The following is a 62597-nucleotide window of genomic DNA, read 5'->3' on the forward strand; positions in this document are numbered from 1 at the left end:
GGGATCAAAAAGTTTGATCAGATGTATAAGATAAAATGTTACGTTTCATGGTTGGTTTTTTTGTGGTATATTCACATTGCATTGAAATCTGTGCTCAAATTCCATTCAATACCCAATACTTGGACTGTTCCATCAAGGTTCATAAAACTACTTTGGCACTAGCTTATATTTTGTTGTCTTCTATTGACTTCATAAACTCAACGCAGAACTAGGTAGCAAAAGGTATTTGACCGCAATTGCATGTGATGTTAAGTGAGATGCAGTATAAGATGATAGATTCTTCTTCTTCTGCGACCTGTTCGCATTATAAAAGAGTTTATCGAAACGCTTAGTGCAAGCTGGTGGAATGTCGACAATGTAGGAATGATACGTTAACCAGCGTCTGATGATGGAAGGGGGCTGTTGGAATTAGGTCGAGTAATTCCTTCGCACATTCTCTGAAGTGTAACCTGGTGGATGGTCACATCAGATGTATTATTATCTGCTCTGTAAGTTCTCATTAAATTATAGCATTATAGCTTCAATTGACCAGTCCACTCCTGATAAAAGGTCGTTGATATAAAAATATTGTTTTATTATTTTATAGAAATCGGTACTCCGGTAATCCGAATCATTTTTTTTCACATAAATCTGAAGACCATCTTCATAATGTCATCTATGAAACAAACACGTTTCATCTCATTATAATATTTCTCGGGTTTTCTTGCAGCTGGGAACCTACAAGCAGTTCGTTATTCAGTGAAATATAAATCGAACCTTAACACAAAGCATCAAATATTATAATCGTGCGCGAGTTGTCTCCGTATTATTCCAGACGACCGCATGATGAGGTAAGTATACTGTCAGTCTTGTTTCTTTTTCTTTTTCAGGTAGGTATCTTTTTTAATAAAAAAAATCTGTGTGTTCGTTAATCTTTTTTAGGTCTAGTGATTTCTGTAACTTCCTTTCTAATTGAACGGACCTGAGTGGTTATGTTTCTGGGTTTTTAAAAGGGAAAGGAGGCAAACGAGCAGACGAATCACCTGATGGTAAGTGTTTACCCGCCGCCCATAGACACCCGCTCCTCGGTGAGTTACAGGTGCGTTGATTGTCTTTAAAGTATTAGAGTCTGCTCTTAAAGGTTTTAGGTCGTATTGGTCCGCAAATACTGCAAACGGCAGTTCATTCCTCGGTTTGGTGTCTGCAAATGGTGATTGTGGATTTTCTGTTTTAAATGGTAACTTTACAAAAATCTATCTACCGCTTCCGTAAAAAAAAATGTCCTGAAGCAGTGGTTGGGTTAATACTGGGGAGTGTAAAACTATAAAAGTGCTTTATAAAAGCCTACTTGCAAAAATAAATGAGTTTTATGCCCGTTTTCACCATTAATCCCAAATTTTTAAGTGACCCCTATAAAAACAAAATTCCTGTTATGTATCACCATAGAAGTCACTTACAAATTAGGGATTGATGGTGAAAACGGGCATTAGTCCTTTTGATAGCTCGTCTCTCCCTAAAAATGCAATTTTCGAAAATTATAATATAGTTATGCAAAAATATTGTAACTTTTTGATTTTGAATAAAGCTATAATTTTAAATACAACCATAAGTTATGTAATTTTTCACAAGGTAAAAGTACGTTATTCTTTTTACGAATTTATTTCGATACGAATAGTTCGAGGAAAAACTACGTAAACTACACTTACACGTTGAATGCACGACTAAATCTGAACGCCAATAAGTAGTTATCTGCAATAATACCAAACAGCATGTATTCCTTTACATGTCAACAATGCAATATTCATTATTACAACAACAAGGTGTTAAATATGTTTCGCGGAATAAGTACGCAACGCTCTTTTTTAAGTTTTTCTCAAAACCTATTAAGTGTATTTTAAATATAAATACATAGGCCCCTCACAGACATTTTTAGCTATCTTTTGATGTATAACACATATTTTTAATAATGGTAATAAATTTTTAGGACAGTTTTTTTACGCTCCTGAAAAGTTGGCATTTTTCACTTGCGTACTTATTCCAGGAAGGGTGCGATATGTGAAAACGTCATTTTTAAAGTTAGCTATAGATGACCCACGCTGAACTGTCCCACCAAACTCAATGACAGGGGGGCGCTACCATCGTTCATCTATATGGTTTCCAACATGGCAAAAATCGGAACCAGCGATCCGGTATTGACGGTGGCGCCCCACTGTCAATGTCATCGATAGGACAGTTTTTGGCGGTTGCCATGGAGATTGCCAAAAATTCCCAAGAAATTCAATTTTTGGCCAAACGCTCCCACAGAAATAAACCATAGATAAATCTATAACCAAAGAGAAGATAATCGATTAAGCTTGCGCGGCTATGGGCTATTTATTTTTAAATTAATTGCCAACTTACATCTATATCCACGTTAATTATAAGAATCTAAATTCATGATTCTTGCTTGTGCAATGTGCATCAATCGTGGTTTGGTGTACGGCTACACTGTAAACTATCCATTTCCGTTTTTGCTCTCGCTCTCATCAAATGGTGATTCTTTGCGATAGAACAAGACGACATGACAGGCAATGGATAGTTATAGGTGTACCAGAATCTCATGGCAAATAGGGAAAATAAACTTTGTTGAGAGCAATACTGAGGAAATTGGAATAAACGATCTTGATACTGTTAATTTTTTTAATTTTATGACTAATATTAATGAACATGAAGAAAGTACGAATATACATTTTAGGTAGGTATGTGTATGAAGAACATTGTTGTTATAGTGTACCAGAATCTCATGGCAAACAAAAATATTGGAAAAGCGTGTTTTTCATATGGCCATTGTCTATGGCTTTACTGTCACCTGTCAAAGTAAATCAAGAGATCTGTCAGCCGCTGCAGAAATTTTGTAATCTCTTCATGCCTATTTGTTATTTTTGTTAAAAAGTCGAAAAAGCTCAAGCAAATCATATTGTTTTCAATGTGTATTGTAAAATAGGGCATAATTCATACTCAATCTTTGATTTTAAAGCGCGTCGTTGAGTTGACAGTAAGTTGGAGTGAAATGTTTTGATACATTTAGTTTATTACCTAACTGCGTCAGAAGGAGGGTGGGTTATGTTTATTTTTAAATTATTCTTACCTAATAGCTGCTTTATCGGGGTTTTCAGGTGTTTTATTTTCATACATTGGTGCAGAGGAATAGTGAAAAAGTTATGACCATGTAAAGAAAATTGAAAAAGATTGAAGAGAAGAAATGCTGAAAGAGCGATTTATATTATACAGGGTGGAATTACATCCTGTATTTTTATTACATCGATCGTTAAGGTTAAGTATAAGGATGAAATCTCTCTAACAAACTTGATAAATCAAATGAAATGAAAACCATGAAATCTTAAATTATTTTGATAATGTTACAGAAAATTGTATGGTATAGTAGTGAATTATCGAAAAAAAATCGAAAATCTTTGAATGCAGTTCTCTTTTTTTTTCAAAAATTAAGGAATGTTTTCTTTCAGTAAAATTTTCTATCTAAAGTATTAAGAGTACTTTCCCTTCAGGTGGCATTTTCCACCCTGTATAATAAACCTCTTTAACTTGATCATCTATTGAAGAACAAGAAATGCAAGTGGAGTTCTTAGAATCGTTTTCTAGTTCTGAATGAAGTGATAAGTTATAAGTATACAGATAAGATATAAAATGTATAGGTAGCCATTCGTACTTCATGTTCATTAATATTAAAGTCATAAATAAAAAAATAAAAAGTATCAAGATCGTTTAATCCAATTTCCCCAGTATTGCACTCAACAAAGTTTATTTTCCCCATTTGCCATGAGATTCTGGTACACCTATATACATCGGGTTTTTAACATAGGAAAATCTCTTGAAAAATAAATAAATCGTATATTACTTTAAATAACTAATTTTATTATGCATCATACTTTTAACTTATCACTTCATTCAGAACTAGAAAACGATTCTAAGAACTCCACTTGCATTTCTTTTCTTCAATAGATGATCAAGATAAAGAGGTATTGTAAATAAATTGCTCTTCCAGCATTTCAATGGAGAAGTTTCCTGATGTTAAAAACACTATATTTCTCTGAATGGGATTAAAATATATACCAAAACTAAAAAGACGGTGAAGTTTTTTTTAAATCGATCAAGAAATGTCTGGGAAATTAATTATTTAAATTACCTACATATTTTCGCGTGTATCTAAAACATAGGCGGTGCCGATCTTTTTGTATATGGCCAGGTTTGCGATAATTTAAAAAAAAGGATACAAAATTATACTAAAAAAGAATCTTGAGTGACCTTAGCTGAAAAATAAAAACTGCTAGATTTAAAAAAAATGGATCTGTCAACAGCACTGGATCAGGGGTGATTTACTGTTTGTACTCCGAATGACTGTCGTGAATACACCGATCAAAATGGCATGAATAATTATTCGCAACTTTAGGGCCCTGTAACTTATTTATTTGTAGAGATATTTTCATGATTCTTTTACAATTATTATTAGTTTTACTTATATTTATTTCAAGTATATTTAAAAGAAAAAAATTTGAAACTTCTCCATTATTCAATCTTGCTTGATGAAATCTTTTTCAATTTTCTTTACATGGTCATAACATTTTGACCATTCCTCTGCACCAATTTGTGAGATATACCTGAAAACCCCGATAAAGCAGCTATTAAGAAAGAATAATATAAAAAAACATAACTCTCCTTCTGACGCAGTTGGGTAATAAACTAAATGTATCAAAAAATTTCAGTCCAACTTACTGTCAACTCGACGACGCGCTTTAGAATCAAAGATTGACTTTGAATTATGCCTTATTTTACAATTCACATTGAAAACAATATGACTTACTTGAGATTTTTCGACTTTTTCACAAAAATAACAAATAGTCAAGAAGAGATTACAAAATTTTTGCAGCGGCTGACAGATTTGATAATTTTCTTTGACAGGTGACAATTAAACCATAGACAATGAGGATCAGTACTGTTGTAGAAAATTCAATAAAACTTCTATCTACGTTAATCTTTAAGTCATAAGAAAGATATATCTTTTTGAATTATCCAAATCGGACCATTACTTACGAAGATATTAAGTAATAAACATAGGCCGTTTTTGCCGCTAAAAGTCAACGTACGCAGGGCCGCGTGACGTCACTATATCCGAATCGAGCGCAGCCGGCGTGCTATTGGGATGGAAAATATTTTTTTCCAGCTAAACTATCAGTTTTAGAAAAAAACTTTTAATAACATTTATTCATCAAAATAAAGTAACCTATCGACCAGTAATTTTTAAAAATAAAAATTGTGAAAAATAAGTATCGCTATGTCCAAAAAAACACATTTTCATAGGATTCGATGCAATGCGGAGACGCGGTTTCGGTTGGGGCGAGTGTAACTTAATGATTGTTTGTATTGAACATAATAATACATAATATGATGCTAATACCCAGTTTCTGGCCTGGGGGGGGGATAAGTCATACCCAGCTTATAGCCTGGGGGGAGGGGCAAGCCTTACCCAGCTTCTGGCCTTGGTGTGAGGGGGGGGGGAGAGGCAAGTCATACCCAGTTTCTGGCCGGGGGGGGGGGGGGGTAAGTCATACCCAGCTTCTGGCCGAGGGGGAGTCATACCTAGCTTATGCTTATGGGCTGGGGGGAGGGGCTAGCCTTACCCAGCTTCTGGCCTGGGGGGAGGGGGGGGGTCAAGTCATACCCAGTTTCTGGCCTGGGGGGGGGTATGTAATGCCCAGCTTCTGGCCGAGGGGGAGTCATATCTAGCTTATGTTTATGGCCTGGAGGGAGGGGGAGGGGTCAAGTCATACCCAGTTTCGGGCCTGGGGGGGGGGGGGTAAATCATACCCAACTTCTGGCCGAGGGGGAAGTCATGCCCAGCTTATGACCTGGGGAGAGGAGGGGGGCGGGGGAGTCATACCCAGCTTCTAGGCTAAGATTAAATAGTTTTCCAGGAGGGAGCAGCTGTCCTTTCCTGCAGCAGCTGGCCCGCCCATGGGAACGGCGAATACATAGGTAGGTACGTAGGTTTAACTCAGAAAAACTAAATAACAGGTAGGTATTGCGTGTTCATCGAAATGATCTTCATAGCAATGCCTTGTAGCCTAGGCAGAGTGTATCTTATGAACACTTTATTTGAATAAATCACCACCAAATATACCACCGCGGAGACCCCAATCGCGTCTCTGCGTTCCATTGAATCGTATGAGCGTATGGATTTTTTGCGTTATTTTTCACAATTTCTATTTTTAAAAATTACCTATCGATAGCTTACTTTATTCTGATGAATAAATGTCATTACAAGTTTTTCTCTAAAACTGATAGTTTGGCTAGAAAAAAATATTTTCTATCCACGCAGTACGCCGGCAGAGTTCGGATCGGATATAGTGACGTCATCGTCCCCGCGCCGGGCGGTCTGTGAACTTTTTTAGTAATTTGGCTATAACTTCGTCAATTTTTGTCGTAGAACAAAAATTTTTGGACTGTGTATTAAGGATTTCTTAGCCCTATAAATCTGCATTCACAGCTAAAAATCGAAATGATCCTCATTGCCATATGAAAAACACACTTTTCCAATATTTTTGTTTGCCATGAGATTCTGGTAGACCTATAACACTAACACTGTTGCCGATGGTACAATGGTTCGGAAACGGTCCAACGGCCAAGAGGTCCCGGGTTCGATTTTCGGCCGGGCAGAAATTGAAATGATGAATTTTAATTTTTGTGATGGGTCTGGGTGTTACGTGGTGTTACTATGTATCTATAATAAATCAAAAGTACTTATTTTATGTATGTTTATAACCATTGTCTAGTACCTAGACAATACCAAGTTTTGCACAAATTACCAAGCTTTGCTTGGTTTGGGACTAGAAGCACAGTGTAAAATGTCCACGGCTATTATTTATTTATTTACAGTGGGCCACAGTTCCATTTTTTCTCTCGCTCTCATCAAATGGCGATTCTTTGAGATAGAACGAAATGGGTAGCTGGATTAATGTTCCTCGAAAGCCTACTCAGCCTTATTTTTATCACACTGGAATGAAGCGTCCATGAGCAGATCCCCTACCTAAGTGCTAAGCGTTAATATGACTGTATTATATGAGACTGAAAGTCGACGAGTCTGCCTGCATCATCACGTAAACCTACTCGTCTCTAAATTCTGCCATTTCATTTTAAAATCGCTTCACGGAGCAAAGTAATTCCATTAAAAAAAAACAAAGAACTTGTTAAAGCGGGCTGGTGTGGTAGGCTTTAGCAGGAGATCAAGAGTAGGACCTTTCAAAATTAAGTAAGTACTGACGGCTTGCAAATGCCTGGGATTGCTGCGTATCGCTGCCCCATACCAGTCTTCTCGTAAAAAGTTTTTGAAGCTTAATAAAATGAATTGTATTGATAAATTTTAAACATTTATTTTTTAGTTATCAACTATCCTTTGTACAACTCTTCTCATTCCAACAGGGCTGTCCAGTGGGACCTGTAATTAAATTAATTATTTACGAATGTGAGTCATAAATCACAAAAATATGGAATTAAAAAAAATGATTTCTTTATAATTGTGTCGGAAACATAGTTCTATTAATTCGAGTTTTTTAAGGTAACTAGGTAAGTAGGTATCTACCTATACATAACTTAACGACATTCTTAAATGTTGCAAAATTACTAATTTGACTCTACGAACCGAAAATATTGCGTTAGCGTTAAATATTGCTGGCGGTAGGTACTTAGTTGCCATAATTAAGATATCATAAAGAAAGAAACATACTGATACTCCTGCTGCATTCATCCAATATAATTTTAGTTTATCGGTCTCTCTGAAGTAGCCCTCAATCAATCCATTGACGATGAGAGTCTGCCGAGAACTAATCAGGAATTCGCCTTGCCCCGACCACTCGAGATTGTCTACCCATTCCAGTTGTCCTAAAAATGAAATGAAAATGTTGATAATACGATAAATAAATAATAAATAAATAAATATTCTTGGATATTTTACACTGCGTCGCTATAGTCCCAAACTAAGCAAAGCTTGTACTATGTGTACTAGACAACGGATATAAACAAAACATACTTGAATACTTTTTTTTTTGTAAATACATACACATTAACATAGAAAACACCCAGACCCGTCACAGAAACTAAAATTCATCATTTCAATTTCTGCCCGGCCGGGAATCGAACCCGGGACCTCTCGGCATAGTAGTCCGTTCTGAACTAAGATCATAGCTATGATCTGAGGTTCTGAGCCCCGATTACGGTAACTATTAACGTTTCCAATCCAGACACGCTTCTCGATTCTGCAATACGATTGGTCAAAACAGCTGACGTACGCTGTTGAACGACCAATCGTATCGCAGAATCGAGAAGCGTGTCTGGATTGGAAACGTTAAAAGTTACCGTAATCGGGACTCAGAACTACTACACCAAACGGCCGACATAACTTAATAAGCTTTGACTTTTGCTGTGATTTTTTAAGCTAGCTGAGGTTAAATAAAATGCTCATAAAATGGCAATTTATTTTTTTGCAAGCTTTTAAAAGTGCTTTTATTTTTACTGTAAAGTTTTAACATGGGTAATAGTAGTTTTTGCGCGAAGAAGTAACAAACATGAACCTGTTAATTTTTACAAATACAAACTTTAGAGTTTAAATGATGTTATTCGTAATTTTATCGCTGCCTGGCACTTTAGATGTCTAACAGGTAGTTAATAGGTACTTAAGTACAGAATTGATTTTTATTTTAACTTAGTCGTATACCAGTACCTACCTGGTGTATTAGATACTGCATCCAAATTTCCATTGTAAATTGTAACAGTCAGGTTCGTGTTTTCAAGAATCTCTTCGACTGAAAAATAGAGGATAATTATTATAATGACGAATTATTGCGATACTTGTACCTACTTAACTCAGCAAAATATCCCCAAACCACTCACCCATATTTTTAGCAGGTCTCATGAATACATCTTTAAAAGCTTGAATGACCTCTTCTCGACGGCTGTCGAAATCTGGTTCTGATATTCCTAACGCGGGGGCAACCCTTTCTGTCATGAAGGTGTTGAAGTCTACATTGAAACCAGTGACATCCCGTAGGTACTTCTTCTGGCCAAATATGTCTAAAAAAGTGTAAAAAAATATATTCAATTGATGAAGGTAGGTACCCTTCGTGTGTAGGCCAACATCACAACAGCAACACAAAGCAATCTCATGCCTGTTGCATATTAGCTTAGGCTATTATGTCACTGTGAGTAGGTATAAAAATGTGCCGACATCACCAATCTTCATAATGTTAAACAAACGGAAAAATATTTACCTTTTGTAGTGGAGTCGTAAGTTACTTTCTCAACTATGTGACCTAAATTGACAGCTACAGCTCCAGCCTCTTCATTAACAAATTCACCTAAGGATAAGAATTTCTCGTACGCCTCAGCCAGTTGTCCTTCGCTAACAAGATAGGTGGTTTCGTTCGAAAAAATTTCTATAGCAGCACGACCGTTGCCGTCAATGTAGCCAAGCTCCTCTAAGTAGAAGCCCAGTTTGGTCAGAGCTACCGCTGGTGATATGATACCGTTGCCAATGACGATGCCTTTCAAGTTGGCTGTTGAGTTCTCCGCCTGTTGAATAATAAGAGGTTTATAGAATTAGGCATCGTAATAAACAGTAAATAATAATTCGCGACTGTGCGACGGGCAGCAGCAGTGAGTGTGCTAGCGCGACAGCAATATAATTACGCGCGAGTGATAAGGATGGGTAGCTTGGGGTCATTGGACAAAATTCTACATGCTCGACGACCAGACTATACCCACTTTATCCAGACTAAGAACAAGAGACATTGCGAGTTGTGCTCCATAGCCTTGTCCGACTATGTAGAGAGGAGTATCAACAAATTCTTCATGACGGGCATAAAATGACTCCAAAGCTTGCAGTAAGTGTTCAGCTGAAAAGAAACAAGTTAGCATCTTTATTAACTGGATTATACTTAGTTAGGTGTCTACAATAGATACCTTAGTCTGATTTTTTCTTAGTTATAAAAGAATTTGTAACACAGAGTAAGGTAAATCTATTTTAACAGGGAATAATCAGGAAATAGGAAAATACACTTATAATTCGCAACATTTTGTTCCGTTTTCCCGTAACGTGATACTCTATTAAATATTACAAAATAAACGTAAATGATCTTACTATTGGTATCAAGATTTCCAGGTATCTCAACATCGCTGGCAATAGTACTAAAGCCGGTCCCTAGCGGTGCATCTACGAAGAGGAGGTTGTAGTCATCAACCTGTAAAATTTTGCATTTTATATTAGGGTAAAGGAATTACCTATCAGCACTAATAATAACAGATTTTCCCAATTGTTGTATCGCAATAAAAATTTATGAGGGGCTAGCATCAAATACCTATACTGAACATGAAAAAATATTGCATTACAATATGGCTAATTACCCAAGATTGGCATAAAAATTACTACTAATAATGGACAGCACATCAGACGAGCCATTTTTGTCGCAAATTCACACTCAGTGGCGTAACTATACCCTCCGAGGCCCGTGGCAAATTTATTGAGGCGATTGGTATGAACTGGTGTACCTAGACTATCAACTATCATCTTCGAAATCGGTAAATTAAATGTAATTTTTCTGAGCTCGGCCTCTTGGCCGCGGGATCCCCTCGGATCGGGGGCCCGATGCAATAATATTTAGCTTGATGTGCCGTCTGCACTTTTTAAGTACGATACGTACTTACCCAAGAGTCGTTTCTTTTTTCCAAATTGAAGTCGAACGGGCCAAACATGCCGAAGTTGGCCAGCAGGCTGGGAGGGTCTCCTGTGACGCCGTCCAGCCACAGGATCAGCGGCCGGGAGCTGGCCTCGCTGGCCAGCGACGGGAAGAACCACCAGAACATTTTACCGACGTCTGGGATCTCGGCGAATTCTGCCGTGTTGGCTGAAACAAAAATACACCTTTAAGGTAAAAGTCAATGGCAATGCCTCGTGAATACCTACCTATCTTGAAAAAAGACGTACAGAATAAGTAAACCTACTTAATTAGTTACTTGTAGAAGCGAAAAAAAGATCACAGGCTGATGTTATTTTTTAAAACATGCCTTGAAATATTTGCACCGTCATCAAACTATAAACAGAGTTATAAACAGCTTTGAACAAAGCGCTGTGAACTTTTTGAACTGCAAACATAGGTAGTGTTATTTTTACCTTCTTCGAGTATCAAATTCACAAGAGGTAAAACTAATTCGTCAAATAAGTTACATACGTATGCCTTCAAGCCATGTATTGTCTATTTCTCCGTTTCCATCGTTTTCATCTTCTCCGTTTCCATTATTGTCATCTTCATCTTCTCCGTTTCCATTGTTTCCACCGTCACTATCGACTATTCTTTGTACAATTCTTCTCATTCCAACAGGGCTGTCAAGTGGGACCTGTAATTAAATTTATTTGTTATTTATGAATGTGATCGTCTTAAATCACAAAAATAATATGGAATTTGAAATAAAAAATGATTTCTTTATATTGTGTCGGAAACAGTTATTATTAAGAGTTTTTATTAGGTAGCTAGGTAAGTATCTACGTTAGATAACATAACTTATATGAAAAGTTGCAAAATTACTAATTTGACAGTATGAACCGAACCAGCGTTAAATATTGCTGGCGGTCGGTAGGTAGCTACTTAGTTGCCATAATTAAGATATCATAAAGAAAGAAACATACTGATACTCCTGCTGCATTCATCCAATAGAATTTTAGTTTATCGGTCTCTCTGAAGTAGCCCTCAATCAATCCATTGACGATGAGAGTCTGCCGAGAACTAATCAGGAATTCACCTTGCCCCGACCACTCGAGATTGTCTACCCATTCCAGTTGTCCTAAAAATGAAATGAAATTGTTGTTAATACGATAAGCTTTGAATTTTGCTGTGATTTTTTAAGCTAGCTGAGGTTAAATAAAATGCTCATAAAACTAATTTATTTTTTGCAAGCTTTTAACAGCGCTTTTATTTTTACTGTAAAGCTTTAACATGGGTGACAGTAGTTTTTGCGTGAAGAAGTAACAAACATGAATCTGTTAATTCTTACAAACACAATCTTTAGAGTTTAAATGTTGCTATTTGTAATTTTATCGCTGCCTGGCACTTTAGATGTCTAACAGTTAGTTAATAGGTACATAAGTACAGACTTGATTTTTATTGTAACCTACTCGTATACCAGTACCTACCTGGTGTATTAGATACTGCATCCAAATTTCCATTGTAAATTGTAACAGTCAGGTTCGTGTTTTCAAGAATCTCTTCGACTGAAAAATAGAGAATAAATTACTATGACGAATTATTGCGATAAATGTACTTAACTCAGCAAAATATCCCCAAAATGCCCACATACCCATATTCTTAGCAGGTCTCATGAATACATCTTTAAAAGCTTGAATGACCTCTTCTCGACGGCTGTCGAAATCTGGTTCTGATATTCCTAACGCGGGGGCAACCCTTTCTGTCATGAAGGTGTTGAAGTCTACATTGAAACCAGTGACATCCCGTAGGTACTTTTTCTGGCCAAATATGTCTAAAAAAGTGTTAATAAATTATATTCAATTGATGAAGGTAGGTATAGGTACCTCGACATCGCCAACGCCTTCAATAGTCTGCCCTTTGACACGATAGTGTCGGCGCTTCATTATCACGGAGTGCCGGCCTATCTCATCAGGATAGTGGCGGACTACCTGCGGGACCGACAGGTCAGTCTTGTTGGCGCGTTGCGTTGCCCCCCCATAGGACCGCCACCAGGTGCCCACCTCAATATAGAGGGTGTCCGTGTGCGGATAGGGGGCCAGATGAAGTATCTGGGCCTAGTGTTGGACGGGCGGTGGAACTTCCACGCCCATTTCGAGGGCCTGGCCTCCAAACTTACAGGGGCGGCAGCTGCATTGGGCAGACTGCTGCCTAACACGCGGGGCCCCAGCGTGAGCTGTCGCAAACTCTACGCTGGGGTTATAAAGAGCATGGCCCTATACGGGGCTTCCATATGGGTGGGTTCTCTCGACATAGAGAACCGTGCCGCTCTGCGGCGCCCGCAGCGCACCATCGCTTTGCGGGCGATAAGAGGGTACCGCACCGTATCACACGGTGCGGCGTGCGTTTTGGCCGGGCTCCCCCCATGGGAACTCGAAGCAGAGGTCCTCGACGTGGTCTACCAATTCAGAACGTCGAGTCGCGAGGCAGGGGAGCGCCCGGCATACGAGGAGGTGGAGCGCGTCCGCGAGCTTGCCCGAGAGGAGCTTCTGCGGCGCTGGGAGCGGGAGTTGGTAGACTGCCGCTATGGCGTGAGAACCATAGAGGCGATCCGCCCGGTCCTGGACCAGTGGGTGCATCGGAGGCACGGCTTCCTCACCTATCGTCTGGTGCAGGTGCTAACTGGACACGGGTGCTTCGGTTGGTACCTGCATCTGATCGGTAGAGAGCCGAGCCCTGAATGTCACGAGTGCGGCGCTGCGGAAGATACGGCTCAGCACACCCTTGAGGTGTGCCCAGCATGGGTCCAGCAGCGCCGGGCTCTGACTGCGGTGACTGGTCCGGACCTCGCGCTCCCCGGCGTCGTGGTTGCGATGCTCCTGGGCGAGAGCGCGTGGGACGCCATGGTCTCCTTCTGCGAAGAGGTGATGCTGCAGAAGGAGACCGCGGAACGGGCTAGGGAAGTAGATCCCGAAGCCCACGCGCTCCGGCGCAGACGGCCGGGGGGAAGAAGGAGGAGATTCGCTCGCCTTCTTCCGCCTCACTAGGTGAGACCAGTGGGTGTTAGGCCGGGGGACCCATCACCCACATTGCACGGTCCCACCCTGTCTGGGGGGGTCTGCCAGTGTACCGGCAGACCCCCTCTTTAGCGCGGGAGGCCCGGCAAAGGCTGGGCCATGCGTCGGCACGGCGTGGTCTGAATCTGTAGGACCCCACGTCGTGCCAGTAAAATGCAGAGGGTGCACCGCAGGTTTTTAGTCGGTATACTTGTCGGGTGACAGCCGCTATTGCTGCCACCCGACAAGGGAGTCCCACATAACCCGTCGCTTCCCCCGAGGCGGCGGGTATACGCAAAGTATTTTCCTGCGCAAAAAAAAAAAAAGGTACCCTTTGGGGTAGGTCAAGATCACAACAGCAATCTCATGCCTGTTGCATATTAGCTTAGGCTATTATGTCACTGTGAGTAGGTATAAAAATGTGCCGACATCACTAATATCCATAATGTTAAACAAACGGAAAAATATTTACCTTTTGTAGCGGAGTCGTAAGTTACTTTCTCAACTATGTGACCTAAATTGACAGCTACAGCTCCAGCCTCTTCATTAACAAATTCACCTAAGGATAAGAATTTCTCGTACGCCTCAGCCAGTTGTCCTTCGCTAACAAGATAGGTGGTTTCGTTCGAAAAATTTTCTATAGCAGCACGACCGTTGCCGTCAATGTAGCCAAGCTCCTCTAAGTAGAAGCCCAGTTTGGTCAGAGCTACCGCTGGTGATATGATACCGTTGCCAATGACGATGCCTTTCAAGTTGGCTGTTGAGTTCTCTGCCTGTTAAATAATAAGAGGTTTGTGGAATTGGGCATCGTAACACATTTTAAATAATAATTTATATGAAATCATTCCACCCACTTTATCCAGACCAAGAACAAGAGACATTGCTAGTTGTGCTCCATAGCCTTGTCCGACTATGTAGAGAGGAGTATCCACAAATTCTTCATGACGGGCATAAAATGACTCCAAAGCTTGCAGTAAGTGTTCAGCTGAAAAGAAAAATAAGTTAGAATCTTTATTAACTGGATTAGACTTAGGTGTCTACAATAGATACCTTAGTCTGATTTTTTCTTAGATACCTATAAAAGAATTTGTAACACAGTGTAAGGTAAATCTTTAATAATCTTAGAACTTTGTGATTTATTCCACTATAACGTAATTGAACGACTCGCGACGCAACAATTATAACAGGGAAAAATCAGGAAATAGGAAAATATTGTTCCGTTTTTCCGTAACGTGATACTCTATTAAAATTTACAAAATAAACGTAAATGATCTTACTATTGGTATCAAGATTTCCAGGTATCTCAACATCGCTGGCAATAGTACTAAAGCCGGTCCCTAGCGGTGCATCTACGAAGAGGAGGTTGTAGTCATCAACCTGTAAAATTTTGCATTTTATATTAGGGTAAAGGAATTACCTATCAGCACTAATAATAACAGATTTTCCCAATTGTTGTATCGCAATAAAAATTTATGAGGGGCTAGCATCAAATACCTATACTGAACATGAAAAAATATTGCATTACAATATGGCTAATTACCCAAGATTGGCATAAAAATTACTACTAATAATGGACAGCACATCAGACGAGCCATTTTTGCCGCAAATTCACACTCAGTGGCGTAACTATACCATCCGAGGCCCGTGGCAAATTTATTGAGGCGATTGGTATGAACTGGTGTACCTAGACTATCAACTAACTATCATCTTCGAAATCGGTAAATTAAATGTAATTTTTCTGAGCTCGGCCTCTTGGGCGCGGGACCCCCTCGGATCGGGGGCCCGATGCAATAATATTTAGCTTGATGTGCCGTCTGTACTTTTCAAGTACGATACGTACTTACCCAAGAGTCGTTTCTTTTTTCCAAATTGAAGTCGAACGGGCCAAACATGCCGAAGTTGGCCAGCAGGCTGGGAGGGTCTCCTGTGACGCCGTCCAGCCACAGGATCAGCGGCCGGGAGCTGGCCTCGCTGGCCAGCGACGGGAAGAACCACCAGAACATTTTACCGACGTCTGGGATCTCGGCGAATTCTGCCGTGTTGGCTGAAACAAAAATACACCTTTAAGGTAAAAGTCAATGGCAATGCCTCGTGAATACCTACCTATCTTGAAAAAAGACGTACAGAATAAGTAAACCTACTTAATTAGTTACTTGTAGAAGCGAAAAAAAGATCACAGGCTGATGTTATTTTTTAAAACATGCCTTGAAATATTTGCACCGTCATCAAACTATAAACAGAGTTATAAACAGCTTTGAACAAAGCGCTGTGAACTTTTTGAACTGCAAACATAGGTAGTGTTATTTTTACCTTCTTCGAGTATCAAATTCACAAGAGGTAAAACTAATTCGTCAAATAAGTTACATACGTATGCCTTCAAGCCATGTATTGTCTATTTCTCCGTTTCCATCGTTTTCATCTTCTCCGTTTCCATTATTGTCATCTTCATCTTCTCCGTTTCCATTGTTTCCACCGTCACTATCGACTATTCTTTGTACAATTCTTCTCATTCCAACAGGGCTGTCAAGTGGGACCTGTAATTAAATTTATTTGTTATTTATGAATGTGATCGTCTTAAATCACAAAAATAATATGGAATTTGAAATAAAAAATGATTTCTTTATATTGTGTCGGAAACAGTTATTATTAAGAGTTTTTATTAGGTAGCTAGGTAAGTATCTACGTAATAGATAACATAACTTATATGAAAAGTTGCAAAATTACTAATTTGACAGTACGAACCGAACCAGCGTTAAATATTGCTGGCGGTCGGTAGGTACTTAGTTGCCATAATTAAGATATCTTAAAGAAAGAAACATACTGATACTCCTGCTGCATTCATCCAATAGAATTTTAGTTTATCGGTCTCTCTGAAGTAGCCCTCAATCAATCCATTGACGATGAGAGTCTGCCGAGAACTAATCAGGAATTCGCCTTGCCCCGACCACTCGAGATTGTCTACCCATTCCAGTTGTCCTAAAAATGAAATGAAATTGTTTTTAATACGATAAGCTTTGACTTTTGCTGTGATTTTTTAAGCTAGCTGAGGTCAAATAAAATGCTCATAAAACTAATTTATTTTTTGCAAGCTTTTAAAAGCGCTTTTATTTTTACTGTAAAGCTTTAACATGGGTAACAGTAGTTTTTGCGTGAAGAAGTAACAAACATGAATCTATTAATTCTCACAAATACAAACTGTAGAGTTTAAATGATGCTATTCGTAATTTTATCGCTGCCTGGCACTTTAGATGTCTAACAGTTAGTTAATAGGTACATAAGTACAGACTTGATTTTTATTGTAACCTACTCGTATACCAGTACCTACCTGGTGTATTAGATACTGCATCCAAATTTCCATTGTAAATTGTAACAGTCAGGTTCGTGTTTTCAAGAATCTCTTCGACTGAAAAATAGAGAATAAATTACTATGACGAATTATTGCGATAAATGTACTTAACTCAGCAAAATATCCCCAAAATGCCCACATACCCATATTCTTAGCAGGTCTCATGAATACATCTTTAAAAGCTTGAATGACCTCTTCTCGACGGCTGTCGAAATTTGGTTCTGATATTCCCAAAGCGGGGGCAACTCTTTCTATCATGAAGGTGTTGAAGTCTACATTGAAACCAGTGACATCCCGTAGGTACTTTTTCTGGCCAAATATGTCTAAAAAAGTGTAAATAAATTATATTCAATTGATCAAGGTAGGTACCCTTTGGGGTAGGTCAACATCACAACAGCAATCTCATGCCTGTTGCATATTAGCTTAGGCTATTATGTCACTGTGAGTAGGTATAAAAATGTGCCGACATCACCAATCTTCATAATGTTAAACAAACGGAAAAATATTTACCTTTTGTAGTGGAGTCGTAAGTTACTTTCTCAACTATGTGACCTAAATTGACAGCTACAGCTCCAGCCTCTTCATTAACAAATTCACCTAAGGATAAGAATTTCTCGTACGCCTCAGCCAGTTGTCCTTCGCTAACAAGATACGTGGTTTCGTTCGAAAAATTTTCTATAGCAGCACGACCGTTGCCGTCAATGTAGCCAAGCTCCTCTAAGTAGAAGCCCAGTTTGGTCAGAGCTACCGCTGGTGATATGATACCGTTGCCAATGACGATGCCTTTCAAGTTTGCTGTTGAGTTCTCCGCCTGTTAAATAATTAGAGGTTTGTAGAATTGGGCATCGTAACACATTTTAAATAATAATTTATATAAAATCATTCCACCCACTTTATCCAGACCAAGAACAAGAGACATTGCGAGTTGTGCTCCATAGCCTTGTCCGACTATGTAGAGAGGAGTATCCACAAATTCTTCATGACGGGCATAAAATGACTCCAAAGCTTGCAGTAAGTGTTCAGCTGAAAAGAAAAACAAATTAGAATCTTTATTAACTGGATTAGACTTAGGTGTCTACAATAGATACCTTAGTCTGATTTTTTCTTAGATACCTATAAAAGAATATGTAACACAGTGTAAGGTAAATCTATAATAATCGTGATTGATTCCACTATAACGTAATTGAACGACGCAACAATTATAACAGGGAAAAATCAGGAAACAGGAAAATATTGTTCCGTTTTTCCGTAACGTGATACTCTATTAAATATTACAAAATAAACGTAAATGATCTTACTATTGGTATCAAGATTTCCAGGTATCTCAACATCGCTGGCAATAGTACTAAAGCCGGTCCCTAGCGGTGCATCTACGAAGAGGAGGTTGTAGTCATCAACCTGTAAAATTTTGCATTTTATATTAGGGTAAAGGAATTACCTATCACCACTAGTAATAACAGATTTTCCCAATTGTTGTATCGCAATAAAAATTTATGAGGGGCTAGCATCAAATACCTATACTGAACATGAAAAAAATATTGCATTACAATATGGCTAATTAGGGGAAAGTAGTACGAGATGATCCCCTTAAGCGGGAATCGCTGTAAAATACATATTTTTCAAGGTAAACCAAAAATAAAGACGATTACTACTAGTATATTTATCTATCCAACTTTCCTTGTACTCAAAACCAGAAATTAATTGAGGTTTCATTAAAATATTTCATTTTTTGCAAAACCTTACATAGTGATCATCTTGTACACCCCTGTGGGTAAGATGATCCCCCAGGTAGGGGTAAGATGATCCCTATGATTCTGTTCTATGATCTATTCTTTTCTGGTTATATTCCTTTCGGAGTACCTAATTATGCGAACAAATCGTTAAAAAGTTAGAAAAGAAAAACATTTACGAATTAAATAACGAAAATAACTGATTCTTTCTTAGTATCTGCTAAAAAGCGTTTAAATAATTGAAACGCTTTTTGGCTGGAGCTGTGTTGAATATATCACAAATAAATTCACCTGCTTCATCACCCTCTACCCCAGCACATGCTTTATGGCCCCATTTTACACATGCATTACATTTTATCCATCCTTCACCCCTGGTATCGCTTCAAAACTTTTCTGTTCAGTACAGCCACTCAGTATCATCTCCTTCAGACTCAGGTGAGTTATATGAAGTTCTCTTTCTTTTATTTCACTTCCCTTTACCTACTCTATTGACTTTTTTGTTTTAATTGCCAGGGACCATCTCGTACATATAGGAAGGGATCATCTTGACCCAAGTCCCACTTTTTGTTAAATATTTGCTAAAATAATCTACAAGTACGCGGCTACGTTTTTATGGCCAAAATATTAAAATTAAACATAATAGAAAGCCTAACGACAACAGTAATTACATTTAACATTGTTTGAATAAAAGTAACATAAGCTCAAAGTCATGCCTATTTTAGATCAGAAGTACACAATTTTTCTTTTTTCTCGTCAAATTCGATGTATCGCTCACGTCACCATTACGATTTGACTGAGGCGGAGATGTGTCCAGAGCTATGTTTTACCAGTGAAAGAAACTAAATAACGTTAGTGGTTTCAGCACAATCGCGAAAGATCATCTTACCCCAGGGGATCAACTCGTACTACTTTCCCCTACCCAAGATTGGCATAAAAATTACTACTAATAATGGACAGCACATCAGACGAGACATTTTTGCCGCAAATTCACACTCAGTGGCGTAACTATACCATCCGAGGCCCGTGGCAAATTTTTTGGTATCGATTGGTATGAACTGGTGTACCTAGACTATCAACTATCATCTTCGAAATCGGTAAATTAAATGTAATTTTTATGAGCTCGGCCTCTTAGGCGCGGGATCCCCTCGGATCGGGGGCCCGATGCAATAATATTTAGCTTGATGTGCCGTCTGTACTTTTCAAGTACGATATGTACTTACCCAAGAGTCGTTTCTTTTTTCCAAATTGAAGTCGAACGGGCCAAACATGCCGAAGTTGGCCAGCAGGCTGGGAGGGTCTCCTGTGACGCCGTCCAGCCACAGGATCAGCGGCCGGGAGCTGGCCTCGCTGGCCAGCGACGGGAAGAACCACCAGAACATTTTACCGATGTCTGGGATCTCGGCGAATCCTGCCGTGTTGGCTGAAACAAAAATACACCTCTAAGGTAAAAGTCAATGGCAATGCCTCGTGAATCCTATCTTGAAAAAAGACGTACAGAATAAGTAAACCTACTTAATTAGTTACTTGTAAAAGCGAAAAAAAGATCACAGGCTGATGTTATTTTATAAAACATGCCTTAAAATATTTGCACCGTCATCAAACTATAAACAGAGTTATAAACAGCTTTGAACAAAGCGCTGTGAACTTCTTGAACTGCAAACATAGGTAGTGTTATTTTTACCTTCTTCGAGTATCAAATTCACAAGAGGTAAAACTAATTGTTGAGTTACATCCACGTAGGCATTAGAGGACTGGCGTATGACTGGTTTGCCAGTTACCTATGTAATCGAAGACAGTGCATTCGTGTCGGTTCAGTGGTTAGCGATCAGACCCAAGTTGAATACGGCGTACCTCAAGGCAGCATACTTGGCCCTACACTATTCATTTTGCATATGCGTGACATCCCCACACTACATCTCGAAGGAGCGGAAACGCTACTCTACGCTGACGACACGGTGTTGCTTTTTCAAGGAATTTCCTGGAAAACCACATATGAAAATGCTGAACGTGGCTTAGCAGCTGTCACGAACTGGCTTAAAAATAATTTGCTAACACTTAACGCCAAGAAAACGAAATACATAGCATTTCATATGACAGCTCGTACACAACCACCTTCCTCAAGCATACTCAAACTGCACATGCACACTCTAAATACTTCTGCAAGTTGCTCCTGTAGCGAAATTGAGAGGATTGGTAGTATTAAATACCTAGGAGTAACCGTTGACCAAAACCTGTCCTATAAGGAACACATTTCCCAACTTTCCAACCGTACCGGTAAAATCATACACGTTATGAAAAATTTAAGATACTCGGCCCCGAGGGAAACTCTGCTGCTAGTGTACAAAACCCTTTGCCAATCCCTGATTATGTATTGCATTCGAGTGTGGGGAGGAGCTGCTAAGTACATAATGATTGAGCTTGAAAGAGCCCAAAGGACAGTTCTTAAAGTGATGCTCAGGAAGCCTTTCAAATATAACACAAACCAGCTTTATTCGGAAGCAGGAGTCCTTAGAGTTCGTCAGCTGTTCATATTAAGGGCTGCTACTGGCATGCACACTATCACCCTCAGGTCTCCTGATTACGAAAAACTGTGTAAGCAACGTGTCTTTAAGATCCCGGTCCCAACAGTACGCACTAAATTTGCCAAACGTCACCCTACTTTTTTGCTACCATTCATATACAACAAAACTTGCCGTAAATTAAAAATTAAAACCCTTACTACTAGACATGCGAAACCAGAAATAGAATCTTGGCTTAATAGTCTTGACTATCCGGATACAGAATGCCTCCTCCCATAACAATTTTATAAGGAAACCTCTACCACGCACACTACATCATGCACACAAACACTTCACACTCACATCACACTTCACACACATCACACTTCACACACACATCACACATACATCACTCACATATTATACCTACACTCTGTTTTCTTTTATATGAGTATTTCTCAAAAAAAATGTACATTTTGAAAAAAAAAGTGTGCTTTGAAACAGTTCAAAAGTTTTATATTTATAAATCATCACACAATAAAAACACACACACAATTTTGAAGGATGAATATTAATCTTTAAGATAACGAAGAATTATAGCTATAATCCTACTTATTACCAAATATTTAGATATTTTAAAAATAGTCCTTTTTTACCTTTCATACAAAAACCTGTTTGCCACCCTAGCTTTTTCATGTGTTTTTGTTTCATAAAATGCGATACGTAACTAAATTATTGTAAATTTCTTTGTATTATCGTTCTACAGTAATCGCAGTTTCTGTATCAAATTGATTTTCTATGGGGCAATATAATAATTGGCAATTTAAAGCAAAAAAACAAAATGAGTCGCTCTCATTTACTATTTCGTTATTTACTCTTTAGTTACGATTATTTCTACTTTCCCATGGTTTCTGAACAGTTCCATATTTTTTTTACACGGACAACAATAGCTGCACTGTGAATGGCTGTTGACCTGACGTCTCCGCCATACATCTATCGCGAAAATCAGTGAAAACGTGTGTGTTTTGTGGGATTACTTTTTCGTAACAGGAAGTAAAATCAGCGATTTTATATAGAACGGTAAGTCTTCATTTAACCATTTTTTGTAATACATGTGGTACGAACATTTAGTAAGCTTTTATATTTGCTGTAACAAATTTTATCAAAAAAATACTTGTTTCTGATCTCATTTTGTCTAATATTTCGTTACGTTTTTTACGAATTTCGTTACGTTACGAAAAAGTACAACATAGTGCTGAGTGTATACTGTTATTACCTGACTAAGCATAGTAATATTCAGTACTTAATTTATTTCAAAAAATATAGAGCGTCAATAATAAAAGGATTGGATACTATCTGCTTTACAGAAGTGCCACCAGCAAAAAATAATCAAATCATTTAGATTACGTTTTTATGTGATTACTTCTTTTGTTTTTTTTAGGAATGCCGCCAAAAACCAATGCCGAAAGGCAAAAAGCTTACAGAGAACGACTCAAAATGGATAAACATGATGGAACAAAAATAATTTTATTAAAATAGTATGAATGATTACTCCCTTATTTTATTTCTAACCCCTTAATATTACCCCGTATTTGGGTGCATACTTACAAATATTTCGAATTGAATAAATGAAGAGCATTCACAATATTTCGCCAATGTATAACAAGCCTTATAGCCTTACTATTTCGTTACTACCGTTTCGTTACGTACATTTTTTTTGAGAAATACTCATATATTTTGTTTAATTTTTAAACATAGTTTCCTACAATAGTTTATTAAGATGACTATTATACTTATAGAGACTAAGTAGTAACATTAAAATATTGTAAGTAATTTCATTTACCTGATTAATAACACTCTGAAACTGTTAGTAATAGTCTGATCTGAATGTTCCCACACCACTTGTAAAGATTCTTTTGTGTAACAAGTTTTAAAGGTTACCGCGACACAAGCTTCGCTTAGTGCGGCATCCGCTAGATATAAGGACTTTATGTATTTGGTTTTACTGGCAATAAACGTTTTATTTATTATTATTATTATTACATACGTATGCCTTCCAGCCATGTATTGTCTATTTCTCCGTTTCCATTATCACTATGATCAGCCACCAGCCACCAAATCAAAACACCTATTCCAGCAGCTACTGCAGCAGCCGTTAGCACTGAAACTACAATCACCACCGTCCTCACCATATTTAACTCATAAAATTGCTACAGGTGCGTTCGCCGCTGGCCGCACTAATTTACTTCATAATCAAATATTTATTAGCGCAATCTACTGATTAAGATAAAGAAATTACTTAATAAACCGATTTCATAAAGAAGATATAAGCATGCGACACAGATACAGATAGATGGATTTAAATAATTTCTTTCTAAACAGTTGAATTAGTCTCTATCAGTATAATTTAAATTTTACGTAGGCGTAATGTTATATTAATTAGTTATTAAATATCATAAAGTACTTGCCTACTTAGATGGAACTTTTGTAACTATTGATATGATTAATGAAAACTATACTATCATCAATGAATTGATTAAACTCGTATTTAGTATGTAGTCCTTTGCACGGCATACTCGTAGTAGTGTAGTAGGTAATTGTCCATGGGTATAATGTAGGTAGCTGAATGTCAAATTAAGTGATTGCAAAAGGAACTTTGGAATTGTGACTTGTATGCTTAGGGTGGGTTGCACCATCTTACTTTAACGTCAAAAATCTGTTAAACTCCATACAAAAAGCACCGGTTATCGTCATAGTTACCGTTAAAGTTAGGTGGTGCAACTCAGCCTTAATATTTATTTTGTTTTTTGGCTTCTTCTTTTTTTATTGACACTATTTTATGTAATTTTGTTTATTTCAATTACATTTCATTTGGATCCTCATTAGGTAGGTACTTACAGAGTTTTATTAACTACTTTATTCAATAATTTTTTAAATCTTGTCAAGTATTTTTATATATAAGAGTTGTTGCTATGGGGAAAAGTGGGGAGATCTTGAACACGCAATGCAAGGTGATATCGAAGAAATGTGTCTAATCTGCCTTCAGTTACCCAAGACTGGTAGCGAAGCATTAAAGATAATAATAATCTCCATAATTTAATTGATGTACATTTTTATTTTTCACTATGATTCTAAACATTTACATTTCATTATCCAAAAGACGTCATGTCCCGTAAAAAGGCGCGACTTCCAGCTGGGTTGTCCCTGGGTACCTGAAAAGTAATTAAAATTAAAAATAAACTCTACAATATGACTATGAAATATACATCCCTGAAAGCAATAGCAACAATATTTATCCCTGAAAGATGTACTCGATGTTCATTAGTTGTGCTTGAAGCTATACAATACAATTACAATTTTATTAGGTACAGAAACACAATCCTTTACCTTCCGTACTAGTGCAAGACTGTGTTACGGCAAGGTAATGATAAAATCGTCCTAGGCATAAGGTACATTTTGAAATAAATGCGTGCGTTTGAGTTTAACGCTAAATACGCGTTAAATATTGATAACGGTAGAATTAAAAACATTCGGGTGAGGTGAACAAATTTGCACAGTATAGCTTAAAAAGGAATGCATGGATTTGTACCTATTTAATTTACATACTTAATTCAGATAAGTGCTTACACTATGTCCTGCAACATTGATCCAAAAGAACCTAAAGTTTCCGTATGATTTGTAGTAGCCCTGAAGTTTATTGTCTTCCCAGATGGGGTTGCGAGGAGCGTTTTTATATCCTTCAGCCCCGTCCCACTTGAGTCGGTCAACCCATAGAATTTGACCTGAAATGATACTACGCCGATACCAAAAGGCTTTCCCAAGCTTGGACTATCCTCAAAATTCTAATGAAACAAAGAAATGCAAAAACGAATTAGTGTGAAGGCAAGCAAATACCTGGAGTATCACAAATGAGATCTAGGTTTCCATTGTACTTCGTCACTATAATGTCAGTCTCATTCAAGAGTTTTTCAACTGAAAAATATAATTGTAAGGTTAGCCAGTTTGTCGTTGGTATTTTGTTTTAAAAGGTTACATAAAAATACTGACTTCCATCAGTGACCGGTTTCATAAAGTCTGTCCTGAGGGTGTCAAATACAGCATTTGATAAAGAACCCCAAGTGACGTGGTCGGGGATGTTCAACGCTTGCTTCACTTCGTTGTTCATTAGCTGGTAAAGGTTGACCACTTCTTGCTTGGTGTCTGCCATGTGTGAATTGTCATGGATCATCATTTCCCTAGATATCTCTGTAAGTAAACCACCAAAATTGAATTACATTATGAAATCACGATTTAGCGTCATATGCTGTAGTAGATCAACGCGGATGTTATACATATAAAAAGATCTTCGAAGGTCTAATGGTTTATCACGATCACGAATGCATTGTGGTTAGTAATGAATCAGAACAGTAGGTATTAGATTTAGTTCTTTAATTTCGGTCTGACATCCCTAGTGAAGTTAAAGTGACATTAGAAAATGATTATCTTACCATTCTTCCCGTGGAATTTATGTAAGAGTAGAGTAACGGATTAATATAACAATATGAGGCCTCCCCAACCCAACCCAACTCCAGTGTGAGGAATGGAGGTTAATCATCCATTTGCTTCTTGTAAATTGGAGATGGTTGCGTTCCTACTGGAGATTAATTAATAGCCTGATAAATATGATGATGGCCTGATGGCCGTTGGGGTAGAAAAGTTCTCGAGTGGCGACCACGCTGGAAGACGCTCTCCACTAGGTGGACCGACGATTGGTGAAGGTCGCGGGAGGTGCCTGGATGCGGGCGGCGCAGGACCGGTCGTTGTGGAAATCCTTAGGGGAGGCCTTTGTCCAGCAGTGGACGTCATTTGGCTGAAACGAGCGAATATGATGATGAACATTAAATTTTATGACTCATATTTTTACCGTAAGCACTCCTAGTGTCTGGCTGACTGGGCATCTTTGTGAGGATGTTATAAAAGTCAACATTTGTGGTGCGCCTGAAGACCGCCCCTTGTGTCGAGGCCCACTGCGCTGTCGATTGAAAGTATAGACCTTCGTTGAACAGCCGCTCTGCTACGCGAGCGTGCGCCTGGATGTAGGTAGGTATTACGATGTATGAATATATTGGATGATCATATCATCTGATGTACGGACACAGAGCGTAGCAATCTAAACACTGGGGCATCTTTTGTGGCAACTCCTATTTTGAATGCAAAATAACAGGTAAATAAATAGATATGGCATGCTCACTTTATCTATTATCGTTTATAAACCATTTTTAAAGGATTACTCATTAGATAGTAGCTTCTATCTAGGCCGCTCGATGCTCGCAAGCATTGAGGCATACATTTGTATAATTTATAGCTACCTGTATTTCTTCGTAACCCTCCTGGTCTACCAGGCCCGCAGCGAGCAGCAGAGGACCCCACGTGAGCGTGGCGTCTACCGGATGAATCCAAGCGTTGCCCATCGCTATGCCTCTAAGGTTTGATTTGATTGTGCCTGCTTCTTCTGCCTATAAAATATTAGAAAATAATTTCTTATTTTCTTTAATTTGCTACATCACAATATTATTATATTACACATCTGCAGCATAATCATGTTGTATGGTAATATTGTGACTACATTGTGACTACAATTTTAAGCGAACCTCGCGCATTCGAATTCCCATGTCGACAGCCATTTTCCCGCCATATGATTGACCGTAAATGTACAGAGGAACGCCTTCGAATTCAGTATTTTTTTCATAGAAACCTCTCATCAGATTCACGAAGTCCAACGCTGGAAAAAATACGAAATGAAATGACATTAATGACCTTTTTGAAGATACATGTTTTCCACTGGAAAAATTAGGACTGTTTAATTAAATTTACCAATTTCATCATTAGTGGTGGTCAGGTAACTGTTATTATCGACGTAGCTGAATCCAGTTCCAACAGGGTTATCAATGAACAAGACGTTGAAGTTTTTTACCTGTAAACAATTATTTTGTAATCGCATATACAGAAAAAAAAATCTCAAATGTAGAGTTCGTAAATATGCTAGAGTGCCAAAATTTTCAGGATTGATTTTGAGTGGCTGGTGTGCTTAAAATTAGTCGGCACCAAACTACTATATAATGCAAATAATTGTTTTTTTACCCAAGTATAATTTCTTTCTTGGAGTGATAAGTCGAGGGGTCCTAGAATTTCGAAGTTGCCGATGCCCGTGGAGGACCCCCCGGGCCCTCCCTGCAGCCAGACCACCAGGGGCCTGTCTGTGTAGTTCTCGACATCAGCTGTGGTGTAGAACAGCCAGTAAAACATATGCGCCCCCTCGCGCACTGTCACGTACCCAAAGTCTTGTTTGAAATCTCCAAATTGACCTGTTATAAAGTAATTGAAACATTGATAAAGATTATGAAAAAAAATATTATTATAGATTATTATTATTAAAGATATTCATGCATCTTAGAACACGATGACATTGTGATGGCATTAGTAAAGGTTAGACAACATAATTAGATGTTACCTACGAAGCCTCTAATAACAATCTCATTCTTACGACGCTTGTAGGCCTATTGTTCCATTTACCACCAATTTTAAATCCTACCTAATAGCCAAAGAACCGGTGGCAAAGGTCACTCTAGGATTTCTTAGTAAGTTCCTTTTGATAGGCGGAGTCGAGTATACTGTCGTACCCGAACAAGTAATAAGGTTTGTGGGGTATTTCCCCTTGTAAAAAATTAACACAATGGATCCCATCAACGATTCTATTCAACTCGAGTGTATTGATTAAAATATAAATCATCTTAGGTAGGTATTATAAGTAATTTCATGTGGTAAGATAATTCACAAATACCTACTGTCAAAAATGTGGCAAAGAATACAATTTTATTATTTTCTCCTTTACATTAAACATTAAACTTAGATTTAATACTGTAAAGTCTTACCTGCAGCATATTGGCTGGAAATTAAAAATACAAAAAGTAAATAAACCAACATTTTGTATGTATGTGCGTTAGTAAGGATATATTACACTGATTAATTTGAAATTAAATACCTACTTATCTCTCTGATAATGTATTAGCTTATCTGAGTTTTGTGATAATGCTTTATAATTTTTCTTTCGCCGAATATTCTCATTAGCACCCGAAATGTGTTAAGTGATGAAAATTAAGTCATTTACATGGTGGAATTTTGAGGCGAAAGCCCTCGCAAAATAGGTAAAATGAAAACCTTAATGAAAAATAGGTAGACCAATCAGTCTGATGAACTTGGGCATAGGTAAATGGGATACGGTCACATTTTAATGCAAAAGTTGGAAAGTATAAACGATGAAATTGTGTTTATCATCATTTGAAAATTCTATGTAGATAACGTTTAGCCATTTGTATTTACTCTGGTTAAGCTTTTGTCCATAGAACAGGATGGGGTCCTGTGACGCAGCGAAATACTCGTGGTAGAAGCTACAGCAGTCAAGTCAAGACAAAATTACATCTTTATTTATTTTGACGAGGATTTCTAACCTACCTTTTTTTCGGTGCAGTGGTAAAAATGCATTGAGGTGCATACCCAACAAATTGCCATTAAAAGAAAAAGAAGAAGTAAAGTAAATGATAATGATTCGCATAATAGGTACACTTCATGTGTGTAAAGACAAAATAGTCGTAAAACGATTGTTACAAACTACAAAGTATTTTGCGTTTACCATCATGGAAACATACTGAAGAATTGTTTTTTGTATTGTCTTAATGAACTGAAATAATAATAGACTATTGTTTACTTGCAAAAGAGAGTCAGTTTATCCAAAATTCATATTGCACACATAATTAAAATTAAGTAGGTACACAGTTAAAACCGGTTTCAAACTGGTCGCGTCATGTGTGGTCTCTCAACGGAATCTATGGCAGAAACTTAGATGCAACTCAAAAGTAACCAGAAGTTGCAGTTTCGTTGCAATTGCATTTCACCGTGTATTCTTGTATTTATTTCAATAAAGGAATGGGATAAGATGTTCAGATGCAACAAGTATCTTCAGATTAACATCTCTCTAATCTCTATCAAGGATTGTTCTTACCTACGAGTATTTATTACTGAGGCATGTGATATTCGCTATCTCAAGTAGGTTGTTTCGGTTTATCATCAATGTTTATCGGCACATATGTGATTTAATAGAAGATTTGCTTGAATTCTTGCTGATTGGCAAAATATTTGAATTTATTTTTTTTAGTTAGTGTAGTAACTCAACTTTAAGTCTCTAGTCCTTATAATATGTAGACGAGTGTTTGGCCTCTCCTATGAAATGTTTTGAAGTGCTGAAAAGTTAAAAGTTTTTACATCGTTCGTTTGTTCGTTTCAGCCGAAAGACGTGCACTGCTGGACAAAGGCCTCCCCCAAGGATTTCCACAAAGACCGGTCTTTACATAGTCATATTTTTTTTTATCTGAAATTACCTAAAATATCTGTTTGTTGGGTATTTTTTATTAATTACTTATATTAAATTTTTAGTTAGGTGTTTTCGCGGTTTGCGTAATTTTTTGTCTTAAGTTAAATCTATTCCGTGTACAAATGACTGAAAAACGGAAGCGATTACGTTCACTCCTTATATGAATTTGTTAAGTTTTATTTGGACGTGTATGTTAACTCCAACTCAAATAATTTCATGTGACTTACTTAAAAAACCGGCCAAGTGCGAGTCGGACTCGCGCACCGAGGGTTCCGTACAAACCTGCAAGGTTTACAAAGTTCGTTCATTACGACAATCGAGTCATAACTATGGTATTTTTATTGCAAAATGAAATTCATAACATTACAATGGGGAAAGTAACTACTTAAAAGGAGAATGCCCAAAAGTGGTATCGCTCGAAATCTAATTGTACATTGAGGGTACCACACCGTAAATTCCTTTCTTCATTTGTAATGATTTGCGAAAGTAGTAAGAAATTGTAAAACCTCCGGAATAAAATCCGATTTTAATAAAAAGTATTGTAACAATGAGCTGCAATCAGCAACACCTATCACCGAGCAACGACACTACGTAGTTCGCACGGTTGTCAATAGATGGCGCTGTTCGTAGTTAGCTCGCGGTATCATTTGATTTTTTCCTGTCCTTAAGTAGTCAGGGCTAACCACAAATCCCTTTCCCCTTGCAAAATGGTATAAATAACATTGGTATGCACGCAAGATTATTTTGTGTTTATATCTGATCCTTATCAAATAACGCTAGCTTTGGCGTAGCTAGGGTTTTTTTTTAGGCAGGGTAACTATCTACAAATATTAAACAAGTATTCTAAGGTAAAACCTGTAGCTATGCCAATGGACACCATTCATTTCACTTAAACCAAAATTACGTCAAAGTCCGGAGTTTTATAAAAAAAAAATATGCGGTATGATTATTTTTTATTTATTTATTTTTCCTATATTTGCATTATAGGTAGGTACCTACCTCAGCGTTTTGAATTTTTGCGTTGATTTAGAATTTCTCACAGTTTAGAGCAATTAGATTTAAGAAGTGTTTGATATGAATTTCAACTTTAATATCTCTACGCGTTCATGTGAAAAAGGGTAGGTAGTAAGTTTATAATTATTAAAAAAATATTTTATGTCATGTAAGCAAAAATAATATTTTAAATTTTATATAACTTCAAATTTATCATTTTCGCAATTTTTCCTTTATCTGTACTGTGACAAAGATCTATTTGTCGCTACCATTCATGGTAATATCTCGTTTTAAGGCCTTTCAGAGAAGAAGCTCGGGCGTTTCTAATGGCTTAAAATGATTCCTTTTGATAACGTTGCTTCGTGCCGAATTTCAAGATTCTGAGTTCACAGGAAGTACCTTGTAGGTTTTGATTCCCTAGCGTGTGACGGAAATTCGTCTAAGGTGTCGGTATAAACTGCTGTATCTTTTGATCGCGTTAACTTAGAAGTTTGATTTTTTTACTTCTTAAAGGGACAATAGATCTAGGTATTTAGTATAAATTTCAATTTGATACCTTTATTCGTTCGTGAGAAATAAGGTAGTAAGTTTCATTTTATTAAAATATTTTTATTATATTATATAACTAAAAAAATGTAATTTTCGCAATTTTTCCTATATTTGCATTATATGACAATGCTTTATGCCAAATTTCAAGATTCTGAGTTTACGGGAAGTATCCTGTAGGTTTTGATTCCTTTGCGAGTGTCGAAAATTTGTTGAAAATATCGACATAATCGGCTGTATCTTTTGATTGGCTTGGCTTAGAAGTTTGATATTTTCACAGCTTAAAGGGACACTAGACCTGAGTATTTCATGTGAATTTCAGCTTGATACGTTCACGCGTTCTTGAGATAAAGGGTCTTGACAGAAGGACGGACGGACAACAAAGTGATCCTATAAGGGTTCCGTTTTTTCCTTTTGAGGTACGGAACCCTAAAAACATCGAGCACATGCTTTTAAACACACATTGAAGTATCTTTGTTTGCTTATGTAAGTTGATTTATTCAAGCTAGGCGAATTTGTGACGTGCTGCGAAAAATGTAAAAGTTTAGCTGGCACGAACAGTTGTACAATATATCCCCATAGAAATCTTAAAGCTAATAAAAAGACCTTGATTTCTACCCATTTCGTTTTAGGAGACGTTTCCTTTTCTCTACTAAGAACATTTCTCGGACTTCAGTGTAACTTTCAGTTCAGTTTCAGCACTCACAAACTTTTGCAATATTATTATGGTTAAAGTTATTAAAGAAGTAAACAATGTACATACTAGTACAAATAAAAAAATTCAGTAAATTAAAATAAAATATGAGTCTAGGCTGTAAGTAATTTATCGATTGAACCCCCATGCGTGTAAACGTCTTACCGTCACATGCTCAACCAAAACATGGAGGGAGGAGTCATATCTTACTTAGGTATCTGTTCCAAGTAATTCTTAATATTTTTTTTAACACTTAAAAATATTTATATTGTCATTAAAGTTGTTTAATTATCTTATTTGTCATCTAAATAAGGTTATTTTTTACCAATGAAAAGTTTCGGAAGCAACTGCAATGGTGATAGTTTCTGCTTTCATTTGAAAATGGACAGATTTTATTTTTTTCCAATTTTTGATAATTGATAAAAAAATGTAATTTAAGGACATTAAATGTTCTTTTTTGTAATTATTTATTAATTTTTAAATAAACATATTTGTTTGTTTCTAGCAAACGGCTCCATAATCTATAATTATTTGAGTTTTCAATTCACCCGACTTGGATGACGGTGACGAACTAGATTTTTTATCGCATCACCTGATTCAGGATGATCTTGATCGTGTGTTAAAAGGGTGTTAATGTTTTTTTGGTATTATGACGTCACGATGCTGGTTTCATCTCACATGACTGTGCGTGTGCACACTGCACGCACGCGGTTTTTGAGTTCTGTGGTATCAAAACAAGCGGTTATGAGTAGCAGCGGGCAGTCCGCTCGAGTGGTCAAGACGCGTCGGTCTTGCACTCTTGTTATCGCTGGCGCCGGGTGCCACAACATCGCGGTAGCATTGTTAAGTATCGCGAAACAAAATGTTTAAATTGTCGCCGGCTTTTTTGAAACAGGTAAGGTATTCAATTGAGTTGGTTTTTGGATTTCAGTTATACAGGAATGCCATTTATAAATAGGTGTAAATAAATAAGCTCACGTGCATTTTAAATATTTAAATAAATCGCATTTGTTGTTTATAGTCATAATTTTGAATTTTACTCGTATAACTCTATATTCATTTTTTAAATACTTTTAATATCCTTTGGTAATTTAAATTGGAATCTTATTTTTTTTGTATTAAACATTTTTATTTAACTAAATTATATGATTTCCATCGTCCTAACACCGTTTGCAAGATAGGCATTAACTGTTTGTTGCCCATATTATATGCACCAACTCTGGTAGACTCTACCTTACACGAGCGATAGGTATGTGCTCAGAGTTTAAGTAGATACTTACAAAAGTGTTAGTAACATTGCTACAAATTTACAATGTTACAGCTAACTACAGTTAAACTTCCTACCACTCGTAACATTAACATTGATCTTTGTTACCCTTTCACGAAAAAATCATAAATTGATTGAAGACACTTTTTATAGTTTTAAATCATTTCAGATAACACAATAATATGGATCAATGATATCCGATATACAAATGAATTTAATTGAATTAGATTTAGGGTTTGTAAAATTCGTATGGTTGTAAGTGCATAATGCATGACCTCCAAAACAGTCGAGTGTGTAGCATTCCCAGATGAGCACCTAACCTATAGGTATTAAGGTACAAATCGGTGAGAAAGCATCATCATTATATTACCTCCAATAACAAATGCAGTATGTTTGGAAAACATAATCGATACTTCAACAATCTTCACACGCGTTATCTCTGCCATTTAAAAAACAATACTTATCGATCGAGAATATTGATCTGTCATGGTTATTTAAATGCTGGCACTTCAGTAACAATTTAGATTTAACTAGTGGCGGTTATCTCATTATGTAAAATTACTTTACCTGACTCAATATGTAACTTGTGTACTTAGATAATCTGTTAACGATACTTTAATAAATATATTTGTTACATCACTAATACATACTTTTATTTCTTGGCAAATGAAGAGTAGGAAAACTCCCCGCTCTATGAACCTCCAGATCTGCCACAGATCACGCTCTTTGGCACTCCATGAGATGATATAATAATAATATTATGTCTAGCGGTGTACTGCCAGAATAAACGCTTTTCATCTTCAGATTCTCAACCTTAATATTATATTGACAGTAATTTGAAGAATAGTAAAAGACTACTTAAATCTACATTAACAACATAATTGACAACGATTAAGACAAATAATGCAAAACACTTTCAGCTGTATGATGTTTTTGTCTTTACTGAATGGAAAAGAAAGAACGAATGTGCATGTGCCTATGCACATAATGTTCATGACTCCATTAGGCCGGCTCCACACGTTGTCCCAAATTTTTGGCTAATTGGGTGAATGACGTTGGGACCAAGCAACGTGTAGAGCCGGAATCAAAGTACCTACTTTTTGAAGTTTTTATGATCACTGTTAAACAATTTGTGATAACTATCTTACCTATTTTGTTAACTCATAAAAACTCATTTTATTTTACTAAGTAGGCTTTTCAAAAGCACTTTTACACGTCGCAGTAATAACCGTACCACTGCTTCGGGACAATAAATGTGTCTGTGGTGAGAAGAAACAGTGCAAGAAAAAAATATGATCGGCGTAGGTACACAAGACATAAAAAATTATTGTAACATACTTATGTGTATCTTTGTATATCTACATAGACCGTATCTAAAAATAGTCTAGAATAGTTACCAGCACCTATGAAAGAGCCTTATAGTCGGCACATCTGGGGCGGCTTTATTACAGCATTGTGCGCATGATATCACAAGAATCACATGCAATCGCTCTCTTCCGTCCATCACATGAACTGGGCTCACGTGGAAGGTCAGGAGACAATACACACTGTTCTATTCTTGTAGGCAGCCCTGGTGTTAGGTTTGACTATAGGATCTGCCACAGGTATTTTATAGTTAGGTACTTCAATATAGTAACGGTAGGTATTACCAACGGTACAATTTTCTTTTTACCAATCAGATTGAACTTCAGTGATTTTTTATATCGCTTCGGTATCAAGCCCATTTACCTACCCATGTTATAATCAAAATCTATAAGTAATGCATTTGTAGGTGTACTAGGTAGAGTCTAATACCACAATACATCTCTTTTCTGGTCTCCAAGGAACACATATTTTGAATCTAGATCTTTGAGTTGTGAAGTACGATGTATCGTACTATATTTTGCTAAAGGTGTTATGTCTTTACATTCAGATTTTTCAAGTAATTTAGTAGACATTTTTCTTTATTGTTCAAACAAGAAGCGATGGGCTCCTCGAGCATAAAAGTCGGCACTTTTTCTGCTACTCCGTCATTGAATAGTGATTAGTCGGTATTTATCAACGCACATGGTTGATCAATCACATGAATGGTTAGTTTCAGCGCGTGGATCAGTCAAAGACCCGAAGCAGTGGTAGGGTTAATAGTGGGACGTGTAAAAGTGCTTATGTTTTATGACCCCAGTTAGACCGTGGGTGCAAAACGAATTAACTTTTCTTACAAACAAGTTGAGGCAGACATTGTTGCGCACATAATTATTCGCACGAATTAGCGGAAAACTCGAAAATGCTTTAAATAAATACACGTGAATTACATCAATTGTCCATGTAAACGTACCGAGATTTTATCTTCGTGAGTGACTCATCATAAAGTTACTGTTTGAAGCCATCTATTCTTATTATTTACTAACTCTACATGCTTTTATTACGAATTTACGACCGCGTAGAGAGTATACCTAATACTACCTACGAATAAGTACTAGGTTTGTCTGAGAAAAACATGCTTAAGCCTTAGGGATCTAAGGAATGAGCGTAATTTTTGAAATTTATTCCATTTCACAAAACCTTACATAGATAATAATGATAATAGATATTTAGTATAGATTTTCAGGATATAAATAATGTACCTATATGACATTTATGTTACAAAATACTACACGAAAAACTGTGAAGTACGGCGATTTACTTCTACTTTCAAAATAATGGAACCTGTAGGACCTTTCTGTAAAAATATCACTACACAAATATTATCTTCCCTTGTTGCAAAGTTAGTAGGTAGGTAAGTAGATATATTTAAAAAATAAATATACTCAACATCAAATAAACCGCACCTTCCGCGACGCGAACTTTAACGATTTTCTTCTGACACAATCAAGGTGCCCCAACAATATTGGTGTTATTTGAAAGCCCAATAAATATCCTTAAAGAAAACCGGCCAAGTGCGAGTCGGACTCGCGCACCGAGGGTTCCGTACAAACCTGCAAGGTTTACAAAGTTCGTTCATTACGACAATCGAGTCATAACTATGGTATTTTTATTGCAAAATGAAATTCATAACATTACAATGGGGAAAGTAACTACTTAAAAGGAGAATGCCCAAAAGTGGTATCGCTCGAAATCTAATTGTACATTGAGGGTACCACACCGTAAATTCCTTTCTTCATTTGTAATGATTTGCGAAAGTAGTAAGAAATTGTAAAACCTCCGGAATAAAATCCGATTTTAATAAAAAGTATTGTAACAATGAGCTGCAATCAGCAACACCTATCACCGAGCAACGACACTACGTAGTTCGCACGGTTATCAATAGATGGCGCTGTTCGTAGTTAGCTCGCGGTATCATTTGATTTTTTCCTGTCCTTAAGTAGTCAGGGCTAACCACAAATTCCTTTCCCCTTGCAAAATGGTATAAATAACATTGGTATGCACGCAAGATTATTTTGTGTTTATATCTGATCCTTATCAAATAACGCTAGCTTTGGCGTAGCTAGGGTTTTTTTTTAGGCAGGGTAACTATCTACAAATATAAAACAAGTATTCTAAGGTAAAACCTGTAGCTATGCCAATGGACACCATTCATTTCACTTAAACCAAAATTACGTCAAAGTCCGGAGTTTTATAAAAAAAAATATGCGGTATGATTATTTTTTATTTATTTATTTTTCCTATATTTGCATTATAGGTAGGTACCTACCTCAGCGTTTTGAATTTTTGCGTTGATTTAGAATTTCTCACAGTTTAGAGCAATTAGATTTAAGAAGTGTTTGATATGAATTTCAACTTTAATATCTCTACGCGTTCATGTGAAAAAGGGTAGGTAGTAAGTTTATAATTATTAAAAAAATATTTTATTTCATGTAAGCAAAAATAATATTTTAAATTTTATATAACTTCAAATTTATCATTTTCGCAATTTTTCCTTTATCTGTACTATATAACGTTGCTTCGTGCCGAATTTCAAGATTCTGAGTTCACAGGAAGTAGGGTAATTGCGCCGGTTTTCCGTCCAGCTCCTGTTTTCGTCCATTTGACCGACTTGCCACAAACAAATACGGAAAATTAGAATACAAACCTAACTTTCCGTGCAAGTTTGGACTTGTTACAATCTATAATATCTAAGTAACAGTTCTGCCTGCATGAAAATGTAATTTGACAAGTAATAACTCCAAAAAAGTCTACGGAAGTTGCTGCTGCACCCACACAGGTGAATGGAAAACGTAGTCAAGTTAGAAAAAAAACGTGCCGGTAGGAAACTTTCATGGTATGTTTGATTAATGTTTTAGCTACTTTACGTAATGTTTTTGGCACGTATGTCTAATTATTAGCATAATAAACACTATTTTAAGGGATTATTAAAGTTTTTGTATAGAAATCTTAGATAATTAAGTGGACTAATACTAGAATAACAATTTTGCAAGATTTTGGTTTTCGTCCACGTGGACGGAAACCCTGACACCTAGTTAATATTTTTAATAATCATTTTACTTCAATGGACCTACAAAATACAATGTTTTTTCTTCCAATATGATCTTTATTGCTATTACATTAAACATTTTAGTTTACGTCCACTTTTTAACAGTGATAAACCCATAAAAACCGTTAAAAAGATGTGGACGAAAACAAAAAACAGCTTTAAACGTTGTTGTGTTTTCGTCCATGACGTCATGAGCAAGCACTGGGGTGGACGAAAACCAAAATTAGCTATTCCTGTAGATTAGTTTTCGTCCATTTGTCCTTCGACCTATTGAAATATTTTCCTAAATTTAGGTAAGAAACTTATTTAAATCTTTTTGATATCATTTGAAAGCTGACAAAATTACCTTTCAAATGATATACCACAATCCATGGTTACTGTATTGTAGAATTGGTTTTAAGTCAATAATTCAACTGCACCCTTTTTTCTACACAGTGGTCGAAAACTAGCGTACACTAGGACGAAAACTGATTTTTTTGGACGAAAACTAGTGAAATCGCCTCTTTTGCATTAAATATTTTTTATAAAAATACCCGTGGTATTTACTTATTGTCATATAATATTAACGTAAAGTAGACTATATAAGGACTAAAATGACATAATTATGATACATATGAGTAAGGGTATTTTAAGATATTCATTTCGCATCACAAAGTTGGCAACTCCGATAATTGGACGAAAACTAGCGCACTTACCCTACCTTGTAGGTTTTGATTCCCTAGCGTGTGACGGAAATTCGTCTAAGGTGTCGGTATAAACTGCTGTATCTTTTGATCGCGTTAACTTAGAAGTTTGATTTTTTTACTTCTTAAAGGGACAATAGATCTAGGTATTTGGTATAAATTTCAATTTGATACCTTTATTCGTTCGTGAGAAATAAGGTAGTAAGTTTCATTTTATTAAAATATTTTTATTATATTATATAACTAAAAAAATGTAATTTTCGCAATTTTTCCTATATTTGCATTATATGACAATGCTTTGTGCCAAATTTCAAGATTCTGAGTTTACGGGAAGTATCCTGTAGGTTTTGATTCCTTTGCGAGTGTCGAAAATTTGTTGAAAATATCGACATAATCGGCTGTATCTTTTGATTGGCTTGGCTTAGAAGTTTGATATTTTCACAGCTTAAAGGGACAATAGACCTGAGTATTTCATGTGAATTTCAGCTTGATACGTTCACGCGTTCTTGAGATAAAGGGTCTTGACAGAAGGACGGACGGACAACAAAGTGATCCTATAAGGGTTCCGTTTTTTCCTTTTGAGGTACGGAACCCTAAAAACACATTTAATTTATTAATAAATGATTAACATATACCATAAATGTGACTTGAAAAAATACCTCACTTTGGGCCCACCTATGGGATCAATTAGACCAATTTTTATGGTTATAAAACCAAATAATGATTTCACGTGTCCTCTTTAACAGATGGATAGCGATTAATCCCAACTTAACAGTTTTATAGCCATAAAAGTTGGCTCTAGCGTAACTACCTATTTTTTGAAGAAGTGACTCTGGATCCTTCTAAAGACACATTTTTGGGGTAAAAACCTTTCCTTTAATGAAATGAAGGTTAGAACTAGGCTTTTAAATGGTGCCAATATTGGTGGGAAATGGGGATGCATACGTTTGAAAATGCTTGTCGCGGGAGGTGCGATTTATTTGATGTCGAGTGTAGTTTTCATAAATCCTTACGAGTCAAGCCGCAGCAGAATAATTTATAGCTAAATCATGATTCTCGGCAATATGAAACAAATCTTGAAGTAAAATTAGTATTCCAGTAAATAATGATATAATAGTCTCTATTGTTAAGCTATTACAGTGACAAGTCCAGTGCTGGCCGCCCACGTGAGAATCGCACCCGTTTCTCTGATTCTTCATTTCCCGTTATTTGCTAGCACTATTTTTGTATACATCTTAATGTAATTTTTCCTTGTTACGACCACAAAATCAATTGCTTTATGAGTTACCTACCTAGGTATTCATTTATTTTGGAAGAATATGGTACATATACAAAGTGCAGAAAAAAGGTAAAACAAAATATGCAACAGGTTTTCCTCAACCACAACTAAGTAATTGCAGCTAATTTATGTCATTGTAGCCCTAAATCTTTTTAACCCTTCAAGCCGCGCGAATAGAGATACAATAGATAAAATGATCCTACTTAATATTATACTCGTAAATGCGAAAGTTTGGATGTCTAGATGGATGTATGTTTGTTACTCTTTCACGCAAAACTACTGAACGGATTTTGATGAAACTATATTTATAACCCAGAATAACATATAAGCTATAATTTATGACGATCTGTGACAAACTAAATTTCACTCGAGTGAAGCCGCGGGCAAAAGCTAGTAATCAATATTGTCACGCGGTCATATGCGACCGCTTGGGGACTGATGGGATAATTAATTTGTCGATTAACCTAAATGGTTAAATATTAACGTACCTATTGAATCTTAAAATGCATACCTAACTCTACATACTTTTAGGTGATCAATAAGGAAAGGCTAGGTGATATTCTCTTGATTGTTTAGGAAGAGAATTTGATTAATACACAACCGGCTTATCAAAAGTAATTCCATTCTTGTCGTGTTCCACTCATTAAAAAACTCATTATATTTTTTGCAAATTGGTCTGTACATTGTACAATAAGTAACGTGCAGTCTCTCGAAATGTGTGTGCAAGTTCCGCGTGAAAAAACTTAACCAATGAGTCACAGAATTAGAAAGATAAATTTAAAAATAAGACACGTTATTACCTACAATAGACTTCTCATATTATAATGTTTTTCTTTGGCAATAGCAATATGTCCAAAATTTTCTTTATAATAAGATCTGTTCAATATGTATTTAGGTAACATAGGATCTGAAGAAACTTGAAGTAAAATAAAGCGTAAACATGATAATGTGTTTTTTTAATGTCCTTCAAACTCTACATTGACATAATCAAATTAGAGTAATTAGGTACGTATCTAACATAATCATATTGCTAATTTGTATCAAGTTTCCTGTAGGTGAGCAAATTGAGGAAAAAAATGATTCTGAGCCTATTATCTGATTAATGACCAATTTTCTATTTCCTAGTCATAACGAGAACTCGACCAGATTGTGTCATTTACCTTAATTTTATTTATTTAGGACGACTAACAAGTTTATCAAACAAGTGAGGGTTGAAAGATAACATTTGTCTTGGAGCTCAGTGCCATCTTAATTGTAGTCTTCCATGTTATGTGGAAAACGTGGACTGTAACAACAATGTAAATAGAAATGATGTAAAAAGTTATATTGTAAGCAAAGTACTTTACTGCTAACAATTAGTTTGATAAACTGAAAAAAGGATCCGTTAGAGTTAAAGTAAAAAAAATCATGAATTTTACATAATCCAACCTTTAGCATTTTCTCAATCTTCAGCAAAAAGTAGGCAATGATTAGCAAGTGATGTCGTTATCAGCGCTTGCACTTGCGCCTGACTGACCTTTGGTTTTTCTGCTGCCGCTGCGTAAGAATAATTGGTATTCGTTCTTCTCTGTTCCGTTTCCCTAGTAAAAAACATGAAAGTGGATGATCTTGTGTCATTCATTGTGCGATTTATGCAGCTAAGCAACAAGTTGTTTTCTATACGTGACGAATGTGGCCAACATTTGATTTTTTTATTGTTTACGCTAGTAAGCGTATTATCGCGACTACCTACTGAGTACGACAGTACGTTTTAAAAATGTGATGATAATGGTGTTAATTGAATTTTAGAAACATAGGTTAACTTTTTATTAAATTACCGTTAAGGCACTCCCACTTTTTCTTAGATTCGTAAATGAAAATCTAGAGTTTTTCTAGCAATACACTTTAACCACAACATACTTACGGACAGTCCTTGTCATAGCGGCTCGGAAAAGTATCTAATGTAATGTATAGCGTATTGTTACAAGAGAATTTTCCCTACCATTTCACGATCTTCAAGGACTTCCCCTTAGAACATTATGAGATCATTATATCATTATTTTAGAAGTACTACAAGTAAAGCACGATTGTTCTTACCTCTTTTCTTGACATTTTAGAAACGACGTCATTACCATTCATTACCCCTATAAACTTATGTATCGGTAAGTAGGTTTATTTATCTAACACTTACATAAACCAGTTTCTGTCCATGTAGGTACCGGCACGGTACCGGCATATTCGGCAGAAGTAACATACAACAACAATGTCGTAACTTTTGCCTTGTTTTGGGTGACAAAGGTACACACTGAATGCCATTGATGTTGTTTTATCCTTGCCAAACTTGTTTTTAAATGCTCATAATTAAACATTCATTATTTATCCCTTATTTGTGATCATAATTTCTTTTTTTTTACAAATTAGTATGACAACATAATAAAATAAATTCTTTGCGACCGTAACTTACGAGTATGTTCTCAAAATTAAATTGTTAATCTTGATAACTGTAATGTATGAAACAGTACAGTCGGGCTTATTGTTATTGACTGAAAAACAGTATGAATTTTGATTCGGTTTGAAAATAAACCTATCCACAAAAAAATTCAGATCTTACAAGTATACGATAAATGCATGTAAGTTCACCCGTAGGTACAATATTTATTTAGAGAAAAACCAGTTTCACCCAAAAACAACCATTTAACCGTTTGGGTTACTAAAGGTCACATTGAAAGTTACGTACCTTCAACCATAACTCTTCCTTTTGCGGTTGGATATAAATTATATTTTGTTGCAGCTATGGCTTACATTCGGCGCATCCCTGGCCTTCCTCATTATCGGGCTGGTGAGAGGGTACTCCGCCTCGGCGATACCCTCGATAGAAGCCTTGGACTCTGAAATCATACAGAGCAGTGAACAGAAATCATGGATTGGTAAGTGACAACAATGATAATTAATGATATTTTTTAAAGTATAATAGACAGGCACAGATATAGGTATTATAAAAAAGTATAGGCAGAAATAGAATACATTTTATACACGCTCTTTGAAACTTTAGGCAACCGCAGCTTCGTATTTAGTTCGTACGCATTGTCGTTTGCTCTAGTTAGAACAATACGATGCACCGTGTGTCCAAATGCCGTTTTTATTATACGAGGTTTCGTGACTATTTGTAGCAGTGATTTGCCTAATGACAACCGTAAAACTCTCGTTTTCACGGTTCCTAATAAATACTTAGGGGGCGCACACATTTTTTTACTTATAATTTTTTTTCTAATGTAAGATCTATTGCTATTGTAAGATCTTCTTAAACTATCATCTTCTATCCTATTTTTGGTCAACTACTTATTCGTATTTAGCTAATTCAAGGTCAGTTCAGGTGCAACGAAAGGAAAACGAGTTTGCGTAACATGCGTTGCGAAATTGACATTGCAGTTTGAGTATTTACAACGATAGGTAAGTGGCGTTGGATACTGTTGACAATGTTAAGTAGGCAGAAATTAAACATTCGAATGAATAGAACTTAGGTATTTTAAGTATTGAATGGACGTGGTCCATGGAAACGGAATAAAGTAAACTAAATAAACAGGGCAATAAATAAAACCGTTTAAAAACTGGCAAAGGTTTTTCAAAATTAATATTTTGGGATTTAATTCAAACTTTTAAGCTGGGTTGACTTCTTCTTACATTAACTTTGACAAACGTCAAAATCTGATGAACTCCATACAAAAAACACCGGTTATCGTTAAAGTTACGGTCAAACTTGGGTGGTGCTACTCAGCCTAATAGTTTTGGGATCAACCACATTTTATCAAACAAGTCATCAATATTACGAAAATATACTGTCATCAATTTATAGAGTATTTTTTCAATAACCGAGGTTGTTAATCCATCGACGACATGCAACAAAAAATCCAGATCCATTACCAGGTCATTCACCTAAATTGTATAATTTAAGAGCTAGCAGATATAATAAATTTAGTAATCTGCTCTCCAGAACTGTAAAGCGCCCAATTTTCAACTCAAGGGAAGGTTACAAAGTCCCATTTCTATGAGGGTAAAATAGGGGAAAGTTATGTAGAGTTTCAGGGAACCGGTAGCTATTGTAGTACCCGTAACCTTTATTTTACTGTTCCTGAAAGTAGTCATGCCTTATGTGTTTTTATTCCATTTAGCACACATAGTTATGTCCTCGACATAACCTGCTTGTGTGGTACTAAAGTGTTAGCAAAGTTAAGAAAGCTTAAACAATCAATTTATATCTGTCTATTTAGTAAACAAACATTAGGTAGTATACTTGACCTAGATCTTGGCCAAACATATTCAGCGTTTATAAATATAAAATATTTAAATATACTTTTATCTAACTCAGAATAAGTTTGGATATATAATTAGCACTCTTGCATAAAAATAAAGCCGAAAAAACAGTCACAATTTGTCAATGTTCTCATTGATGTAAATAAGTAGCCTTTGATGTTTGATGCACCGCTAGAATAATGATAAGGTCATTGAGATAATCCTTGTTTTTCTAGATTTACGAGTATAGGTAAATGCTTTTTGAATAGTTCGGCTGGATTGTACCATCTTTAACTTTAACAAAGGTCAAAAGTCTGTCAATCTCCACACTAAAAACCGCGAAGTTGTGCAACTCAGCCTAAGTGTAGAAGTAAGAGATTAACCAGTAAGTCATTAGTTCATTGAACTATTGACGTACAAATAAATTAATGAATAAATAAACTCTTTCTATAGATATTTCTTTTCTTTCTATAGGGGCTATCCCACCTCTGGGTGCGTTCGTGGGCAGTACATTCTCTGGAGCGCTGATGCAGCGGGCAGGCAGGCGCCGCAGTCTGCAGCTAGCAGCGCCACTCTGGGCAGCCGGCTGGCTTATACTTGGGTTCGCCAAGTACTTTCCCCTGATACTCGTGGGGCGCCTTATAACTGGCCTGTGCGTCGGATTCGCCCTGGCCCCGGCGCAAGTATACGTGAGTACAATACACTACTATTAACAAGAAAAAGTCGCTATGAAATAGAGATAAGTCGATCCTTAACTTCGAACTTATTCTCTTTTCTTCTGATTAAAGTTTTTGTGGAAAATGATAATTTAATTTGCCTCTGAAGAAAAAACACAAGAATTGCAGCAGTGTACTGATGAGATATTAATTAAGAGAAAGGACTACTTACCGTTCGTAGCACTTCTGAGCTGCAATCTTGGGTTTCAGCTGATATTTGCCAATTCGTGTTCACATACAAGTAACTGGCCCATATGACGGCTTTTCACTTTGCATCTGATTTAGACTCAATTTCTGTACATAGTCTCCTACGTGTCTGCATATTTCCGAGGGACATCCATAAAATAATAACTCTTGGAAAAATTTGGGTCCTTAATAATAGTTTCCACAATAAACAATATAAGCTATTGTGTCGTACTGTGGATGTGTCAAAAGATAGGTACTTAGTTTATTTATAGAGTTCCCACAGTTAGAACATGCGTTCGTACAAACGTTTATAATGTTTATTTAAACACTGGACTGGACATCTCAATCGGCAACTGTATTTGGAACAGAAACTACTGTTTAATTTAATAATGCAAACGTTATCGACTAATTACGCCGGGAAAATACAAATTGATTAGGTCTAATTGGTAATTATAAAGATGCAGCTTATGTATTGTTTTATTTGTATGTTTTAACAATAAGTAGTTAGTTACATAATCGGATGTTCACCTCAGAAAAAGTATTGTTACTACTTATCTGTCGTCCTATTAAGATAATAAAATGAAGTGCAGACGAGATTTATTTGAAATGCGTGACAATAAAAATACAAAATATACTAAAATGTTTGTTTATAACAGAGATTTTAGATCTTTCTTGTGTGATCTTGAAATGTTTCAATTGTTTGCCTGGTTTTTAAGATATTTTTTATTTATTTTAAGCTATGCAAAATATTCAAGATGTTCTTAAAAGAACAGTTGTACGTAGCGTAGGTACTTACATTATTTTGTTAAACAGCCATAAAACTCATTCATTCATCTACAGACAAACAGTATCACTATTCATCTAGGAAAATATAATTAAGTTGGTACTAATTGCTGTCAAAAACTATTTTTTAAACATCTTTAAATTAAAGAACGGAGCGTAGGTACTCACATCTCAAAGGCCGGCAACACATTTTTAACTCCCCCGGGTTGCGGTAATCACTTACCATCAGGTGATCCGTTTGCTCATTTGATTCCTGTCCCATAAAAAAATGCTAACAAAAGTAAAATGCGAATATCCTGAAAGGTTGTAAAAATACTAAAAATACCTTGAAACTTTTGTCAACAAGCCTTCACGATGAGTGCTGATTATCACATGTGATTCAAATTGGCTATCAATCAACTCGAGTGGGGATCTGATTTCAATCTTCGAATGAAGAAAATGCGTAATCTTGCCTTGCAGTCTTGCACCCACTTATCTTAAGTACTTGGTATTGTTTGAAAAAAGAGTAGCTGCGATGCAAAACAATACGCACTATACTATTATAAAACCTTGACTTTACCCGGGTCTGTATACAGGGTGGAAGCGATAAGTGATCTCACTCGATTATTTCTAAACTGTAAGGGGGCGTCCATAAATTACGTGAGACAATTTTGGCTATTTTTCAACCCCCCCGCCCCCCTTGGTGAGATTTGGTGAGATTTTGCCTGACCCCCTCCCCAACCCCCAAATCTCACGTGATATTAAAAAAATCCGAAATTGAATAGTTTTGGAGTAATATAACTGAGAAACATTTTTTTTGTGTGCTTTAACGTTGTTGCTAACGAGTGCATCAAAAAGATCTATAAAGTTTAAGATTTTAGTTCTTGAAAGTATCTGTTAGGGACGCTGTACAATCATCATACATTTAATGTATGTCATTTTTTACGCAGTCGCTAGCGGATGACGATTGTGTAAAGTCGCACTAAGCCCACTGATTACGAATAGATCCAGAAAAACACGTGTAGTGACAGCGGTTAGTACTAGGGTCACATTGTTTTTTTACAGAAGTACCTAGTCTAATTGTTCCTTTCTATAAAATCACTAATAATTATAATCTAGCAAAATCGATTTTGATAAAAAAAGAACATGTTTTATAATATTCTTAATTTCGTCATTTATTCTGCATTTTAGTATTCACACATGCAGACGGAAGCATTTTTAGTTGTATTTGTTTAGACTGTATAGAATAAAATGACATTATCATCATACAAATATCATTTTTTAGTCCTGACAAGGAACCCTTAATATAGTTTCGATATGTCTGGCTGTCTGTCTGTCCGAGGTTTTGCTTGGAAACTGTTGGCACTAGGGAGCTGTAATTTTGTAGAGGTATGTATGTTAATCACGACGACAAAACGGTAGAATAAAATTTTGAAAAAAAAAATTTTTTTAGGGTAGCTCCCCTACATGTAAAGTGGGGATGGTTTTTTTTTTCGTCTTCTACCCCATCGTGTGGGGTATCGTTGGATAGGTCTTTTAAAATGGCTGGGTTTTTAAGACCATTTTTCGATTTAGGGATCCGTTTGCAAAATGTTAAAGTTTAAAGTGCCAATTTTTGTCCGAGTAGGGCGTTCCCCCCCGCTAAAAACTAAACTGTTGGCTTGATAAATCTGGAAAAATTCAAGATTATAGTGCTTTTTATGAACTTTCAAGGAAAACTATAGCGGTTAAGATAGATCAGTTAGTTCAAGAGTAATAGTCGTTTTACTCATGTATTATAAAATTTCATACCTAATAAAAATTCCTTAGAAGAAAATATTAAAAGTGACTTTAGATGAAGTAATTGCTTACTTCTGAAATATATTGTGATAACGACGGACAACTAAGGAACCCTACACTGCGCGTGGCACGACACGCACTTGGCCAATTTTTTTACTTAAGATTTAACCCAGTTTTCTGGCAAACTATTTCTCTATTTCTTGTGGAAAAAAATACGTGATATTTCCCGAGACCCCCCCTCTCCCCCACGTGAGATTTGGTGAGGTTTTTGTTGACCCCCTCCCCCCCCCTAAAAGCCTCACGTAATTTATGGACGCCCCCTAACTGTAAGTGAGATCAATTATCGTTTTCACCCTGCATATGCTCAGATGGACCACAGTCAATTAGAAATAAATTAATTTGACAAACCGTACTACTTAATTTTAATGTCTTAGCACAACATCTATAACAAAACTGTAATTGAATTTCAGGTGAGTGAATGCTGCGATCCTGAAATCCGGGGCAGGTTGGGATCGTTGCCCACTCTCTCCATGTCCTTTGGGATCTTGCTCTCCTATGTCGCTGGCAACTGGCTCTACTGGCGGTACCTCGCCTTCTTCTCGGCTATCTTTTGTGGTAGGTATCTTTGTTTCAAATAACAACGATTGAACTGTTCATCTGATGACCAGTTACCATCAGGTGAGATACAGGCTAAGAGCTTCCTCGTTGTGGATAAATTTTTTTTAAAGTTCCATCGTTGTCATGTTGTTTTATTTCATAAACAGGACTGCTTTATTGTGTCCTTAAGAATTGCATGATAAATCTGTCCGTAAAAGTTACATTTAAAAGTTTTGATATTCCATGGTGACGGCGTGTGAGTGTACCTAGTCGTGACGTGATTATGAGCAACATTTCTTTAAGTTTTTTCCATATTGTTTTCTTTCATAACAACATCATTGCTCAAAAGTGGACATAGTGTAGTCGTGATTATGATGATATGAGTAACATTTCTTTAGGCTTTCAAGTTTTAATTTTCTTCCAGCCGTCCTATTCTTCGTTCTGCTACCGCTACCAGAGTCGCCAGTATGGCTGGAGAGTCGCGGGGCTGACGCATCGTCTGCTGTCAAGTGGCTGCACCTCTCTGCGCGTGCCACCGCCATCGTCAAGGACGCTCCAGAGTTAGTAGATTAGATTATTATTAAATAATCAAGGTAATTATTATGTACATTCTTCATGGACACCTGCAGTATATTCAATGAGCTGTTAACATAAGTCAGTGGAAAGGAAAAAATTGACATTTGGCCACATGGCGCTTTAGCATTTTTTCCTTTTTACTGATGATATACATATTATCTCTAATCAATACATAATTAAAGTTTTAGATAATTATCGGAAGTTCTTAGACTTAATTAGATGATGGCACTTAGTTTTTCTTTGAATTAAGTACGGTCACACTTATGCACTGAAAGCATATTCAATAATGTTACAAGTAGCCTTTCTTTTTTCTTTGAAATTTAATTCTATGAAATAAATTCAAAGTTTACAATTTCAGAAAGTCAGAGGATCCGAGCACTCCGCCCAGTCTGTTCACGCGCAAGGTGTTCTTCTCGTCGGCGGTGATGAAGCCGCTGGTGGTGGGCTTCGCGCTGCTGTTCTTCCAGCAGTTCAGCGGCATCGACGCCGTCATATTCTTCACCGTTGAGATATTTGAAAGCGCAGGTACTAAATACAATTATTATTACAAAAAAAACCGTTTTTTAGGTAAAATAATCTGCTATATCCATAGCAGCGAAAGGGCACTGACTGACTCACTCACTCATCACGAAATCACAGAAACTACAAGCGCTAGGAGTCTCAAATTTTGCATGGGGGTTCCTTTTAGAACGTAATAATAATCATCTGTATGGTTCCCGTTTACCGAAAAGGATGGGCCTTTTCTATCAACAAACTTGTCAAAGAGTAAAATTGTGACGGCAATATGTTGCCAGTAAGAAAGTACACTATTGCGGCAATATTTACTCTAGTATCTGCCATGACCACAGATCACCCCCAATAGATACCGCATACAAGGCAAACGACGCGCACCACGCATTAGCTCAATAGCCCTTATAAGAAACAAAGCTTGAATGCGCTCCTTCAGTCCAGACCAAGTTTCAGACCCGCGCGTAGTGTGCAATAATTAAATGTTAATAGTCTTTTCCGAAGAAAACATACGACATTTGAATGCCGTTTTGTAGTGTAAAGTGGTGTGGGAAGTCTTCTAAGACTTCGAACTTCCAAAAAGATGGAATCACTTTCCACCGGTAAGTAAAATCTAACAAAATATTTTTATTTTGCCAGTGAAGCAAAGGTCAAGATATAATGGTTCTATAATCAACAAATAATAGAACGCGTTGATGTCTTTTGAAAATGTCTCTTTCTCACCTGCGGTAATGAGTATTACTTGTCCTATTTTATCAAAATCATGCGATACTACTAGTGTTGTAGTGTTTCGCGCTCAAGTTTTTATCGATCTTTTTATATAAATGATGTTGGGATATTGTTTAGCAAATATTCTTAGTTTCAAAGTGCTAGTTTATTATTAGTATTCATGCGAAACAATTGTATTCGTTTCTTTTAGGTTTCCACAATGCCCTGAAAGAAAAAATAAATGGATAGATGCAGTACATCGTGGCGACGATTGGTTCCCCACTAAGTTCAGCGTAATTTGCTCAAAGCATTTTTCTGAAGACAATTTCTACCCATTGAAAAACCGTAGGCGGTTAATGGATACAGCAGTGCCAACCTTATATTTACCTGTTGTGGTAAGTTACTTATACCTACCTATTTACTGAATTACCTACAGGGTAATTTAACCCGACTGCTCTAGGAGGGTTATGTTTTTCGAGTGTATGTATGTATTTAAGGTTATCTATACTTATAATAAATCTGTAGAGAGGTCAATTCTGTACATGAAATATATCTTCAAAATAACTATCAGGGTGTGATTAGTGATCGATACTGATGCCAAAAATGCAATCAGTAAAATTTTTGTCTGTCTGTCTGTCTGTCCGTCTATATGTTCCTTATAGAAACAAAAACTACTTTTAACGAAACTTGGTACAATTATTTTTAGTACTCCTGGGCAGAATTATTATATCTTAGAATTCCCACGGGAACGGGGATTAGCGGGAAAATCTTTTTGTGTGAAAAATCTAAACCGCTTAAGTTAGACGCTTGAAATTTGGCATGCAGGTATCTTATTAAACTTAAAGCTTAGTTACAACAGGATACAAAATTCCCACGGGAACGGGAGTTAGCGGGAAAAAACATTTGTATGGAAAAATCTAAACCGCGTAAGATAGATGAAGGGGGTAAAACCGGATCCACGCGTATGAAGTCGCGGGCGGCCGCTAGTACAAAATAATTATGTATGTAAGTATGTACGTACGTGGATTTCTTTGGCACGCTCTGCTCGCGCCTAAGCGGCCTGATAGATTTTCGCTTGCTAGGTGTCGTTAGATTTGTATTGATTGCGAGAGTGACACTAGGTATATAAAAAATTAACTTCATTTGATTTTTTTTCCTGTGGGGTATTTCTCATTTCTCAATCGGTTTTCGTGAAACGGTGTATTCAAATATTATGTATTAGAATCAGTTAACTCTCTTCTTCAGGCAAATCTACCATTACCCGTTAACATCAACCAAGAGACACCCGATACATTAGTAGCTGGGACCTCATCTGCAATATCGGTAGGAACCTACTTACTATTGTAAAAATAAAATTATACATAAAATAATCTGTGTTTTCAGAATATTCACTTATTCTTTCTTTCAGGTTTCTGTTATGCAAGATTTAGATGGACCATCAACTTCTCAACATGAAGAAAAAATAACTGGTACTCCAAAAAAAAAAAGAAGGCAACCTCTTACTCCTATAGCCGGAACACCATCTGCGTACGATACTCCTGTCAAAAAGCGTCTCTGCAGGAGAATTATTGAATTACAGCATGGGTTAAAGAGAAAGAACGTAAAGTTGAAACAATTCCGTGATTCTAACAAAAGATTAAAAAGAAAAATTATTTCTTTAAAAAGCTTGCTGTCGGAGTTAGAAACAAAAAAAATTATAACAGCCGAAAACAACGTCTCTTTGGATTCTTTGGGGGTTAGTTGCCAGGAAATTGTTCGGAGACAAATGATGAGAGAGAAGTCAGGTAAAATTGTCAAAAAGAAGTACTCACCAAAATTAAGAGCATTTGCTTTGACTCTCAATTTTTATTCCACTAAGGCGTATAACTACGTACGTAAAACATTCAACTCATGTTTACCATCGGTAAAAACACTAGGAAAGTGGTACCAATCAGTCGATGGGCATCCCGGTTTCACAAAAGAAGCCTTTCAGGCCTTGAAATTCAAGGCTGAGCAGTCACAAACACCGATATATTGTTCATCGTGTTTGATGAAATGAAAATTGAAAGTAAGGTGGAGAAGTCTTATGGATATGTTGATTTTGGAGGTTGCATAACAATTGATTCCGATTGCAAGGAAGAGTGCACTGATGCGTTAGTTTTTCTTGTGGTTCCACTACACGGAAAGTGGAAAGTCCCTATTGGGTATTTTTTGATAACAAAACTCAACGCTGATCAAAAAGTATTTCTGCTTACTGAAGCTATTAAACTTTGTAATGAGGCTAAAGTTATAGTAAAAGCTGTAACATTCGACGGTTGTCCAGCTAATTTAGCGATGGCAAAAAAACTGGGATGCAATCTTGATCCCGATAATTTGAAGACTGTCATTAAAATAGAAGATTTGCAAATCGCAGTATTTCCTGATCCTGCCCATATTATTATGATAAAATTGGTGAGAAATAGTTTTCAGCATTACAATGAATTTCATGATGTCGATGGAAACAGCATTCAGTGGAGTCACATTGAGTCACTTCACAAGCTACAAGAGGATGAAAAATTTCATGCGGCCAATAAGTTACGTGCTGAACATTTGTCATTCAAAAAAAATATCATGAAAGTAAAACTTGCTACACAAATATTCAGTAGAAGTGTAGCAATAGCTCTTCTATTTTGCAAGAACACTTTGAGACTAAAGCAGTTCGATAAAATAGAAGGGACAGCTAAAATGCTGTTGACTTTGAACGATTTGTTTGATATTTTAGACTCAAAAGTTCATGGATATGGTCTAAAAAGGGCACTTAATCTTGAAAATGCAGAAAACATTATAGCGAGATTGAAATCTTGCAAAGATATGTTGATGTCTTTGACAGTGGATCTCGACAAGAAACGCATTAGGTTGATTGATTCACCTAGATTCACCGGGTTTTTAGGATTATGTGCAAGTATTGACAGTGCAATATTTTTGTACAATGATTTGATCAAAACTAAGCACTGTGCATACTTGTCACTACACCGTATAAGCCAAGACCATATTGAACTGTTTTTCTGTAACATGAGATCTCATGGGGGCAACAATAATAACCCGACACCCAAACAGTTCTATGGAATTTACCGAAAAATTTTAGTACACGTGGAGCTGCAACAACTCAATACCGGAAACTGCGTTGAACTAGAACAAATTGGTATATTAAACTGCTCATCAGCTGTTCAACGCATCAATTTGACAACACTGCGGGGTGATGATTGTAATACTGAGGAACATGATGATAATGATGATTTTGTTGAGACATTGCAGAAATTTCAACTATCGGAGTTTTCAGAAAACATAGTTGAGTATATAGCTGGAGCTGTGGTTCACTATTTAATCAAACATATTAAATGCAACACTTGCGTCAAAGCTCTAATCTCATTACGTGAGAAAAAAACAAGTTTAATTTTTGCAAGGGATGTAGGCGGACTGCTATACCTATCTCCTACAGTAAATAAAATTTGCAGGCGTTCTGAGCAAGTCATTCGAAGTTCACTAAATGCAGATACAAATGCAAAAGTTTATTATAAAGATAAACTCCGCTTTGTAACACTAACACTTAGGAGTTTGGTCAATGAAGCATTATTTCCAGAAATAATAAATCATCAATTTGACCACGAAAGCTGCAATCATATCATTGACCTAGCGAAGAGCGTAATAGAAAAATATATAGATATTCGATTACTTTACTTGATACGGAGATCAGATCCTAAAAATGCCATTCGTAGAATTTATACCAAATTAATTCATTTTAAAAATCAATAGTAATGCTAGTATTTTATCAATTTATAATAGGTCAGTCGAGAATAGCTACAAATATGTACCTTTGTACCCTCATAATGCTACAGTAATTTTAAGTGTATTTTTGATTAAATTATAAAATAAGATTTATTTTTTCATTTATATCTACACATTCTAATAATTTTAATGGGCTAAAAAAATATAATAATATAATTCATACCTGAACTAAGGTACTAAACACTGTATTTCAGGTAACATTAAGAGCAAAACATTAAAACAATATTTGTCTATAATAAATATACATTTAGTTAAATTTAAGATAATGTAAATAAATGTAACTGCAGGGTGGAGAAAAGAGTCGCACAAGTTACCTACCTTGGCATGCAAATTGATGAGAACTTCGGATGGATCAAACATATACATTATGTACTGAATAAATTAAGAAATCTTAATTGATTAAATTTTACAAACTAAGTTGTAAAGTACCTACCTAGGAATATATTAAAATACCTGTATTTAGCCCTCGTAGACAGTATACTTAGTTATTCTCTTCATCGCATCGCTGTGGACTAACATTTAAAACATTTAAAATAATGAAGCATTCATAGTACTGTTTAATAAATAAATAATAATAAACTCATCAAGAAAATCTTTAACTTAACATAACTAACACTGTTATATCATTTTTGTGACTTTAATTATTGTGGTTCGAAAAATCGCAGGCCTTTCGTTTGAATTGATTCATCACGACTATGTATCGATAAGTTGCTAACTCTGTGATTTCGATGTCGCATCCCTAGATCATCTTGAATGAACTTGAATTAGCCAATCACACGCTCGCTTGTTTGTTCCCCGCACACCTTTCTTTCCTCCAAATTTAGTGAGTTCGGTCCAGTGCAAATGTCGCATCATGCGGAATCTATTGGGGGTGATCTGTGGCCATGACCGACCGTTGCGAGCATGCGGTCAATCGCGCGCGCGCTTTTTGTTTTGATCGTATTTTTTTGTGTCAACTATCGAGTATGAACTTTCTTACGCATTTAAATATTGTAAGTTAGTACCTAGATAATTTATTTTTTTACTACTATCCCGTCTTTGCAGGCAGCAAACTGGACGCAATGACAGCGACAATACTAGTGGGGCTGGTGCAGCTGGTCATGAACGGCGTCAGCACCATGCTGGTGGACCGCGCCGGGCGCCGGCCGCTGCTGCTCGTGTCCGCCGCCATCATGTGCGTTTCCATGGCCTCCATGGGCGCCGCCTTCTACTTCGAGTTCGAGAAGGAGCAGTGGCTTGGGTGAGGATTTTAAGCAGCAAACTGGACGGCATGACAGCCATCGTGGCTGACTGGTGGGGTTGGTACAAACCACAGTTAGGTACTATACCACAAAATAGGTTAGGTATACCTACATAAAAAAGGAACAAAAAGATAACAGGAAGCTATTTACAATGCCCTTCGCAATGGGAGTCAGCATAGCCCTAGGACCCTAGGTGTTTAAATATTGATCTTTATACGCCCGGTGCAAGCTTCTATCCTTTAAACATTTCACATTTTCAGTCAGGATTTTTCTGCGCTCTATGCTTGAGCACTGCTAGCACCACCCCATTTACGTAACGAGGAGACTGAAAAAACTAGTACATCTTTGTGGATGAGGGAGCATACCCGTACTGTAACTCTTATTAAATAATTGTTAAATTCCAGATACTTACCCATTATAAGCCTGGTGGTGTTCATGGTGGGCTTCTCGCTCGGCTTCGGCGGGCTGCCTTTCCTGCTGCTGGGCGAGCTGTTCCCCACGCACTACCGCTCGCAGCTGTCCGCGATGGCCAGCGCTGTCAACCTGCTCTCTATGTTCACTGTCATCAAGTCCTACCACGCGCTTGAAGTAAGTGCGCTGTCATTTTTGTCTTTAGGATTTAACAATTTTAGTTAGGTAAACAATTATAGGCAGCCTGATTTTCTGCGGAAAAGTTTTGTTTGCAGCAAGTTAAAATAGGTAGGTATTACTGCCAGGGATACCATAACGCCAACACACCATTAATATTGACTTATTGACTTTTCTTGGAATAAAATTATTTGTTTTTCACAAAATCTCCGAGAGCATCTAGGATTAAGTTTAAATTTTAATTACCCACATAAAAAAGCATCACACTGGTGTGTAATTTATCTATTTTGACGACAAGATAAATTAGATAAATGATAAACATTATCTCACGAATACATACTTAATACCTGAAATGAACCTTTATAACGCCGGTTAACACTATACCTAACACTCATCCCGATTGTGTGCCTACTTGAACCAACAAATAAAGCAGCTGTCATTTACAATGACTTTTTTTTCAGGCGGTGCTTACTTCAGCGGGCACCTTCTGGATGTACTCGTGCTTCTGTGCGTTGGCGTTCTTCTTCGTGCTCTTCGTGGTCCCAGAGACCAAGGGCAAGTCGCTCGCGGAGATCGAACAACATTTCCGCGGCGACAAAAACAAGGAAGCAATCAATTTGCCCACGGTATCGGCTAACTGCTAGGGCTGTGCAATTAAAAGGACAATGCAAATATTGTGACAGTAAATTATAGAGACTCTTTTGTGTAGAACAAGAGTTGTGAAAAAGTAGACGGCTATTAGACGTGTTTAGAATTACATGGCGCTGTTGATAGATATTGTATAGATGACCCACGCTGAACTGTCCCACCAAACTCAATGACAGGGGGGCGCTACCATCGTTCAACTATATGGTTTCCGACATGACAAAAATCTGAACCAGCGATCCGGTATTGACGGTGGCGCCCCACTGTCAATGTCATCGACAGGACAGTCCAGTATTTTGGAACTATAACTGTTATCACCACCTCCTTTTTGAGTCGCTGTAGTCGGGTAAAAGTATTTGTACTCGTAGTAGGTAATGAAAGTATGTAGCTGGAATAATTTAATTCGAGTTAGATACAATTTTCTTCTTTTTTCTTCTGCCTCGCCTTATTCCGTTGCGCGGGTTGGCTTTTCCAATCATACGCCGCCATTTGATTCTATCTTGAACGTCTTGTTCGTGGAGTCCCAATACTTCCATGTCCTTTTTGACGTTCGTCATCCAGGTGGTTTGACGTCTTCCTCTTCCCCTCTTTTTTTGTAGTACAAATTTGAAAGTAAAAAAAGCAAAATATTATGGAAACATTATACGATATTGGTGCATGAAGTAGGTTACCTATAACAATTTAATGACTGGGGTAATACCATAATCGCTAGCTGCGTTAACTGTTAAGCGCAAATTAGGTACGATCATTATGTCAGATTATGTCTTGCATCTGAGAAGTGATTTTAGTATGTCCCGACCGGTCGGGGGTGAAGACCCCCCGAAGGTTTTAAAAGATCACATTAAAAAATTTGTAGCTACCTATACTGTTTGCAAAAATTAACAATATGCTTTTATAAAAAATCTTATAGAGAAGCGTTTAAAGAAATTATTAAAATAATTATTTAAATAAATATTTTTCCATTTGTAGAATCGCGCCGTGAAATAGGTTGACGAACAGATAAAGTGATAGCATTCTTTTTAGCTAATAATTGTAGTAAAATTATTAAATTATTTACTTAGTGCCAAAAACAAAATGGTTGTGTGTCTAGAAAACAAATGAGTGTGAGATATACTTTTTTATAGTTTACCTACATATTTTTATTTATAGTTCAAATCAAATCAAATCAAATATATTTATTTTGCGAACATGGGTAAATGTAGGTATTACAAGTATTTTAGTATCTCCATCTTCCACCTTTTGGCATGCAAAATTATAAATCAAACTTATCAAATTTCATTTACATAAAAAAGAATTTTCACTTAAATAATGTCAGATCAATCGCAGTCATATTATAATTGAATAAACATTCCACATTACATTTAAACATAATAGATTAGTAAAAAATAAAATAATAATAATAATAAAACAATGTCATAAACACAATAAAAGTTAAAAATTTACATATTATACAATCACATTTATATTAAGGGGCCGTCCATATATTACGTCATTCTAAATTAGGGGGGGGGGGGGGGGGGTTGGTCTGCGGATGACGGTAAATGATAGATAGGGGGGGGGGGGGTGATTCGAAATTGACGTCATTCTTATTTATTTATTTATAGTTTATTGTTCACCTACAAAAAGATTATTTCTAAAAAGAATTTCTTCCAGCACACCTAGGTTGGCACCCGGGGCGATCACCCCCCCCCCCCCCCCCCCATCACAAATCCTATGGCACCCCCCCAGGATTTTTGGGGTTTCCTACCGATTGAAAGACAATCGCACCCCCCCACCCCCCCCGTATCATGACAGACCGCAGACTTGCCATGCAGATGTGCCAGGGAGTACTAATCTGCGCGACTTGTGTCACCCCCTGATGCTTGGCACCCGGGGCGGACCGCCCCCACCGCCCCCCCCCCCCCCTTCCGCCGCTACTGATTACATATAATACTAGCTGCCCGCCCCGGCTTCGCCCGTGGTACTTACGTGTATTATACATATAACCTTCCTTAAGAATCACTCTATCTATTAAAAAAAAAAAAAAAGGTGATTCTACAAGTGTTTTAATTTTGTCAAACTGGTAATGACGTCAATTTTGGGAGAAGGGGGGGGGGGGGGGGGGTCATTAAGAAATGACGCTAGGATGATTGTAGGGGGGGGGGGGGGTCTAAAAATCTGAAAAAATCGATGACGTAATTTATGGACGGCCCCTAATGGTTACAATTCTCTATCATTAAAATATTCATTCATATTATAATAACATTTATCTATTAACATTTTTGATAAAATAATTTTAAATTTATTTAAATTAAATTGCTTCAAGGATTCTGGGAGTTTGTTGTAAACCTTTGGAGCCATTTCTGTGACATTTTTACGCATTAGTGCGGTTTTACATTTATTATTTGTGCAAAGTTCGGGTTTTCTAGGGCGAAGGTTAGGTATGTGATCTTTTTTTTTAAACAAATCTGGATTAGATTTTACGAATACACACAGTTCAAAAATATATATACATGGAAAAGTTAATAACTTCAGTGATTTAAAATATGGCTGACAACTTTCTATAGGTTTTAGACCGCATATAGCCCTAACACATCGCTTTTGAGCCCTCAGTAATATTTCTCTGTAGGTAGAATTGCCCCAAAATATTACACCATAACGAAGAGTCGAGGCAACAAAACCATGGTAAGCCGTTAATACTGTATCACGGTTAGCAGTCTTAGCTAACTTGTAAAGTGCAAATGAAAATTTATACATTTTTTTGCAAACTTCAATAGAATGGGATTCCCATGACATATTGCTGTCTATGTATATGCCAAGAAATTTTGTGCCATTGGTTCTTTCTATTTTACAATCTCCGTAGTTAATATTCAAATTAGGATAAATTTTTTTCTGAGAAAAATGCATTATATTTGTTTTTTCTAAATTAACCTTTAAATTATTTTGTTCCATCCACCTAATAATATCTTTTATGGTCTTGTTTATATCGTTTTCATAATTTGTATAATCATCGTTTTTGCACTCTATAAAGATAGTACTATCGTCGGCAAATAGTATCATTGGATGATTAATCGATTTAACTATATCATTGATGTAAATTATAAAGAGTAAGGGTCCCAATACACTACCCTGTGGTACCCCGCATTCATTTAGTCTTTTTTGAGATTTAAATATTTTTTCTTTTTTACTAGACATACAGATCTGAGTAAGCTCAGTATACTGGTGTCTGTCTTGTAGGTAAGATGTTATCAGACTCAATGCATTGCCACGTATGCCATAGCGACCTAGTTTATTTATTAGAATTTGATGATTGACGTGATCAAATGCTTTTGTCATATCCATATAGATAGCGCATGATGGCATCCTATTGTCTAGACTATTGATCGCTCTGTTCACAAGATCATAGATGGCCGTATTTATTGAAGTGTGCTTACGGAAGCCTTTTTGCTCTTTGGTTAATATTTTGTATTTTTCCAGAAAATTGTAGATGATACAATGAATTACTTTTTCAAATATTTTTGAGAATACAGACAATAAAGCTATCGGGCGATAATTTTTGGTCAATTCTTTGTCCCCCTTTTTAAAAAGTGGCTTGACAATGGCAGGTTTTAAATTATTTGGATACATACCAGTAGAGAAAGTTAAATTTATTATGTGACTCAATGGTGATGCGATCAGGTCCCCCACATATTTTACAGCTTTGGTGCTAATGTCATCAAAGCCGACACTATTTGTGTTTTTTAACGTTTTTATTATATTCAAAACTTGGTCAGGTGTTGTAGGGCTCATAAAAATAGAGTTTTTATTATTTTCAATGTCAATTTTATTATTTTCAGTGTAAATTTTATTATTTCCAATATTGCAATCACTACTATCTCTAATGTCGTCAATAAAAAAGTTGTTAAAAGCATTAGCAATATCTATGGGGTCAGTAATGTACTTATTATCAATTTTTATTTTATGTATGGGTTCTTTAGGTGCTTTTGTTTTAGAATTGTTTATTACTGCCCAAGTAGCCTTAGTTTTATTTTTAGATGTCCTAATGAAATTGTCGTTTTGTGAACGTTTTGTTAATTTGATAATTTTCTTTAGGGCTGTAGAGTATATCTCTTGTATGCAGTTTTAGCCTCTATGTCTTTTCTACACCTAAATTGCCATAGACATTCTCGTTTTTTTTTACAGCAAGTCCTTATGCCTCTAGAAATCCAATTATGTTTGATTTTACAACTTTTTTTAATGATTTTATAAGGAAAACATAGATCATAGATACATTTAAAAATATCAGTGAAACAGTCATATGCTATGTTTGGATCATCGGAATTTAATATGTCATGAAAAGTTAATGTTGCTAAATGTCTCTTAAATATTCTTAAGTTTTGCTCACTGAAATCACGACGGTTTATGTACCAAGTATCTAGAGCACATGACTTTCTCACAGGACATTCCAGTAACTGTCCAGTGTGATCCGAAAGAGCTGTATCAATAACTTCACCCTTTGATCCCTTAATGTTATGAGCGAAATTGTCTAGACATGTTCCACTAGCTATTCTTGTCGGCATTTTTAACTCAAGTATCAGATTTCGGCTCATTAATTGGTATGTAAAATCGCGACTTTTTGGATTGTCTTTTAAAATGTCGATGTTAAAATCACCGCAGATAACGACTTTTTTACTTTTTTTATCACAGAATTTAAAATCCTTTCAAGTGTTTCGTGAAACATGTCAAGACTAGATCTATTTGTATTTGGGACTCTATACATACACACAACTATCATATTATGTTTACATATTTCTATACCACAGCATTCCACTATACACTCTATAGAAAGTTTTTTTATTTCTTCAAGAACTTTATATTGAAGGTTTTTTCTTGCTAAAATACATGCACCTCCTCGTTTCTTCTTTCGAGAAAAGCTTGAAGCTAAGGCATAGTTTGGTATAGTTAAGAATTCTTCTATTTCTGGTATCATATTATGCTCTGTCACGCATATTATATCAACTATTTTTCCTTTTTCTTTTTTTAGTTCATCCAGGTGCAGGATCAGCTCGTCACTTTTATTGATAAGTCCTGATATGTTCTGATGAAGTATGTTGATATGATTATAAAAGAAAAAACTGTCTTTCGTATTTTTCACTCTGCACCTCCAAATTTATGTTATCGATTTGTACGGTTGAGATGAGCTCAGAAATTGTTTGAAGTATGTTTTGCAGTTATAGTTTTTTTTATACATAGTTTTTTTATAGTCAATATTAGTTTTTTATAAAATGATACTAGCCCATAATATTATAATGCATTTTATGACAATATTATGTTTAGTTTTGAATGTTATATTATGTTAATTTTAATGAATAAAAGTGAACCATGTTATGAACTAGAATTTACGTAGTGTTAGTTGTAGGTTTTATAACTGTGATATTATATATTTTTAGACGATATCTATACTTAGTTTAATAATCACCATCAATAAAAGTGTATAATTATATTCTTGTAAATAAATTGAATCGCAGTAATGACGAAAGTAAAATTGTTTTATTTTTCTAACCTATGTTCGCAACACCGCAAATCCTCTTGAAATGTCTTATCAACTTGTATTTAAGTTGTAAGTGTACTTACATATAGCACAAGTAATCCCTAATTTACATATTTGAAGAGCTTTTTTCATAGCATACCTGTAAAAAAATCTAATAAGTTTCTTGACCTCAATTAATTATTTGAAAAGTAATGACGAGTCTTCATTGGATCTGTCGCAGAAAACCTTCGAAAAATTATAAACATTATATTTATTTAGAGTTAAAATATCTCATTAATTATTATTGATAATTACGTCACTGCTTACTATTCCAAGTCCAAATCCGTATTGATTCTTTATAGCAATAAATAAGTCAACGAAATCGATGTCTATCATGAAGGGCCAGGGTTGTCAAAACTCAAATGTTTTAAGTTATAGAGACTTTTACGTGGAAACTTTACTTATTATTTGGTTAAGGACATGAGTTACTGTTTTTGTAAAATCAATAAATTTTTGTTTAATAGTTCGTACACATATTTCAATAAGATACCCAGTGTCTTAATAGACACTATCCTATGTCTACTACTACCACTATGTCTTAATATCCTAATGGATAGAGTTAAGAAATACACGTAGAAAAGCACTTGTGAGCATATCACTATATAGAGTTCTCTTCCAGCCGACTACGGTGACAGGGGATTTAGGTTTGGAATATTATAAATAACTTGAAAAAAAAAAAAACGAACTGCCTAATTAGTCAAAATTAGTTTGAGATGCAATTCTTAACGCTAAAAATTAAATAACTAATTTAGAATATAGTATGTAGAAAGATGCGTAGGTAAGTAGTCCATATAAAGTTTCAACGCTTACAAGTACAGTCGCAGAATGAAAAGGTTCGTCACCTTAGTGTCGGTTTTCGCTTGCATTAGGTACTGTAAGAGTCAAACCTGCCAACATAACAGTGCAAGAAACAGTGCTGCTAACATTTAAAAATAAATATGACGTTTGCTAACGAATAAGGTTTTGCTTGTTTATTTTTCTATCCCATCAGTGCAATGCAA

The 62597-nt window shown here is 36.4% G+C and overlaps 3 protein-coding genes and 1 long non-coding RNA gene across 7 annotated transcripts; 2 read left to right on the plus strand and 2 right to left on the minus strand.

Annotated features, from left to right (window-relative positions):
• Positions 1-7387: 7387 nt before the first annotated feature.
• LOC135072501 (uncharacterized) lies at positions 7388-23601 on the minus strand. Of its 4 annotated transcripts, none has more exons than XM_063966441.1 (26): positions 23399-23601; positions 20074-20273; positions 18422-18521; positions 18016-18146; positions 17634-17934; positions 17267-17446; positions 17103-17180; positions 16599-16753; positions 16224-16311; positions 16146-16184; positions 15622-15821; positions 15055-15154; positions 14628-14762; positions 14250-14546; positions 12376-12555; positions 12212-12289; positions 11708-11862; positions 11253-11418; positions 10729-10928; positions 10166-10265; positions 9790-9920; positions 9297-9597; positions 8920-9099; positions 8754-8831; positions 7757-7911; positions 7388-7468 (listed from the first exon to the last, which is right to left on the minus strand). In XM_063966441.1, the coding sequence occupies exons 1-26, from the start codon at positions 23541-23543 to the stop codon at positions 7409-7411; spliced, it is 3933 nt and encodes a 1310-aa protein (XP_063822511.1). In that variant the 5' UTR covers positions 23544-23601; the 3' UTR covers positions 7388-7408. The 4 variants fall into 4 exon arrangements, with proteins under 4 accessions (XP_063822511.1, XP_063822512.1, XP_063822510.1 ...); XM_063966442.1 differs by having other exon boundaries at positions 11253-11291; positions 11331-11418; positions 16146-16311; XM_063966440.1 differs by having other exon boundaries at positions 14250-14550; positions 14632-14762; positions 16146-16311.
• Positions 22330-22902, plus strand: LOC135072503 (uncharacterized). Its single transcript, XR_010257450.1, has 2 exons — positions 22330-22431; positions 22793-22902. It is a non-coding gene; the product is annotated as an uncharacterized LOC135072503 (long non-coding RNA).
• An 845-nt stretch (positions 23602-24446) lies between the features above and the next one.
• LOC135072502 (retinoid-inducible serine carboxypeptidase-like) lies at positions 24447-28370 on the minus strand. The gene is made up of 10 exons (XM_063966443.1): positions 28263-28370; positions 27472-27695; positions 27205-27304; positions 26982-27112; positions 26700-26846; positions 26255-26420; positions 25399-25596; positions 25246-25323; positions 24979-25133; positions 24447-24563 (listed from the first exon to the last, which is right to left on the minus strand). Exons 1-10 carry the CDS (start codon positions 28312-28314, stop codon positions 24501-24503), a joined length of 1314 nt encoding a protein of 437 aa, XP_063822513.1. The 5' UTR covers positions 28315-28370; the 3' UTR covers positions 24447-24500.
• Positions 28371-32709: 4339 nt separating this feature from the next.
• Positions 32710-57041, plus strand: LOC135072504 (facilitated trehalose transporter Tret1-like). The gene is made up of 9 exons (XM_063966444.1): positions 32710-32886; positions 42441-42576; positions 44414-44628; positions 47853-47997; positions 48404-48539; positions 48914-49080; positions 54619-54814; positions 55220-55403; positions 55865-57041. Exons 1-9 carry the CDS (start codon positions 32854-32856, stop codon positions 56045-56047), a joined length of 1395 nt encoding a protein of 464 aa, XP_063822514.1. The 5' UTR covers positions 32710-32853; the 3' UTR covers positions 56048-57041.
• Positions 57042-62597: the final 5556 nt, after the last annotated feature.

Source organism: Ostrinia nubilalis, chromosome 6 (genome assembly GCF_963855985.1).
Source record: "Ostrinia nubilalis chromosome 6, ilOstNubi1.1, whole genome shotgun sequence".
Classification (NCBI taxonomy): Eukaryota; Metazoa; Arthropoda; class Insecta; order Lepidoptera; family Crambidae; genus Ostrinia; species Ostrinia nubilalis.

What these genes read in the sequence shown, in the direction of transcription:
- LOC135072501 (XM_063966440.1), bottom strand. Translation starts at nt 23,543, where the DNA reads ATGGTGAGGACGGTGGTGATTGTAGTTTCAGTGCTAACGGCTGCTGCA. An exon ending in TACATGGCTGGAAGGCATAC is followed by an intron (nt 20,274 to 23,398) that starts GTATGTAATAAT and finishes TTTTTGTTTCAG; the next exon opens with CCAACACGGCAGGATTCGCC. An exon ending in TGCAGTATCTAATACACCAG is followed by an intron (nt 16,754 to 17,102) that starts GTAGGTACTGGT and finishes TTTCATTTTTAG; the next exon opens with GACAACTGGAATGGGTAGAC.
- LOC135072502 (XM_063966443.1), bottom strand. Translation starts at nt 28,314, where the DNA reads ATGTTGGTTTATTTACTTTTTGTATTTTTAATTTCCAGCCAATATGCT. An exon ending in AAGAAAGAAATTATACTTGG is followed by an intron (nt 27,305 to 27,471) that starts GTAAAAAAACAA and finishes AATTGTTTACAG; the next exon opens with GTAAAAAACTTCAACGTCTT. An exon ending in TCTCATTTGTGATACTCCAG is followed by an intron (nt 25,134 to 25,245) that starts GTATTTGCTTGC and finishes GTATCATTTCAG; the next exon opens with GTCAAATTCTATGGGTTGAC.
- LOC135072504 (XM_063966444.1), top strand. Translation starts at nt 32,854, where the DNA reads ATGTTTAAATTGTCGCCGGCTTTTTTGAAACAG. An exon ending in CTTCTCGGCTATCTTTTGTG is followed by an intron (nt 47,998 to 48,403) that starts GTAGGTATCTTT and finishes ATTTTCTTCCAG; the next exon opens with CCGTCCTATTCTTCGTTCTG. An exon ending in GAGAAGGAGCAGTGGCTTGG is followed by an intron (nt 54,815 to 55,219) that starts GTGAGGATTTTA and finishes GTTAAATTCCAG; the next exon opens with ATACTTACCCATTATAAGCC.